At 42.6% G+C, this 60,948-nt stretch overlaps 2 protein-coding genes across 2 annotated transcripts; one reads left to right on the forward strand and one right to left on the reverse strand.

Moving 5' to 3' along the window:
• The first annotated feature begins 8,585 nt into the window (after positions 1 to 8,585).
• On the forward strand, positions 8,586 to 43,121 carry SCNN1A (sodium channel epithelial 1 subunit alpha). The gene is made up of 13 exons (XM_060762656.2): positions 8,586 to 8,711; positions 18,447 to 18,855; positions 19,948 to 20,203; positions 23,860 to 24,047; positions 30,206 to 30,306; positions 31,673 to 31,836; positions 33,488 to 33,586; positions 34,537 to 34,654; positions 35,413 to 35,491; positions 37,156 to 37,213; positions 39,648 to 39,703; positions 40,694 to 40,769; positions 42,268 to 43,121. The coding sequence occupies exons 2-13, from the start codon at positions 18,461 to 18,463 to the stop codon at positions 42,586 to 42,588; spliced, it is 1,911 nt and encodes a 636-aa protein (XP_060618639.2). The 5' UTR covers positions 8,586 to 8,711; positions 18,447 to 18,460; the 3' UTR covers positions 42,589 to 43,121.
• A 7,683-nt stretch (positions 43,122 to 50,804) lies between these two features.
• Positions 50,805 to 60,580, reverse strand: VAMP1 (vesicle associated membrane protein 1). The gene is made up of 5 exons (XM_060762654.2): positions 60,440 to 60,580; positions 54,431 to 54,554; positions 54,188 to 54,346; positions 52,426 to 52,477; positions 50,805 to 52,137 (listed from the first exon to the last, which is right to left on the reverse strand). Coding segments are annotated over exons 1-5 (354 nt in total). The 5' UTR covers positions 60,442 to 60,580; the 3' UTR covers positions 50,805 to 52,120.
• Between the last annotated feature and the right edge of the window lie 368 nt (positions 60,581 to 60,948).

A 60,948-nucleotide genomic window follows, 5' to 3' on the forward strand; every position in this document is an offset into this window, starting at 1 on the left:
ACTGATGGCCACTTGTTGGCCTGATAGGTGTATTGTATCCAAATTTGGTGTCAATTCACCCAGTGGTTTTTGAGTTATGTTAACCCCACAAATGAACATTACATTTTTATTTATATAGATGGAAAGGGATATCCTAGTGTGATGAAGTGGGCAAGTATCAAGTATGTCTCAAGCCCCTATTAGCCTTTCTTAAACCATAGGTTGCCTACTTAAAAGACGTTTCCTCCAATTTGTGTGATAAGGTCCAAAGGCTGCATATGCTGATTGATTATATGAACATAATTACGGTTTCAATACCAACACAAGGAAAGAAAACTGACTCACTGAACAGACTGCATGGCTGCCCAATCCAACTCTCAAGAGCTTGCAGTCAGATAAGCTACTTCAAGGCCCTTGCCTACTCTCACACCACATGGGTGTGGCAAATTTGACAGCTCTTCAAAGAGATGGTTCTTTGAAATGGAAGACAGCCTTTGCTCTCCTCTGTAAAAAAAGGGCACGTGGTCCCTCTGTGCCTGGTAGATGTATTGCCATAGCTAAACAGCTGTGTCCTGAGCACAGAAGGCAAGGACCATTAATCCTGCCTATTGCCTAATCCTCAACTGAAGTTTCCTTGAGAATCTGTTGCCAACTCTTGCTTGTATTCTTTCTTTCTTGTACTGCAGTTCAGATATTGTTTGCCTGTCCTCCCCCATTTCCAGGAACGCAATGTTCTTTAAGTAGTTTGCATCCAAACCCTGAAGCAGAAAGCTTAATTGCTCCTGCTCACTTCTCTCAGGTGGCTGAGAAGGGCAGGGAAATTGTAATCGCACCAAGATCAGCACAGCCAAGCAAGACATACGACAAAGTAGTCAGCAGCTATGCCTTTCACTTTTAACAAACCGCTCCGGAGAAATTAAATACCGGCAATCCCCAAGTTACAAACAAGAAAGGTTCTGTAGGTTTGTTCTTAAGTTGAATCTGTTTGTAAGTCAGCACAGGTACATTTTGTAAGTGTTGTTCCATATATATATATGGAATACACCATATATATATAGTAGCTTTGGATAGCAAAGGGGGGGATTAACATCCCTGTGGTGTTTGTTTTGCTGTCTGTGCCCCTGTTCAGAAGATTTCACCTCACTTTCTGTTCCTATGATAATTGGATTTTTTAAATTGGCTTGTTATGGAAACAAGGATTGGTGATAAAGCTTCAGTGGAGACACCTTTTTCCCATGATAACTCTTTCAGAAGTGAATTTCCCTCTCGGGTAGATTTCTCCCACTTCCCGTTGTCTCACCCTGTTCTGAACTATGAACTGTTTGTAAGTTGGATGTTTGTAACTTGGGGACTGCCTGTACATGAAGCATTCATTAGTATGGGGACAATTTAGATAGTTCAAGATGGAAGGAAGCAGCCTAGTAAAGATCTCACAAAATCTACAACACTTAAAAGCACAGAAGCACCCCTTTTCTTGGACCAGATAAATTTGCTCTGCTCTGTATGACTGCTGGGTAGAAACTAGAAAAGTTACTCTGTGGATTACAACTTCCAGGCTCCCCGATCAAGCAGAGCCACTAACCACAGTGATTGAGGATTCTAGGCATTCTAGACCAGTGGTTCTCAAGCTGTGGGTCCCCAGATATTTTGACCTTCAACTCCCAGAAATCCTAACAGCTGGTAAACTGGCTGGGATTTCTGGGAGTTGTAGGACAAAACACCTGGGGACCCACAGGTTGAGAACTACTGTTCTAAACCAAGAAAATAACTTTTCCAAGCTCTACGCTGGCTACATGGCATGATCCGACAAAGGACTTTATGATGTGTTGGGTGCCAGGGCTCTCTCACGAGACAGTAAGCTGTGATTTTCTTCTGTGGAATGTAGACCTCATCACACAGGGGTTTTTGCCCCTAACCACATTGGGACTCCTCTTCCGCTCTGGATCTGGAAGTATCCCATCAGATGACACATGCCGGGACCCTACCCCATCAGTGGGAGAAGTGGCAAGGAAGTGTTGAAAGATTTTTCCTTGCCACCATGGTGAGCTCCAATGGAGGTATGCACATTGTTTACACTTTCTCCTGTCTTATGGGGGAAATGCCAATGCACTAATACACCTTGCCCCAATTCTACCAGGCTTCCTGCATGTGATAGGGGAAGGAGGCAGGCTGTGCAGCTCACTACGAGTCGCCACATACACATTCTGTTTTGTTGGTGATTGCCGGTGCAATGGGACAGAAGAGGGAGGGGGGCTCATCAGTGTGATGAGGTCTCTAGACTTGTTGGTTACTTACAAAGAAAATGTGAAGATTTCTGACTCACAATGCTTTAAGAACAACAGCAAAATAACTCCTTCTCCATGATACTGCTAAAATTAAGAAAATTTGAGTGTTTATCACACTAGCCAGTTTTGGAGGTCACTGTGTTTCATAACCTCATCTCTGTACAGTACTTGGAAAAGCAACAGAATGGCCACGAGTTGCATTTGCACTTCAATTACATTAGGTGCTATGTTCACTTTCTCACACGTGAAATACAACAATACAATTTACACCACCCAGTTTGTTCCATCTCCTGCTCCATGATTGGTGGGGGTTTTTTTAAAAGGAAGCCGTAATTGCCTGACTATATATTATGCCACTTCAACCATTTTTTCCCAGGAGCAAACACTAGCTTGGCTCTGCGTTTGCATTTTACTCTTAAAATATTTGTATATTTACTTTTTATTTACTCATTAAATGTTTTATGAAGCCTGTGGCTGCTCTGAGCATTAATCATTAATAGGATTAAATAAGAAGTATGCCTTTCCTTTTTAGTATTTTTTAAATTAAAATATAAATAATAATCTTGCTGAAAAACAGAGAACAAGCATATAGAGGCTCTTTTGGAAACTCTTGGGATTCACAACCCAACCAATGGCAGTCAGCTCTGATTTCCTGTCTGCATAGTTGGAGGTTCAGAGGAGAAGCAGTGAAAACATTATCTCCACTAGGCTCCTAATATTGCAATGAAGCAGAATTAGTCCATTTTTAAGCATGAATTTTAAACGTGTGTCTTTTGTTTAATCTCTGTTTTGGAGCCCCCGGTGGTATAATAGGTTAAACCCTTGTGCCAGCAGGACTGAAGGCCAACAGGTTGGAGGTACGAATCCTGGGAGAGCGCAGATGAGCTCCCTCTGTCAATTCCAGCTCCCCATGTGGGGACATGAGAGAAGCCTCCCACATGGATGGTAAAACATCAAAACATCCGGGCGTCCCCAAGCAACGTCCTTGCAGACGGCCAATTCTCTCACACCAGAAACGACTTGCAGTTTGTCAAGTCGCTCCTGACATGGAAAAAAAATCTGTTTTGTGTATTTTAATATGTATTTTATAGAAATGCATTTGATATGTATCTTATATAGAAATACATTTTAATATGGGTATTTGTGGTATTTTCATAATGTTTATGTGTTTTATTTATTCTGTAACCCACTCCGAGCTATAAAGACAGGTGGGTAAGAAATAAATTATTATTAATATTATTATTATTAACATCCAATGTTATTATTACATTACAGTGAGATAGGAGCTTATTAATTGATTGTTTCAGAGGGAAAATAATCAATTTCTAAATTATCAAACCATGATGCTACATGGGGTATGGCACTGGAAGAGCTTAGACATCATACTATAAGAGCCAGGTAAAGATGGGGCTAGCACAGTGTTGTACAATCGTAGAATCATAGAGCTGGAAGAGACCAACAGGGACATCCAGTCCAACCCTGCTGCCCATGCAGGAAAACACAATCAAAGCATCCATGAGAGTTGGCCATTCAGTCTCTGCTCATGTAATATACTCATTGAATTGAGCTGTGTGGGCTGAGAAATTAGTTGAACTATAATTCAACTATTATATAATGGGAAAGACATGTTATGGATTTAAAACAAACGGCAGCTAGAGAAACAAACATTACTAGTCCTGCCTTCTTGCCCCATTATTCTAACACCAAGCTAAATTAGAGGGGCAACTGCTGTGGGCCACTTTGAGCCTAACATCTTATGAGTTGCCTAACCTAAGGCATTGCATGTCCTTCCTGAAATTAATGGACTGCAAACTTAAGCAATACATGCCAATGCCGCCAATAGTGAGTTATACTGGAAGCTCTATGTATTTCACCACTAGGATGGAGGATCACGTGATTTTCAACGCTGTCCACATGAGGAGCCAGAGATAATATCACAGCTACCCCATGAGCCTGTAAGCTTAGTATCTTGTGCAAGTGCTTCCAGGCTGAATGCAAATAAAAAAACAGTGACCTTATTAGGAAAAAGCAATGTGAAATAATGAGTTGGGGCAAATGATTCCAGTGGTGTGAATCATTTGCCCCAACTCATTATTGTAAATGTACGGTATGCAATTGCACCCCATAGGATAGCAGAAAGGAGATCACATTTATGTTTTGCTTCAGTCTGCAGAATTAATCTATTCTCTCCCTCACCAGTACCAATGCAGCTGATCTGACTAGTTGAACTAATACAATAACTGCAGGTTCTATAACTACAAAACAATGAATATATATATAGGTTTGTTCATTTTCTCAAAACTGTTAATGTTTCATTTATAGAGATTTCTGAAATCAACTTTACTAAAAATGCTTGAGTTGTCAATAGGCTCCAGAACAGAGTTGGCATCTCTCTGTTCAGCACAACTTTCCAGTAGAATCAGACCATATTTGACTATCATTCTGTTTTGTTTTTTACCTATTCTTTATGAAGAAAAGAAAGATGGAGGAAACAATGAAATGCAAAGAGATTAATTGCCCACAATGAGATTAATTTAGAGCAGGTATTGGGAATCGTGTCCACCTTGGGGACCATGTTTCCTTTGGGGAAACATTCCTCCAGCCCACATCCCAATGATGGGTGGGACCACAGTCAATGCTGACAACACCGACAACCAAACATGGGTTGGACTGGGTCCAGAGAAATAGCATTGCAGAGAAGATTAGGGTTTTGCTTCCCCGTAGAGCTTTCCCCCACTCCATGAAATTTCCTTTCAGTCCCCAACATTTCTATTATTGCAGATAGTGAGATACTTCTCACTTCAAAATCAAACTTGTTATGTTTGACCTAATGATTTTTCCTGAACAATTTCTTTGGATTAATAAACTGTGTTTCTAAAAGCTCAACTGAAATATCACTGTATATTATTTCAGTACAGCAATGTGAGGGGTGAAGGAAACTTTCTTTGAGGAAAAATTATTATGGGGGAGATAATGCCCTCTTTCCAACCCTGCTCATAACTACAGACTTCATCCTATTGAACATGTGTTTGGAAGTGTTTGGAAGAGTAGATTACCATACAGGTCAGGCATGCTCCATTTTGAAATTAAATAGATGATTTTCCTACTTCCATCACACACTAGCAACTGTCAGTTTTATTCAGGAGTTTTCAGTTGATTTGCCATCACATTGTAGAGAGTTGTTCCCACCCACTTTCCCTCCCCCCATTTTTTTGTGTGAAAAGAAACACCTCCTCTCCTGGACTATGATTTTTGTTCCTGGGTTATCAATGTCATTGGTTCGTTATAAACACGTGGGAAAACTTTACTAAGCTGCAAAAACTTTGCATTTGCAGGAGGGACATCCTGCTATAGCACATTTCGTTCTAGTTTCTCAATGATTGAATATCTTGTCGAGTCTTCACCAATTTAACATAGTTTGTGGGCACAAAAACAAAGTTTCTGGAGCATGGTAATGCCTTTCAAAGTCAGGACTACAAAATTAAACAGGAAATAACACTTACAAATTAGAAACATGTTTTCTTTGTTATTATTAAGCCACCCTGAGTTATTTTGGAGAGTTATTTGAGTTATTTTGGAGAGGGGGCGGGAAATAAATAAAGTTTATAATATTACTATTATTATTATTATTACTATTATTCAGAGACAGAATTGCCATCTATCAGGGGTGCTTTGATTGTGCTTTTGCTATACAGCAGAAAAAAGGGGTTTGGATTAGATGGCCCTTGGGATCAACCGGAGGAGGACAAGGAGGACAAGGAGGAGGAGGAGGAGGAGGAGGAGGAAAGGAGGCATCTGGGGGCTCTCTCCTTCCTGCCATTCCAGCAATCCTCTCTCTCTCTCTCCTTCCTCGTGTTGGAAGAAGGAAAAAGGAATGAAAGAAGGGGAGGAGGAGAAGATAACACATAACACATGGAAGGAAGGAAAGAAGGAAAGGAAGGAAGGAAGGAAGGAAGGAAGGAAGGAAGGAAGGAAGGAAGGAAGGAAGGAAGGAAGGAAGGAAGGAAGGAAGGACTCTAGAAAGTGCATGAGACAGAAAGGAACACAACATAATGCCAATCTTCCCTCCTCCATGAGCAAACGGTACTGGCGGAGCATTTCAGCTCCTCCCACAAATTGCCTAACTGTATCATTTTAAAGCTAAGAATGACAAATACCATCACATGATAGAACTGACCATTTTGCCCATCTCTATCCAGATAATTTGCAAAAAAAAAAAAAGTCACTTGCCAACCAGCTTAGAAAGCATCTGAAAAGATAACCCTTTGCAACACTTTTTTAATCCCCAAGATATATCTACCCTACAGTTGAGACCTACATTATGTGATGAATACAGTAGGTTGCCATTTCTTAAGTGGGTGGTTCAGTAGTGTTTAATGAATGTGATGAAATTGTACATCTATACTTTGACCAATTGCATATTGTATTAAAGGTACACATTTTTGGATTCCATAGAATAGAGCCATGGCAAGTAAAGCATTGTGAAACTGATAGAAACATGTAAAGTTGGTTCATTTTTGGTTTAGAGGGATGATGTTTAAATCAGTCCCACCCACTCCTTTCAATAGCAATTTTCCAGCTACATTAGAGGCTTGCTTATCCAACCTTTGATAATCCAACGTTCTGTATTATCCAATGCAGTCTGCCTCCCGCCCAGATCCACAGCTGTTTCAATACATTGTGCTGTTTTGATCTAAATTAGTAAATACAGTGATTACTACATAAAGCTACTGTGTATTGAACTTCTTTTTCTGTCGACTTGTTGTAAAACATTATGTTTTGGTGCTAATTTGAAAATCATAACATAATTTGACATTTAATAGGCTTTTCCTTAATCCCTCCTTATTATCCAACATTTTCGCTTATCCAATGTTCTGCCGGCCCACTTATGTTGGATAAGTGAGACTCTACTGTATATGAAATACATCCAGATACAGGGACAAAGGCTTGTTGTATTAGTGAGTTGGGTAAACATGGAGATGGAGAAAACAGTGATACAATAAAAAGACATAGAATCATAGAATCATAGAGTTGGAAGAAACCTCATGGGCCATCCAGTCCAACCCCCTACCAAGAAGCAGGAAAATTGCATTCAAAGCACCTCCAACCAGGCCTGTAGCGAGGGGAGGGGAGGGGTTCAACCCCCCTCCCCCCGAAATTATTCATATTTTTTAAAAAACCTGGTTTACTCATGAATTTTAACTGATTAATCAAATCCCCATGCTAGGTTTATGAGATGCAAAAAATTAAGAGTCCCTACAGAACTGCAAGCACTATCTCAAGCAAATATTGACAATTTATTCACACTGTCATTACTTGCAGCAATAGTCGATGTAGTGAAGCAACCAAGTTGGGTGTGTATGTGTTGAATGCTCTCATTAAGGAGGCCAGACTTGGTGGAGGTGGTTGACAGGGGCGGAGCTGCAGGCTATTGAAGGCTGCTCTGCCCCCTGCTGTGCTCTTTGCTTCAGCGTGAGCGAGGAGGCAGGTTTCAAACCCCCCCCCCCCTGAAAATTTCAACCCCTCCTGAAATGTTTTTCTGGCTACGGCCCTGCCCCCGACAGATGGCCATCCAGCCGCTCTTTAAAAGCTTCCAAAGAAGAAGCCTCTACCACACTCCGGGCCAGAGAGTTCCACTGCTGAACAGCTCTCACTGTCAGGAAGTTCTTCCTAATGTTCAGATGGAATCTCCTTTCCTGTCGTTTGAAGCCATTATTCTGCGTCCTAGTCTCCAGGGCAGCAGAAAACAAGTTCACTCCCTCCTCCCTATGACTTCGTCTCACATATTTATACATGGCTATCGTGTCTCCTCTCAGTCTTCCCTTCTGTAGGCTAAACATGCCCAGCTCTTTAAGCCGCACCTCATAGGGCTTGTTCTCCAGACTGTTCATCATTTTAGTTGCCCTCCTCTGGACACATTCCAACTTGTCAATAACTCTCTTCAATTGTGGTGCCAAGAATTGGACACAATACTCCAGGTGTGGTCTAACCAAGGTAGAATAGAGGGGTAGCATGACTTCCCTGGATCTAGACACTACATTCCTATTGATGCAAGCCAAAATTCCAGTAGCTAGTCAATCAAACTATGAAACCATTCCCTGCAACTCAACAGTGCACATGTATCTTTTTTTTTTAAATCATAATGTGTGTGGGGCATTGTTCTTTTCTTTTGTTGCCCACCTCCTCCATCTCTCTCTCTTTCTTATCCAGCCTTTTCTTCCCTCGACTGTGGTCTAGCGAACCGAGACACTGCTGTTTCTGTGGCCACCGCTGGTGCTACAACTTTCCCTTCATCCCAGCCTCTCTCACGGGGGCGGGGAGAGCAGGGAGGGCCAGAGCAAAGTAAGTTGCTAGACTGATCTGGAAAGGAACCAGTTTAATCCCAACCATCAAGAAAGGGGAATTGCCAGCAAGGCAGAGAGAGCCTTCAGAGATCAAACCCCAAAGGTAAGCAAAATAGAGATCTCTCTTCTGGATGGGATACCCCAGCTGGGGAAGCAGCCCTTTGTAGAGGAGGGGAGCAGGACTGAAGCATCTTCAAAGACAAGATGTAAGAGGTTGGCGTATAGTCCCATTTGTGATACATTTATTCGGGGACAAGCAGAGAGAGGGAGGGAGGTGGGCAGGCATTGTGCAGGTCTGGGGAAGGCAAGGATGAGCCAGTGGAGAGGCCAGGAGAGGGATGCACCTGGATACAAAGAAAGGGAGAGAAAGGTAAGGGACCACAATATTCCTCCAGGACAACAAGTGTTCCGTCACTCCAAATTTCTCAATGAACAGGGTTGCCAAGTGTTTTGATTGCTGGTACTTTACCAATGCCTTAGCAACAGCCAGGCAAGCAGGGATTCAGCCAGCAACTCATCATTTTCTCATCATCTGATCTCCACACTAGCAGCCTGTTCACTGCTGAAAGGTTGTCATGTCAGGCTGATCTTTAAAGAGATAGTAGTGCCAAGATAATAGTGGCAAGTGTACAAATAGATTCCTTGTCCTTCTAATCCAACTCACCTCTGATTCCTTGTATCCTGTTTCCACTGGGACATTGACTTTCAAACTGTCTGTAACCAACCTCTCCCCCTTCCAGGATGAAACGCATTGCTCTCTCTCTTGCATCAAGGGGAGTACTCAGCACATTTCAAGTCCTCAACATCTCTGTCTCCCTCCCCACTTCTCCCCCCTTCAGCCTTCTTGGCCACTTATGGAGGGAACAGAGCTTGTCTTGTGTTTCTTGGGATATTTTAAAGCTCTAAGTTCCTAGATTTTGATTTTGCGAGGCAGAATTGAGGCAGGTTGTTACCGTTTGGTTTTTATTTTGTTCTTAGAGCCAAGGAAAGGTTGCACTCAAAACCTATGGATTAACGCCATCATCACCACCCCCAAAACCAGTCTCTCAATAGAAAAGGTTTTATAGCAGAGAAGCTGTAAAGAAGTGGTCCTTGTTCAGTTTTCCTAGCTTTATTGCTGAAATCCTCCTCAGCCCTGACAACTTCTACTCCTCCAGGGCAGGCATGTAGCGGGGGGGGGGGGGGGGATTCAGGGGCTTCAGCCCTCCCCCCCCCCCGAAATTCTCATGGTGGTTCGCAAAAAGGCCTTACTGGTGCATTATTTAAACTGTTATGTTTATTCATATCATGATCTGATCACCATACTCACTATATCCCATATGCATGGGGGTATTGGGGTAACGATACAAAAGGTTTGCTAGGGTAGACCCTCTTTCACTCAGATTCAGCCCCCCCCCCCCCCCGAATCGAAATCCTGGCTACGGGCCTGCTCCAGGGAACTCATTTTCCTCATGCAAGGATCAAATGTGAATGTGCCATATCATTCATTATTTACATATCTTTCTTGTTAATGTCTGTGGAAATGGAGTGGATGGAACTGGATCTTCTCCCACTTACCTGTCTTCACTCTGCCACCATAGACAAGCACTTTTCTACCATTCTGTCCCGTATATGCTAAGTATACCCAGGCTGGCAGAAAAGGCATAGCATATAACCGCGTTTCTCAACCTGGGGGGGGGGGGGGGTCACAAGGAGGTGTTAGGGGGGTCGCCAAAGACCATTAGAAAACACAATATTTTCTGTTGGTCATGGGGGTTCTGTGTGGGATCTTTGGCCCAATTCCATTATTGGTGGGGTTCAGAATGCTCTTTGATTGTAGGTGAACTATAAATCCCAGCAACTACAACTCCTAAATGTCAAGGTCTATTTTCCCCAAACTCCACCAGTTTTCACATTAGGGCATATTGAGGATTCATGCCAAGTTTGGTCCAGATCCATCATTGTCTGAATCCATAGTGCTCTCTGGATATAGGTGAACCACAACTCCAAAACTCAAAGTCAATGCCCACTAAAAACCTTCCAGTATTTTCTCTTAGTCATGGGAGTTCTGTGTGCCAAGTTTGGTTCAATTTCATTGTTGGTGGAGTTCAGAATGCTCTTTGATTGTAAGTTATCTATAAATCCCAGCAACTACAACTCCCAAATGACAAAATCAATCCCCCCCAACCCCACCAGTATTCAAATTTGGGTGTATAGGGCATTTGTGCCAAATTTGGTCTAGTGAAGGAAAATACATCCTACATATCAGATATGTACATTACAATTCAGAAGAGTAGCAAAATTACAGTTATGAAGTAGCAACAAAAATAATTCTATGGTTGGGGTCATGACAACATAAGGAACTGCATTAAGGGGTCATGGCATTCGGAAAGTTGAGGACCACTGGCTTAGCGGATTGGAAGCAGGTTTGGCATTGGAGTACTTCCCTCGTACTCACCCATTGTTTTATATACACATGCTTTATGCCAAAAAATCCCTTCAGAGTATTTTCTTCGGCACTTGACAGTACATATCATCCTCCCCCTCCCACCACATGCACATATATAACAGATGCTGGGATAGTTGTAGTTAGTATCAGTCCCATTTAGGAATCACTTTTCTTTCTTCTTCTTTTGTTTTCTGTTTGTATTTCTGATTTTTTAAATTAATTCTGTAAAATTAAAGGTGATGGCCCTGTGGAAGGATAGGCTGCTGCCTTTCAAAGACAACCCTTACCTCCCGTGCACCCTGCATAATTATAGCACTTTATAATGGAGTCTTGGGATTTATAATTTACTGTGGCACCAGAAGTCTCTGATAGAGAATATTAAATATTCCACAACACTACAAATCCCAGATGTGCACAGCATTGAACTATGGCAGTTAATGTGGTGTTAAGTTGCTGTTCCAGGCATGGGCAAATACTCTTGCTTGGATCTTTTAAGTCTCTGATTCAAATTTGGGGTACAGTCCAAAACCTGCCTGTCCTATGGCCATGCTAGCTAAGGGATTCTTGAAGCTACAACATAAAAAAGTAATGTCCATGCATACATTGCATGCTAAGAAAGGGAGAACCCTTCCCACTTCGCTCATGAGCCAAGTATGGAATGACCCAATAGGCTGGCTCTTCCACGAGGTAACCACCCCATGCAACCAACTAGAAGCAACTTGCAGTTTCTCAAGTTGCTCCTGACATGAAAAAAACACCAATTATTGGAATGAATTCTTAGAACAATTCTGATCACCTGACCCTCTGTGCTGCGTATGATTTCTATAATAAGATCATACGCAGATGATCTTATTATAGAAGCTAGCATACCAACCCCAACTGGCAAAGGCCAGTTCTAGCCATCTCAACCATCACTTCTGCAGAGTCCTGAGGGATCTGTAAGCTGTGAACTGAACCTTCCAGGGCATTGCAGGTGCGTCCAAGATTCTTTGTGGAACATCTTCACCTGATGCATAACTACCTGTCGTGGAGTTTGAAAGATCAAAGGAGCCTGCCTCAGCCAAATGAATGAACAGCCCCATGAAGGAATGCAAGTACTGCACATGGGTGTAGAAAATGTGGTATGGGATGAATCTAATACCTGTGAGAAAGAGACCTTTGTAATCCAAGGGAGAGAAACAAATAAGATCAGGCGACTGGAATGTATTAGGCAAGGAGGGAGGGAAGAACAGGAGAATGTTGACACCTGAGTCTAAATCTATGAGGTAGTGTATTCCACCATAGAACAATGCTTACAATAAAAAAGTTCTTTCTGAAGTTCAGGTGGAACCTCTTTCCTTGTAACTTGAATCCATTTGTTTATGTTCTAGCCTTTGGATCAACAGAAAGCAAGCTTGCTCCTTTGGCTCCATGACGTCCCTTCAGATAGCTAGCATGTCATCTTACTTAGGCCCCATTTACACTTCCATATAATGCAGTTTCATAATGTAATTTAACTGCATTGGACTGTATTATATGGCAGTGCAGACCATATACTCATATGTTGCAGTTTGATGCAGTTAAATTGCATTCAGAAACTGCATCATATGGCAGTGGAGATGGGCCTTAGTCTTCTCTTCTTCAAGCTGAACATATACATCCCCTATAAGGCTGGTTTCCCAGATCTTTGATCATCTCTAGTTACAGTGGAACCTTCACTTAAGAGTGTCCCAGCTTAAGAGCATTTTGAGTTAAGAGCTGTTGCTCCGCCCGGGTTGTACTTTTACATAAGAGCAGCATTTTCAGTTAAGAGCTTGCACTAGCCATAGACAGAATTCTAGTGCAAGAGTACAGTGTTTTAGGGCTTCAAGGGAGCAGCCTCAGTGCCTCGTGCTCTTATCCTCTGTGGGAGATTTCTGTCTGCTTTGTTCTTGTCCATTTTGGGAAACTTTGGGTTACTTGATTTTCTGTAGTTTTTATTCCTGGTATGGTTTGCTTCATGAAGAGAGAGGGGGGAGAGAGCAAGAGGGGGGGGGAGATTGGAATGAATACAGTATCAAGAAAATGGTGCTTCTGCCTCTTCACTTTGTGCTTTGTGCTTCCTTGCCACAACTTTGTGCTTCTACAATTTTAAAGCTGATCTTTTTTTTTATTGTTCTATGTGAATGTGCATTTATACATTATTTGTTATTTATAAAGTACATTTTCTTATTTTAAAACATGTAACAAAAAAATTGGAGGGCTGATTAAAAGCATTTCAATGAGAAAATTCACTTTGAGATAAGAGTGTTTTGAGTTAAGAGCTCGGTCACAGAAAAGATTGAACTCTCAAGTTAAAGTATCACTGTTGTCAGCTTTTATTCCATTATTCTCCCATAATAAGGCATAAGACACCTTAAAAACACAGTATGCCATATTAATATTACTTTTTAAAACTCTATAACAGTTAAAGTACAATTAGACAAATTCTGATTTAAAATGCAAGTTAAAAGGACAAGCTAAACAGCATTAAAGGCTATTTAGACAATTAAAATAAAAATTATCGACACCCCCCCCCCCCCCATTAAAAAATGTGCAACGGTTTTCTGAAAGTATAAGCAAGCTTCTAAAGCACATTATAATGCAATATCAGTTGTAAAGTCTACTATCAGAAGTTTAAATGTGCTAGCATCAAGAATTATAATGAATACAGTGAAATCTATGAGAAGGGAACAAAGTGCAGAACATGTTTCCTTCTGCTCTCTCTGCTTTGTTATGTAATGAGAGGTTTTTTAGATAACCTGAAGCAGCACTCAATTTCTGATGGCACTTCAAAACAATTATCTGAGATCTGTATTTTAAAAATGTTTGAGAAATAGTTCCTGAGTCATGTACAGATATGGGAACAGGGCAGCTCAAACAGGAATATATCAGTAGGAGCTCCATTATTCACTGCTTGAACAATACACAATTATGGGTGGGTGCTGCACCTTTTCTGCCTGAGAAGTTTTAGTTCTGTTTATGTTTGGCTTTTTTTGTTTTTGTTGTTGTTAGATGCAAAGACAAAAGGTTTGAGACAAAAGTCTTGATGGAAAGGGTAGGTTTTCTGTAAGGATGCATAGCACAACTTTTGGCCCAGGTCAACTTTGCATATATTTTGCAGAATCACTTCTGCCCCATGTCTGTAGTTTGGGTGCAGGGAAGAATAAACCCATATGTTTCTATATTAATATATACTTTTGAACATGTTTATCCATGAACCATACATTTCAACATGTATCTGCTTTTAGAGTAAGCATTTGCAATTCTAAAGTAAAGGTAAAGGTTTACCCTTGACATTAAGTCTAGTCATGCCCGACTTTGGAGGTGGTGGTGCTCATCTCCATCTCTAAGCCGATGAGCCTCCTAGGTCATGTGGCCAGCATAACTGCATGGGGTGCCGTTACCTTCCTGAAGAAGCGGTACCTATTGCTGTGCTCACATTTGCATGTTTTCGAACTGCCAGGCTGGCAGGAACTTGGCCACAGTAGTCCACGCTCTGGTTACATCCCGTATAGACTACTGCAATGCACTCTAAGTGGGGTTGCCTTTGAAGACTGTCTGGACGCTTCCACTTTGTCCAATGGACGGCAGCCAGATTGCTAACAGGAGCGGCGCTCAGGGAGCACTAAACTCCTCTGCTGCACCAGCTCCGCTGGCTGCCAGTCTGCTACTGGGCACAATTCAAAGTGCTGGCTTTAGCCTATAAAGCCCTAAACAGTTCTGGCCCAGCTTACCTGTCTGAATATATCTCCCCATATGAACCATCTAGGAGTCTTAAAATCGTCTGGGGAGGCCCTGCTCTTGATCCCGCCTTCATCACAAGTACGTTTGACGGAGAAACAGGGCCTTCTCAGTGGTGGCCCCTTGGCTATGGAGCACCCTCCCTAGGGATATCAGATCGGCCCCTTCCCTTTTAACATTCTGAAAAAAAGCCAAGACTTGGCTTTTTAAGCAAGCGTTTGCAAATGCAACATAACAGACATAGGAAAAATGGAACGACTGGACAACACTATTGACAGTGCTTTTAACAAGGAGATTCTAATTGTTTTTATTGATATTGACTGTTTTAATTGGTTTTATATTTAAGCTAATTGATTTAATCGTATTTTATGTTTTTGATGCTGACTGTAAACCACCCCAAGTCGCCTGCAGGCTGAGAGAGGCGGCATATAAACATATTAAATAAATAATAAATAAAACTGGGCTAACCGCGGGAGCTCACCCAGCTCCCCAGATTTGAACCACCAACCTTTGACTGCTGTGGCATTCCTAGTTTTTCGCAACCAAAACAGAAGATACAAAGCACAAACCTAACTTGTTGGTATATGGCTTTTTTAGAGCAGTGGTTCCCAACCTTTAAGAGACTGTGGACAACTGATGCAAAAAAATTGGGTACATCATGGACCGTTGAGATCAATCAACCCATCTCCCCACCACCTGTACACAAAAAAATAAAATCGGTTTTTAAATAACTAGAATTTATTAATCATCATTCTAAATATATACATATACTTTTTATTTTGTGATATAAAGACAAAACATAATGAGATAAAGAAAAAAATAGGTGGGTTGTTGTAGGTTTTTCGGGCTATATGGCCATGTTCTAGAAGCATTCTCTCCTGATGTTTCGCCTGCATCTATGGCAAGCATCCATCCATGAGGATGCTTGCCATAGATGCCGGTGAAACATCAGGAGAGAATGCTTCTAGAACATGGCCATATAGCCTGAAAAACCTACAACAACCCAGTGATTCCAGCCATGAAAGCCTTTGACAGTACAAAAAAAAAGTGATTTTTGATCTTGCATTTCTTTACTAGGTGGGGAATCCTTGGATTGATACTGTTGCCCAATGCCTAGCACATGTCTTGGCACATAGTAAACTGGCTCTTGATAGTAGTAGACTCCTAGACTCCTGTTGGTACTCAGGCTTCAAGAGCCAATCTGGAAAAATGGGCTGAGAGTTCCTCTTCTGCTGGCCCAGCCAAAAGGAAAGAGAACCCACGTGCTTCCTTCTCTTCTCTTCTCTTCTCTTCTCTTCTCTTCTCTTCTCTTCTCTTCTCTTCTCTTCTCTTCTCCCTTTTCTCTTCTCTTCTTATGAGGAGCCAGTGATGGAGCATCCCTCAGCCCTTGCCTTCACTGAACTACAGGCTTTGACTGCCTCCTCCTCCTTGCAATCCAGCCTGCGAACAGGGCTTCCTTCCTTGCTTCAAAAGCAGGTAAGGAATGAAGGGTCCAACGTTACCGTAGCTGCTCACTCTCTTTTCCCATAGCCAGACCCTTCCTTCCTTATCTTTTATTGAGGAAGCTGTTGCCAAAGTGCCGTTTGCAATCACCTCCTTGCAACCCAGCTCCCTGCCACCTGTGACTGAACATGGAGCAATAGCAGCATCAGCCCAGGCAAGAAAGGAAGGATCCAACACTGTCATTCTTGCCCCTCCCTTTGCCCAATGTTAGAATCATAGAGTTGGAAGAGACCTCATGGGCCATCCAGTCCAAGCCCCTGCCAAGAAGCAGGAAAATTGCATTCAAAGCATCCCCGACAGATGGCCATCCAGTTTCTGTTTAAAAGCTTTCACAGAAGGAGCCTCTACCACACTTCGGAGCAGACAGTTCCACTGCTGAACAGCTCTCACAGTCAGGAAGTTCTTCCTAATGTTCAGATGGAATCTGCTTTCTTGTAGTTTGAAGCCATTGGCTCATTACGTCCTAGTCTCCAGGGTGGCAGAAAATAAGTTTGCTCCCTCCTCCCTATGACTTCCTCTCTCAAATTTATACATGACCCTCATCATGTCTCCTCTCAGCCTTCTCTTCTTCAGGCTAAACATGCCCAGCTCCTTTAAGCCGCTCCTTATAGGGCTTGTTTTCCAGACCCTTAAATCCTTCCTTCCTTCCTTCCTTCCAGGCTCAGGTGACAGGGGGCTGGTTTGCAAGGAGGAAATTGCAAATTCTGGCAGCAGCCTCCTCAAGAGCAAGGAATAAAGGATACAGCACTGGGCAAAGACAGGAGGGTCGTATCCATTCCTTACCTGCTCTTGAAGGAAGCCTTGTTTGCAGGCTGGATTGCAAGGAGGAAACGGCAGCAGAAGCCCAGAGATCAGTGAAGGTGCGGGCCAGGGATAGCTCCATCATCACTGGCTCCTTGTGAAGAAGCAGGAGAAGAGAAGGACGCACATGAACGCTCTTGTCTCTCTTTGGCTGGGACTGTGGGAAAGGAGACCTTTAAGCCCAAGTACTAACAAGAGCTAGGACTAACAAGAGCTAGGATTATGCCTGTGGAGGCCCTTCCTTAACTCAGGTTTTCTATGAAAGACCCCCATGGAGCACTTTTCTGTTTCTTGCAGACCAGTGGTTGAGAACCTCTATTTTACAGCCTCATCAGATGTGGTGATTTTTGCATCCTGAGATGCTTTCACCCCTCTTGGGAGACAGACTGACACAGGACCTCACATGACTTTATGTGACATCTGGTGTGTGAGGGTTGGTAAATGTGAATAAACAGAAGCTTTACCACAGTATTTAAATCAAGATATACCCTGCAGTATAATAAAGTGTCACTTAGACTTATGTAATAAGAAACAGTATCTTTACTTCAGTTCAAAAGTTCAAACAGGGCAACAATATATACAGTCCTTTGGAATTCACACAGAGAATATAGGAAATAAAACAGTCCTTTTAAATAGTCTTTAAAATATGCCTCATGCTTTAAAATGATCAAGCTTCAGATAGTTGGCAGCCAGCACTCTCTTTATTGTCCAAAATGAAAGTAGCAGTTAAAACCGTTGGTCTCAGCAGCAAGCTAGAGACAGCTGCCAATCAGAACTCTGGCTCCTGGCACACTCAACCAATCAGCTGCTGATACATCTTTCCAGTTAACCCATTACATCATGGCATCCCTTTTCAAATCCTCACACAGCATAGGCCATGCCCCCAATCGGGGTGAAAGCGTTGTCGGGCGTTTCCAGCCCAATATGGGAGGCTTCCCATGTTGTGCTGGCTCCAACGGAGTCCACACTGGGACTTCCCACAATAGCAAGATACTTTCCCCATGTGATGGGGAAAGCATTGCCAAGAGGAAGCTTGCACATAGGGTGACAGATTCACCCCACTTTCCTCACTAAAGCCCGGCAAAGCAGGACCCTTTGCCAGGGCTTTCTGATGAGGTTCTTAAAGACGCATAAAGCATTCCTGAATCTAACTTATAAAGAAGGAACTCAGAATTACTAAACTGGGCAATTAGTGTAACAAGAGACAGAAAGAAATGTGCTTCGGTTCCTCATCCTTGAGGAATCGTGATCCTTTTTCGCCCTAACTAACAAGATTTATGTTGCTACAATAACTACGAGCAGCAATGAAGCTTGACTGTAATATGAGACACATCAATTTTCAATCACTGTGAACACTTCTTTCAGGTTTATTTGTAACCATGAAGTCTGAAAATCAGCCAGAAGACAAGAGGATAGGAAAACTCAAACAAGAGGCAAACATGCAGAAAATGAAGGTAGCAGCTGAGGTGAAAGAAAAGAAAAAAGAAGAAAATGAGGCTCTTGTTGGGTTCTTCCATTCCTATCAGGAGCTTTTCCAGTTCTTCTGCAACAATACCACAATCCATGGGGCCATCCGGCTCGTATGCTCCAAGAAAAACAGGATGAAGACTGCTTTTTGGTCAATCCTCTTCTTCTTCACTTTTGGTCTCATGTACTGGCAGTTTGGAATTATCTATAGAGAGTACTTCAGTTTTCCTGTCAACCTCAATTTGAATCTAAACTCTGATAGATTTACCTTCCCTGCTGTCACACTGTGTACTCTGAATCCATATAGGTAAGCTTGATATTATCAACTATTGCAAAGTTGGGCTGTTGTCTAAATTACCTGGTTTACATTTTCCCCCTAGACTCCATGCTTTGTTTTGGATTCATAAATACTTAGGATCTACTAATAGTTAGGGTACAACCAATCTATGCTCTGTGGTTCTTAGTATATATATTCCTCCATTAGAAATAATACAGTTCTGTTGGATCACTTTATGGATGCAGTGCACTTCATCCAGCCTCGTTTCGTCCCACCACAAGCAAGCTATTGGTCCACTGGTGCATTATCAAATACCTTCTGTCCACTTCTGATCAAGATGTGGAAAGTCACTTTTCCAAAGTATTTTGTTCCCTTTAGTTGTTAAAGGGCCCCCTGGTGGCACTGCAGGTTTAACTGCTGAGCTGGTGAACTTGCTGACTGAAATGTTGGCAATTTGAATCTGGAGAGCAGAGTGAGCTCCTGCTGTTAGGCCCAGCTTCTGCCAATCTAGCAGTTAGAAAACATGCCAATGTGAGTAGATCAATAGGTACCACTTCTGTAGGAAGATAACAGCATTCCATGCAGTCATGCTAGCCACATGACCTTGGAGGTGTCTACGGACAACGCCAGCTCTTCGGCTTAGAAATGGAGATGAGCATCACCTCCCAGAGTCAGACACAACTAAACTTAATGTCAAGGGGAAACCTTTACCTTTACCATACTTGTTAAAATGTCAGAGAAATAATTTGTTGCCATTTCTCATTACAGTCTGTGCCACTTTCCAAATACATGTTGTTTCTTTTGGTGGTGAAAATGGTGGAAACAACGAACTTATATTTAATAAGGAAGTAACACAGAACAGGAAAGCTCCTGGCAAAATAGCCCTTAAAACAGTTAAAATGATTTGGAGAAATAATTAGAATGCTTTAATTGTTACCTTAGTTCATCCCCACTGGTTACATTCCTTTTAAAATGTAACTATGCCAGAAAGAACTCCACAAATGTAAATTTGTTCACATTACACCCTATTACTTCAAAGCTCTGTTCCTAGTGCAAGTAGTGCTACCTGGAAGTAATGGTGAAGAACCTGATCCTGAAAGCCTGTGTCCTTCCCTCTTATAGGTACAGCGCTCTTCAAAATGAGCTGGCAGAACTGGATCATATTACTCAAAAGACTCTGATGGATCTGTATAAATATGATATGTCCCAGGGACAGAGCAACTGGAAGGCGCAGTTCTCCCGGAAACGCAGCTCTCGGAGTCTGCACTATCATGTCGCTCGCCACTCATTACACAGACACAAGCGTGACAGCCAGGCCAGCATTGAGGACAACAATACTCAAGTGGACAAGAATGACTGGAAAATTGCCTTCTCAGTGGTAAAGATAGTTTCATTTCTCTCTAGCATACTTCCTACGCTGCTAGCTTCCAACCACACATCCATATCCCAGTTCTGGCATCCTTTCCTTATATGAGTCTCCCTCTATTGTTGTTTTGAACTCTAATATTTCTGCTGGGCCCCATGCTGTCGGATTTATTGCAGGATCATTTGTTTTACTCTATAGGTTACTATACAACTCAGTATCCTAAATCTAACAGTGCTAAGCATCTAAATCACACTAGTATGGGGATGAGATTACAAATCATAACTGGGTAACTGGTAGGCATGTGAGCTAAATTCGTTCCTACCGTTTCTACTATTTCTTTCAAGTCTTTGGAAGCATGAAACAGGATGCCCCCTCTCCACCCAAAAATCTGCTCAACATGAAAGCCAGCTTTCGTATGCATCCAAACTTGCCTCCTTGCCTTGGAAAGAGAGTGTGTGTGTGGCAGGTAGGCAGGCAGGTCTGGAGCTTGGCTGCAGGTGCACTCCAGGCCTGCCTGCACACCCCATCACACACACACACTCTGAGACTGTGGCAGAGCATGTGTGGTGGGGCATACAGACAGGAGTAAAAGGTGCTTGGCTGCAGGTACTGACAGGCACGCACACTTTCCGGGCCTGCCTGCACACCTTGCCACACATGCACTTGTTTTCCAAGGAAAGTGCCTACAGCCCAGCGCTTCTTACTCTAAGAGTAGAAACAGTAGGTGCCAGGTAAGGAGAATGCATGGTGGGAAGGAGAGCCAATGGGTGGGAAGCCTCCCACCAAAATTGTCCAATTTTGGGCCCCTAAACAAAATAACCAAAAACAACCCTCCCAATTTTGGGAGGCTTACCAAAAAAAACAGATGGAGCCCCCCAATGAAAGCCAGGACATGAAACGGGACAAGGTTTCCCCCGAATGCACATGACTAGTGCCCGGTGGATCCATTGCTGTTGGGATTTTGCTACCATCCCTCCTGCAGATACACCAAGATACCTGAACCAAGTTTGGCACTAGAAGAGGTCAGTTTCGGCCTACACAAGGTTCAAAAAGATATTGAAAGAGACTGTTTTTGGAACCAGGGTTTTACTTCTTAGCAACGGTGATCAGATTTCTTTAAAATGTCAATGCTGCAATTAAAATCTATGAATGCCTGTTGCAGTTATAGACTACTGCTGATGTTTAAGATGTTGTTGGATTGCAGTGTACATCTGCTGTAGCCAAACATGCTAAGGATGACCGCAGCAAGAGAATTTGGAGAACTACTTTTGAGAATGATTAAAATTGGAACATACTGTAGCTAGACATGATTGTGCCCAGAAAATACACTTGGCCTCAGAACTTTATCCCACCACTTCTCAGTCATGGACATCTCCAACACATTATTATATTTATTCTTTTTTTTAAAAAAATACCCCTCTATCAGTAGGTACAGACTCACAAAATGGCATGCTGGTTTATGCCCACCTTTGAAATGCATAACGTAATTTTGAATTTGAAATTGTGTCAGAAAATCGTCCAGTGCTTCCATAACATTATAGTAAATGTTGCAGTCATTGGCAACCAATTTTAAGTCATTTTAAGACAAGTATCATAGATGAAATTACTATAGCTTGCACTTCATTAATTTGAGACCTGTGGTTCATTATTTATCACAGTGGTTCCTAAACTGTAGGCCACAGTCCAGAAACCTAAAATAAGGTCCTCAGCTCTAGATTATTACATATTGTTTTCTGTGGGTGAGCAGATGGAGACTATAACATATGTTCTGTATCAGAAGCTAGAGCTGATGTGGTCTATCCAATGCAATTTTCTGAATTGGCACCCCAAATGACCAAACCAAATCTAAAGTTAACCAAAAATTGATTGATAACCCTTTTGGTGCTAATGCTGGAGAGTGGTCCCTGATCAAAGCAGTCCCTGTTCAAAGCGGTTTCTGGTCAAGTAGTCCCTGGTCAAATGAGACCCTGGTCAAAAAAAAAGGTTGGGAACCACTGATTTATCCCAATGTAGTCAGGTAGTCTCAATGCTTGAGCCTCTGGGATTTTAGGGCACAAAAATCCCTTGTCAACATGACCTTTGTCTTCAAACTACTAGCTGAATACCATCACTGTCTAAATGCCATGACCACAGAAATCAAGAATCCCCTTTCTGAAATACAGCCAAGAAAGCCTCTTTGGGCTTTCTTAAATTCAATTTGCACTTCTTGTTTATATCAATGTGATACTTGCATATGAATCCTGAAATCACCGAAGAATCCTAGAAATTATAATTTGAAGACATCAATTATTCTTTTTTAAACTTAGTATTTTTTTTACAGCAGTCCTTCTTCCTAAATTCATTGGGATAAAGGAAGGAAATGTTAAATCAATGCAATATAGGTATACCTCAGAAAACAAGAGCACTTTGAAGAAGTTTCAGTATAATGTTATTGCTGCTGCTGTGTGCACTTCATGTTGTTTCTGACTTCTGGCAACCCTAAGACCCGTCGCAAACTCTGTTCCTGCGGGAGCAAACCTTGCTAGCATGTCCCTGACGTCATGAGACTCCGCCTCTCGCCCCGCCCCTTTTTCCGCCTCTTTGTCCTTGCGAGAGTGGTTTTTCCTTTGCTAGGGCAGCATTGCCAGCATACTCTCTCAGTTGGCAGAATTCAACTGAGAGAAAATGCGGGCAATGCTGCCCTAGCAAAGGAAAAACCACGCTGGCAAAGAGAAAGGGGCGGGGCGAGAGGCGCAGGCTCATGACGTCAGGGACTTGCTAGCAAGGTTTTCTCCCGCAGGAACAGAGTTTGCGACGGCTCTAAGTCACAATTATCACAGGGTTTTCTTGGGAAGATTTGTTTAAAGGAGGTTGCCTTTGCCTTCATCTGAGGATGAGAGAATACGCCTTACCCAAAGTCATCCAGTGGGTATTCGAACCCGGTCCCTAGAGCCATAGTCCAATGCTCAAAGTACTATGCCACGTTGGTTCTTTTCCTACATAACTAAAAATACAGTAGAGTCTCGCTTATCCAACCTTCGCTCACCCAATATTCTGTATTATCCAATGCAGTCTGCCTCCTGCCAGATCCACAGCTGTTCCAATACATTGCGATGTTTTAGTGCTAAATTTGTAAATACAGTAATTACTACATAACATTACCGTGTATTGAACTACATTTTCTGTCGATTTGTTGTAAAAAAAATGATGTTTTGGTGCTCAATTTGTAAAATCATAACATAATTTGACGTCTAATAGGTTTTTCCAACATTTTCACATATCCAACATTCTGCCGGCCTGTTTATGTTGGATGAGCAAGACTCTACTGTATGCACAAATGAAAAGGAACAACCAGATTAGTAAGCATTACATGAGAAAACAACCCTCTTCTATAATCCTCCCAATGCTGATGCTGATAAAAAGCTAGACTGAGCACAAGAAGGGAAGAATGGTCTGAAAAGATATTACAGAAGGCCTGATTTGGGTAAGGGGCAAAGAGAAGAGGATAGCAGGAAAAGCTGATTTGACATTTCAATCGCAATATTTGCATGGCCAGAGTGGAATTTCCTCAGTTTTCATTTGAGATTTCCATCCATCCACTGTTTCTCCGGTACCCAAGGATGCTTCCCTTTCCCTCTGATTCCTTTGCTGTCCCAGGAATGGCCTAATGGGATTCATCTCCTTTGCAGTGCAATGAAAACAACACAGACTGTTTCAAGCAAATGTACTCCTCGGGTGTGGATGCCGTGCGGGAATGGTATAGTTTTCACTACATCAACATCCTGTCAAGGATCCCTAATGCCAAAAGCCTTGATGAGTCTGACTTTGCAAGCTTCATCTACGCTTGCCGTTTCAATGAGGTGACATGCGACAAAGCGTGAGTACAAAAGTAACCCCTGCTTTCTAGATTTATAGAATTTACACTTGAGTCCAGCCTGTTTTTCAATTTCCTTTTTTGACAGATACACATTTTCCATCACTGATCAAAATGATTATCAGATCAGTTGAAAATAGTTTCTAAAGCAGAGTCAGCTGGTGAATAACACATTCTTCCATCTTTTTTGTCAATGGATTTATGCAAATGAGGGGACAGAATTGTACCTGGTTTATTTAATTTATTTATCATGTCAGAAGCAAATGGAGAATACAGTTACAATGTGTAGAAAAACCACAAACAAAGTTAAAAACTTGGCATTATACTAAATTTTCTTTGACCAGAAGCTGACCACTTTGAGTGCTTCTGGTATCACTGTAAGAAGGTCTTTCATTATGCATGTGGCAGGGCTCAGACCGCACTGCAGTTCGATCTTCTCTGCACTCGCATGTCATGGGCTCCACTTTGAGGCCCATTTCTTGAGGTTAGCTCTGCATCTTGTGGTACCAGAGCGCAGTCTGTTCAGTGCCTTCCAGGTCGCCCAGTCTTCTGTATGCACAGGGGGCAGTTTCTCATCTGGTATCAGTCACTGATTGAGGTTCTGGGTTTTAACCTGCCACTTTTGAACTTTCGCTTGCTGAGGTGTTCCTGCAAGTATCTCTGTAGATCTTAGGAAGCTCTTTCTTGATTTAAAGCATTGGTTTGCTGGCTGATATCCGAACAGAGGATAGGCCAGAGATGTCAATGCCTTGGCCCTTTCATTACAGGCTGCTACTTCCCGACAGATGTCAGGTGGTGTAATACCATCTAAACAGTATAATTTCTCCAGTGGTGTGAGGCGCAGACATCCTGTGATAATGTGGCATATCTCCTTAAGAGACACATCTACTATTTTAGTATTGTGAGATGTATTCCACACTGGGCATGTGTTTTCAGCAACAGAGCAGCAAAGCGAAAGGGCAGATGTCTTCACTGTGTCTGGTTGTGATCTCCAGGTTGTGCCAGTCAGCTTTTGTATGATATTATTTCTAGAACCCATATTTTGCTTGATATTCAAGCAGTGCTTCTTATAAATTAGAGCATGGTCCAGAGTAACTCCCGGGTATTTGGATGTGCTGCAATTCTCCAGTGGGATTCCTTCCCAGGTAATCCTCAGAGCTCGAGGTGCTTGTCTGTTCTTAAGATGAAAAGCACACGTCTAGATTTCAGATGGATTAGGAATCAGATGGTTTTCCCTGTAATAGGCAGTAAGAGCACCTAAAGTTTAGGAGAGCTTCTGTTCAACCATTTCAAAACTCCCTGCATGAGCAGTGATGGCACAATTGTCAGCATAGATGTAACTCTCTGTCCCTTCTGGCAGTGGCTGGTCATTTGTGTAAATGTTAAACATTGATGGAACAAGCACGCTCCCCTGAGGCAGACTGTGCTTCTTTTTCGCTATCTTCTTCTCTGGCCCTGGAACTCAACACAAAAGCTCCTGTTTTGTAGCAGATTTCCTATGAAGTGGGTGAAGTGGTAATCCTTTGCATTATTATACTTTTTTTTTCCAGGAGGAGGCAATGATTTACAATATCATAAGCTACTAACTGGTCTATGAAAGCAGCTCCTGTAATCTTTCAAAAACCATCTTCTTTGTGCTGAGTCCTGTTCAGCACTTGTGGTGTGCAGCTTTTCCCTTTCCTGAAACCAGCTGCTGTGGGATCATAAATGGGTCGATTTTTTCCATAATTCTGTGCAGGATAAGTCTCCAGAGATTTATAAAGATGGTACAACAAGGAAATTGGTCTATAGCTTTTTGAATCATTATGGTCTTCGCCTGGTTTCAAAATGGCTATGACTCTTGCTTTCCTCCAGATTTTAGGGATCTGACAGGATGCAATGCAGTTGTTCATCAGCTTCAGCATCCAACACCTTGCTTTTGGGCCAAAGTTTAGCATTTGTTCCATCCTTAGATCTTCGGATCTACGGATGGAACCCTGTTTGGTGAAAAAACATTATTTTCTGAAGAGGTTAATTTGTTTCAGTTCCATCAAGGTGTGTCCTTGGAACATGATACTTTTTCTATATGTGTATATGTCTTGTGGTTTAAAAGCCTACAAAAACTCTACTGTGTCTGATGTGTACTCTGTGGGTGGGTTTTAACAGGTCTTGTATTACATTTTTACTCATTAACCCTCTGAAGGCAAAAAAAAAAGCAATGTGAGTGTATGTCCCCTCTCACACGCACATATATAGTACATATGCTATGGTCAGATACCTATTGATAGTCCCAGCTAGAATAAACTCATCAGATCAATTGTTGAATTGTGAGCCCATGCTTTTCTAAATCAAACCAGGCAGTGAAATCAAGAAGTTTCCAGAGCATAAGTTAACTGGTGGCATCCTATTAGTGACCTACTATGGCACCAGTCCAATTTATGTCATTGTGGATATTAAAGTTCTGCTTCAACAGCATAACAAGTTTTTCCTCAAATCCTGGCATTTCCATGTCAATGTTGAATGGGTAGATCAGCAGATATAACTATTTTCTTTAGCTGGACACATAACAATAATGCCATCTTCATAGATCTCACATAGACCCCCAGGAGGTACCTGAGGATGCCTGTTATGGTTCAAAGGGAAATAGCTGGATGCACTTTTGCTGCTTTTTCTGTTCTCCATTGACAAGGAATCGGATGAGAGGGAACAGCTGCCATATCAAAAAGCTGGCTTTGCCAGGGCTGCACATAGAGAGACATCAAACCTATAGACTGGAGATCCATAAGCTCAAGCAGGATCTCAGCCATAGGTATAGATCAGAGCTGAGTTTGCTAAGACAGCAGTGTGTCCATGGGCCAGTTCTGGATGAAGCTTCTTTTGTAGCTTCCTGTGAGCCATTGCCAAATCTGAGTAGGGATGGAAAAAGGTTTTTTATTGAGAGATGGCAATTTTCCAAACTATTCCCCCATTCCACTGTAAATTTGTGGGGGATTTAATTCTTAGAATACAGACAATAGCATTGATAGGAGTCCTTACGACTATTTTCTTCTTGGCCTTTTTCCCATCAATTTCCTCAGGGTTCTTTATCAAAATTCTCATTAGGCACACATTCTTGGTGGTTTTTAAAAATGAGCTAGCTCCTCTGTCTTGAATGGTTGTATAGAAGGAGGCATTTTAATAGGTGTGGATCATTGCCTGGTTGAGTGGCATGCAACATCGGCAGAAAGGCCCTCTTCTACACAACTGTTCAATACACAGGAGCCATAAAATTTTCACAGCCCTCCCTGTGACCCACAACCGATTGCCCGATGCTCAGGCCTGTTGCCAGGAGCTTGGCAACCAGTTTCTTCTTTCCTGCATTGACTGAATCAGGCAAGCAGCACAAACAAGGAAGTTTCTCAAGTCCCTTGTGGGGTACCTTTGCCTTGATGATAAGAATTCACATGACCTAAGCCTCTCTGACCACAGTTAAACAGCAGTTTGTTACGCTGGCTGAAGCCCTTGTCTAGTGTGGAAATACAACACCACACCACACATACAAACACTGATATATCTGAACCTTGACTGTTGTGGTCAGATAGTATCTAGACATGGCATAGCTGTTCCCTGAACTTGCTGGCAATTAATCTTCCATTGCCCTTTCTTTCACAATGTGTGCAAATCCTTTTCTCCCAAGCCCACCTGCTGCTGATACTGAACTTCTCCATAAGCGTTTTGAATCCATGTTGAATGCCACGTGTTCCTGTTTAAATTTGCATTGCGCTTAAGCCATTGTGATCTGCACCATTGTGTCTTGGACTCATTATTTATAGTGTAGACACAGCTTGTGGAAGGTCACCTCTACTTCCTTCCTCATCAACACCTTTTTGTTTGTTTGTTTTGTTCTTACAGCCTCTACATATTCATGCTTCTCCTTAGTAAACTGTTCTGTGACAAGCAGTCTTCCTAATCACGGTCCCTTCAGCAATGCTGGACTACAGTTCCCATAATCCCCAGCCAGTCATGACCACACTAGGGACCCTGGTGTGCAGTGGAAGCCTGTATTACAGGTCAACACAGTTTATTGTGTTGTCTCACACTTTTCCTCTGGTGGAATGTGTGGCGGAATGACAATCATGCGTAGTGCATGAAACCACACACTGTCTTGCTAGAGAAAAGATATGCCACAAGGGTGATCACTAAAGAATAAGGTGTTTACTCTTTGTTATGTAGAGCAACATATACAGGGTTAGTCAAAATGCATAGGCCAAACATACATACAATTGTATGTATGTTTGGCCTATGCATTTTGACTAACCCTGTATATGCAGTCATATGAACAGTTGCATTGACTCACACAATGTTCTTTGAGAGAGATCCAAATGGTCCTTAGTTGTCCACATGAAAAGTCTTCTTCCAGCAGCCCAGAAACAGAAAATGCAAACTGTTTTGGTAAGCTCCCTGCACAGAAAACCCTAAACATGTCACTGTTGCCAAAACTCCCAGTCTCAGCTAGCTTCTCAGGCGTATCCCAACCAATCAGCTTTGTGCGTTGCATTTTTCAGTTAACACACTCACCAATTGATTTTTACATGCTCCAACAGAATGTAGACACAGCAAAATGTCAGAGCAGCTGGGGGAAGAGGAAAAATGCTTTTGCTGAAATGGTAAAAAGCACAAGGCGACACTTCGTAATTGCCTTTAGACAGAATGGAGGTGCTACATACTATCAGGGTGTACTGGTGCAAAACATTTCTATTGTAGTAAGGAAAAGGCCACACCTGCTTTAAACCACATTGGACAATGCCTCTTTGGTTCCATCTTAAGATGTTTACAAGATATGGACCTGGGCTTTCATCCACAGGCAGTATATTACTTTCAAGCTCATGTTACAGGGCTTAATAGCCAACACAGAAAACAGTTCTGCCACTGAAAACCTTTCTCACCACTGGATAGTTTATTGTCGCTTCCAATAAAGCTAGGGATGGGACAACCTCCAAGATTGGGGAACTGCATTGTCTCCCACAAGTGAGTTGATGAGCCCCTTTCTCCACAGCCAGCATTCAAGCCCTCCCAGGGTCCTGCCCCCTCTCCCCTAGAGGAAAAAGCAACAAGAAAATGTTGCTTACTTCTAAGGGATTTCTCTCAGTGTATATACCCCTCCCTTTCCATATAGGATCTGTGCAACTACTGTTGGAAATAGCAACTTTCTTCAAGCCTCCACTAGTAATTTGTTATGTATATAATTCAGATTGCTTGCTGTATTGTATATGTGTGTATTGGTATGCAGTTTTCCTTAACACTATGTTGTGGGAGAAGCTGCAGACCATGTGATCAGATCTGGGATTGTTCAGGACTCAGACTCCATTTTAAAAAGGCAGAAACCATTAGACTTTCAATGTAGAAACAGTACAGTTTAGAAGTAAGTAGAAACAAAAACTCCATTAGACCTTCAGACCAGAGAGATGCTTTGGACGTTGGACTGCTGATTATAAGAAAGATGCAGTGTTATCTGCACAGAGAAACAACTTCAAATCTATTTGTAACTGGATTGATATACAAAGTACCTATATGTTGAATACATGAAGTTTGTGAGTAAACCAACTATGTTCCTTTTAAAGAAGTCTACTTATTTTGTCTATTGAGAACATGATTTAAACAAATGTTTTAAGAGAGAGAAGATTTTTTTGAGCAACTGAACAGAACACTTCTGAAACTCTGCTACATGTGTATGGGTGTGTATGTGTGTGTTTTTGTACATTGGCATATCTTTGTCCCTAACTGCTCAAAGAGATATCTAGGTATATCAGTTTAACCTGTGGGTCCCCAGATATTTTGGCCTTCATCTCTCCTAACAGCTGGTAAACTGGCTGGGATTTCTGGGCCAAAACACCTGGGGAACCAATGGATTAAGAACCACTGGTTTAGAAGCTGAGAAACCTAGTTGCCTTGCATGAATACTAGTGGATATTTACCACTGAGGAGAAGGTTGACTCAAGCAAGTTTTTAGCTCTCCTGATTTTTTTAAAATAGTGGTGAATGCCATTTCCCAAAAGGTTATGGCAATTTCCATTTCCCAAAAGGCTATGGCATCATTTTTCCAAAAACTACTAGTACTGCAATTGTTCTTCCAGTACGCCAACACAGCTGCCTATTTTTCTGATCACTGAGTTAACCTGATTCTTTTGTGCCTCTTCTTTCAGGAACTACACGCATTTCCATCACCCCATTTATGGGAACTGCTATACATTCAATGCTAACAGTAGTAACCTTTGGATGTCCTCCCTACCTGGTATCAATAATGGTGAGTGTGCGAATGGGTGCAGATGGTATAGATCAATGGTTCTCAACCTGTGGGTCCCCAGATGTTTTGGCCTTCAACTCCCAGAAATCTTAACAGCTGGTAAACTGGCTGGGATTTCTGGGAGTTGTAGGCCAAAACACCTGGGGACCCACAGGTTGAGAACCACTGGTATAGATGGATGGATGGTACCAGGGGCTGCTTGACCTTCCTATTTTCAAATGTAAGAATGCTAACAATGAACATGTGCAAAAGGGTGGGTCTCAGAAAGAAGACACTGTGTCTGTTCCTTGTTGGATTGAATGAAATGTTCCAGTTTAGAAAGCTGGAACATTTCATCCAATCAAACAAGGACTTCTTGTTGCTTAAACATCCAATCAGAAAGCCCATGGGGAAAAATCCCTGCATATGGACAACTGAGCTTGCAAAAAAAAAAAAAAGCTATGCTACAACATTTCTGTTGGATATTTAGGGTGCTTCCAGAATAGGCTTTTATTGTGTAGTGTGCTTGCTTTGTTTTATAGGATATTAAAGTGGGTCCAGATATTGTCACTCTTCCATCAAATATTTTCTTCCATATTTGAGGGAGAGAAGGAATAGGGACTTTTGACTGGAGTTACTAAAAGGAGTTCACAGTTTGGAAGCAGACTTTTTTCTATCTATAGGCATCTTATTACCCACCTTATAGTCTAAGTTTCTCAGCCTTGAATTCTGAGAGAGGGTGGTCTATGAATAAAGTAGTAGTTGTTGTTGCTGCTGTTGTTGTTATTGTTATTATTATTATTATCTGAACTGTATAGTCCCACAGGTTTTGCTTCCAAACTATAGCTGGATACATGGGTTTCCGAAAAGTTCATCATGGTCTAACACAGTGATTCTCAACCTGGGGTCCCCAGATGTTTTTGGCCTTCAACTTCCAGAAATCCTAACAGCTGGTAAACTGGCTGGGATTTCTGGGAGTTGTAGGCCAAAACACCTGGGGACCCACAGGTTGAGAACCACTGGTCTAACATCTGAGACTATCCTGGGCAGTAGATAGTCCCCAACCTAGACTGGATCTAGACTGTCCTATATCTGATTTGAACTGAATTATATGACTCTCCACGGCCATATAATCTGGTATAAACAGATAATCCAGAATCAGATCCTGGGATATAGAGCCGTGTAGGAGGACCCCTAATCTTAAATTTCCTAGCCTACCTCATTCCTACAGCCATCGTCCCACAGGGGTACTTTGAGCTTTTCCTGCATGAAAGGAGGTTGGACTGGCCCATATGGTCTCTTCCAACTCTGTGATGCTATGATCTCCTGCCCTGTTTTGTCTCTAGTTTAGCCTGGCCTTGATCCTCCTTGCTCTTTCTCTCCACAGGCCTTTCTCTTGTTGTTCGCACAGAGCAAAATGACTTTATCCCACTGCTTTCCACTGTGACAGGGGCCCGAGTGATGGTCCACAATCAGAATGAACCGGCTTTCATGGACGAGGGAGGCTTTAATGTGCGCCCTGGTATAGAAACATCCATCAGTATGAGAAAGGTGAGAGGGAAAAGCAGATGAGATTCAGCTAAGACAAAGCAGATAACAGCACATGGATGTAATAAAACCACTTGTATCATCACATTCAGCCTAAAGTTTAATATCTGAATCCATACAACACTGAAAATAAGAAATAACTGGCTATTTTAAAAGTTTCATAAGAATATATGAAAAAGAGCAAACTTCCTGATCATTACTATGATTAATCTACTATTACCTGTCTAGATTTATTCATGTAGAGCCATTGTCTATCCCAGGCATGAGCAAACTTTGGCCCTCCAGGTGTTTTGGACTTCAACTGCCACAATTCCTAACAGCCAAAGGCCAAAGTTTGCCCATGCCAGGTTTATCCCAAAGTGAAAGATTATTTTTACAGTACCTGAGCTGACTGTCCATTACTACATGCATACCTCTAGTCCATAATGTGTGAACCAAGTATGTATGTTCTCCCCAATGTATAAACGATGCATACATGCCTTAGGGAGCTGAAATTTATCTCAACTCTCTCATGGGCATTCCTTCTCAACATGACATATTTCACTGAGTTATTAAGGTAAAAGCTTTCCCTTGACATTAGGTCTGACTCTGGGGTTTGGTGCTCATTTCCATTTCTAAGCCGAAGAGCCAGTGTTGTCCATAGACACTTCCAAGGTCATGTGGCCGGCATGACTGCATGGTGTGCCGTTACCTTCCTGACAGAGCAGTACCTATTGATCTACTCACATTTGCATGTTTTCGAACTGCTAGATTGGTAGAAGCTGGAGCTAATAGCGGGAGCTCACGCCTCTCCCCGAATTCAAACCTGTGATCTTTCAATCAGCAAGTTCAGCAGCTCAGCGGTTTAACCCACTGCACCACAGGGGGCTCCACTGGGTTATTACCTTGGAAGAAAAAAGAAAACAACACGCCCATCTCATACGTTATATCACCAGACTGAGCAGACACGAAAATGATAACTCTCCATGCCAACTATGCAGAGAGGCATTTCTCAAAGCACTAGTTTAACTCCCCCAGCCACGTATTTCTGCATCCAGTGTGCCACTGCTGTACATAGCACATGGCAAGCTATTTACTAAATGCCACCCCCTCCATCTTCACTTTCCAATAGTCTATTTCTCTGACACATGAACAGATAGCTGAAACCAGGACTGAACCCATATTGGAGATAGACAAGCACCCACTGAAGCCAGATCTTATAAAGTAGACCTGCACAACCTGTGGCCTTCTTGGTGTTTTGGACTTCAGTTCCCAGAATTCATGACCATTGGACAAGCTGGCAAGGGCTTTCTGGAGTTGGGAGTCTCAAACACCTGGAGGGCCACTGGTTGTGTAGGTCTGTTGTAAAACCGTGAACCACAGAAAAGCTTTAAGGCTTATTCCGAATATCCAGTCTAAGCAATCCAAAGGCATTGTGCCAACCATCAATGCCAATGTTTCTTACTGTGTCCAACAAAGGTTAAGCATATCTCGTGGCATATCCTGTTCCTTGGTGTAGAGCCCCAAGATCAACAAAGTTTCCACTTCAAGTTCATTACTCAAATGGTACATTTAGCATAAGAGGAAGAAAAATGAAGAGAACTTGACACTAGGGGCAGATTGAAACAAAGGAAGGAAAACATATTGATTCAGCATATTACAATTTGACCAACAGGAAACAACAAATCGCCTTGGAGGCACTTACAGTGACTGCACAGAAGATGGGAGTGATGTGCCAGTGAAGAATCTCTACACATCCCGTTATACTGAGCAGGTATATTCACGAACCTTATCCATAATCTTAAACTTGTCCCAAGTATGGCTTATTATGACTGCAGATCTATCAAGATCAGTTTGCCAGGGGATTGTCAATATTGGTTGGCAACCAACATGTGTTGGAGCTCAGCCTGTGATTGTGTTTCAGGATCAGGGTGCTTTGGATGTGGGGAGTGATGTCAGTGAGTTTCAGGGCAATAGTTTGGTCAATGATATTGATGCAGAGAATGAACAGGAGATCTCTGTTCAAAGTGTAATTTCCCATGAAAATGTCCCTGAAGGGTGTGGGGATGATGGTGTATTCCCCGAATTGCTACCAGAGAGTTCCCAGGATTTGGGGCTTGAAAACAACTCAGCACCTGGAGAAGTAATGAGCAAATAGATAGCCAGCAGGAAATTAGTCAAAACAGACAATTCAAACAGTGGCTTCGGCGTTCTGCCTGGCTCCGACAGAAAAATATAAGGGAATCTCAATTAAAGCGAAACCAATTTCTGAGTGCTTGGGATAGCTTAATGAGGTGATAAAAGTCCCAAGTATGGGAAATGTAGCCAGATGAAGCATCGTTTGGAATCAAGTTAAGTTTTCGTCCTTGTTTTATGGAAGCCTAGCCTGGAAGATTCATGCTTAAGTATGGCTTTGATTCTTGGATTTTATGACTACATACTCATGCCTTGGATTAATGTTTCCTGGTTTTCTGGATTATATTAGAGAAGTGTGGACTTTGTTTTCATGGACTTTGCTGAACTTTACCCTGAACTATTTTGTTGCTGCCTATCTTCTTACCTAACTGGATTTACCAATTTCTTTAAAGTGCTTTTTATTTTGGTACTTTGTAATTATCTCCAATAAAAGGATTGTTTTCCTATCCAACATGTGGTATTTAAAGTCAGAGGGCTTTTCCTGACCTAGAGTGCAACAACATGTTCTTTTCCCCACCCCATTCCTAGGTCTGCATTCGTTCCTGTTTTCAGATTAGCATAGTGGAACGGTGCGGCTGTGGCCACTTTTTCTACCCTTTGCCTCCTGGAGCAGTTTATTGTGACTATGCTAAACACAAAGCTTGGGGTAAGTACAAACCAAAGACCACAAGCCCATTTCATCCTGTTGGAAATAGCAACCTTCTACAAGCCTCCTATACTAGTTATTTGTTATGTATATAATACAGATTGCTTCCTATATTGTATGTATATTTTGATATGCAGTTTTCCCTTAACTCTATGTTGTTTGAGATTGTGGGAGGGACGACAGACCATGTGACTAGATCTGGGACTAGTCAGACTGAGACTCCATTTTAGAAGTCAGAGTTTGCATCAGAAGCAGTACAATTTAGAAGTCAGTAATGTCAGTATGCCCCAACGAGTATTTAACTCTTCTCAAGAAGATCATACTTTACAAAAGGGTTATGATTATTCCAAATAGTGTGAATGCCAATTAATCTCCAAAATGGTCATGCTTTCAAAAGGCTATGGTTTTCCAAAAGGTTATGATCTCTAAAAGGTCATACCTTTCCAAAACATACTTCAACATACCCTGTTCCCTAGATCAGGGGAGGAAATGATACATGAATCCAGATGTAGCCAAATTGAGACCTATGGCTCTCTGCACTAGTATAAACTGTCTAGAGCAGTGTTGCTCAAACAGTGCTCCTCCAGGAGTTTTGGACTTCCGCTCTCAGAAATCCCAGCCAGCTTACCAACTGTTAGGAATTGTGGGAGCTGAAGTTCAAAATATCTGGAGCATAGTTTGAGAAATTCTGGTTTACAGCATAATCCCATGCATGCATTTTGATAGCAATCATTAATATAAATTTGTTTCCTACTTAGGTTACTGTTATTACAAACTCCTGGCTGAATTTAAGGCAGACTTACTGGGCTGTTTCACAAAATGTCGGAAACCTTGCAAGTAAGTTGGCTTCAAAACTTGCAGAGTTGCATTCCTAGACCTGGTCAAATTCCAGAGAGCTTGCTTGGTCTTCCGTGAAATGAAGAAAAACAGGATTTGTACCCAACACATCATTCTGTGCTAGCCTCCCAAATTTCATTGCAATAGTGAGTTCTTAAGCCAAAGGTTTTACTACAATTCCTGTAATGTAAAAGGGAGAGGAACCCTTCTGCAACTTCTGGTGAGGTTCTAGTAAGCGATTTCCTCATTTCATGATTTTAGTCATAATGTAACAACCATATATTGTAAACTGCAGCATTAATGCACTGTATTAGAAAATGATAGTGCCACAGTTGTCCTGGATTTTTGTTTTGACATCTGGAACAGTAGTGTAGTGTAGTGGCTTGAGTGATGGGCGAAGGCTCTGGGAGAACAGGGCTCGCATCCCCACTGAGCTACAGAAAACCACTCGGTGACTTTGGACAAATCACACACTCACACTTGAAGAGGGCAAAAATTGCAAACCTCTTCTGAATCAATCTTGCCAAAAAAACCCTAGGAGAAGGTTGCTATAGTACATTCAACTTGAAGGCACATAACAAAAAATCATACAGCCTGGGGTCATTTTAGTTCAGGTTTAAACAATTGGAAATAGCAACCTTCTACAAGTCTCCTCTACTAGTTATTTGTTATGTATATAATTGTGATTGCTTATTATATTGTACTAGCTGTATCCGCCATGCGTTGCTGTGACCAATCTTCCCTACCTCTTTCTCTCCTTCTTTCCCTCCTTCCTTTGCTCACTCTTTCCTTCCTTCCCTTTTTTCTTTCCTTCTCTCCATCCTTCCTTCCTTCTCTACTTCTTTCTTTCCCTCCCTTTCTCTTCTTTCTTCCTTCTCTACCTCTTTCTTTCCTTTCTTCTCACTTTCCTTCTTTCTTTCCCTCCCTCTTTCTCTCCTTCTTTCCCTCCTTCCTTTGCTCCCTCTTTCCTTCCTTCCTTCCTTCCTTCCTTCCTTACTTACTTACCTTTTTTCTTTCCTTCTCTCCTTCCTTCCTTCCTTCACTACTTCTTTCTTTCCCTCCCTTTCTCTTCTTTCTTCCTTCTCTACCTCTTTCTTTCCTTTCTTCTCACTTTCCTTCTTTCTTTCTCTCCTTCTTTCCCTCCTTCCTTTGCTCCCTCTTTCCTTCCTTCCTTCCTTCCTTCCTTCCTTCCTTCCTTCCCTTTTTTCTTTCCTTCTCTCCTTCCTTCCTTCCTTCCTTCCTTCCTTCTCTACTTCTTTCTTTCCCTCCCTTTCTCTTCTTTCTTCCTTCTCTACCTCTTTCTTTCCTTTCTTCTCACTTTCCTTCTTTCTTTCCCTCCCTCTTTCTCTCCTTCTTTCCCTCCTTCCTTTGCTCCCTCTTTCCTTCCTTCCTTCCTTCCTTACCTTTTTTCTTTCCTTCTCTCCTTCCTTCCTTCCTTCCTTCCTTCCTTCCTTCACTACTTCTTTCTTTCCCTCCCTTTCTCTTCTTTCTTCCTTCTCTACCTCTTTCCTTCCTTCCTTCTCTCTTTCCTTCTTTCTTTCTTTCTTGCTCTCCTTCCTTCCCTCCATCTTTACTTCCTGCCCTTTTTTCTGTATTATCATTTAGCTTTTCGTCATTTAGCTTTTGGGGGGTTTTAAGTCCTTTCTGCTTGTGTTGTTCTTCAGGGTGACGGAGTACGAGCTCTCAGCTGGCTATTCACGCTGGCCTTCTACTGCATCTGAGGTAAGGCACTGGTTTTCTGACTGTATGCACTTTTACCTGGGACCCACTGTTTCACACAAATTCAATAGAATCGCAGTGCTAGTTCTTAAAACAAATATCCCCTGGGGAGAAGGATGCCACGAAGAACAGGAATGTAACACACTTCTTAAATGCACTGGGAGAAAAAGCCATTTGAGGCTAGCAATTTGGAGCACAGAAATGGGAAGCCCTTCATCTCCCATATCTTCACTCATACGCTCTTATTTTCCATTTTAAGAAGATGGGCTTTGGAACTTCACTGGCTGCCAAGCCCAATTCAAAGTGCTGGCTTTAGCTTATAAAGCCCTAAACGGTTCCAGCCCAGCTTACCTGTCCAAACGTATCTCTCTTTACGAACTATCCAGGAATGGAAGATAATCTGGGGAGGCCCTGCTCTCAATCCCGCCTTCATCGCAGGCGTACTTGGTGGGGATGAAAGACAGGGCCTTCTCAGTGGTGGCCCCTCGGCTGTGGAACTCCCTTCAGAGTGATATTAGATTAGGCCCCTCCCTCTTGACCTCTCAGAAAAGAGTAAAAACCTGGCTCTTCGAGCAAGCTTTTGGTAACACAGTGTAATTGGATAAATACAGTATGATGAAATAACAAACACAGAACGGCTCAGACGATGCAAATGGATAAGGAGTTGAACTGATAGACCTTAATTATTATAATTTTAATTAGTAGGCTTGTTTGATCCCAAAAAATGGTTCAAAACTTGTTTCGGATGTAGGGGGCGCTGGTGGTTCAATTCTAAAGTCAATTCCGATTTTCACAGAAAAAAAAATCAAAACTTTTTGAAACTTCTGGGACTTCCAAATCCTTTTGTTAATGGTTTGAAAGTGTTATTTCCTGTTTCATTGGGTGATCTTTACTTTGAAAGTAGCTATGTTACTCCAGGAGTGGGGGAAAGCAAGCAGAGGAAATTTCTTCTTTCTCCGGTTTAAAACTGGCTTCTCTGGCTTGAGGCAGAAACAGGGAAAGCAAAGGGATGAAATTCAGCCTTCTCCGGTTTAAAACTGGCTTCTCTGGCTTGAGGCAGAAGCAGAGAAAGCAAAGGGATGAAATTCAGCCTTCTCCAGTTTAAAACTGGCTTCTCTGGCTTGAGGCAGAAGCAGAGAAAGCAAAGGGATGAAATTCAGCCTTCTCCGGTTTAAAACTGGCTTCTCTGGCTTGAGGCAGAAGCAGAGAAAGCAAAGGGATGAAATTCAGCCTTCTCCAGTTTAAAATTGGCTTCTCTGGCTTGAGGCAGAAGCAGAGAAAGCAAAGGGATGAAATTCAGCCTTCTCCAGTTTAAAATTGGCTTCTCTGGCTTGAGGCAGAAGCAGAGAAAGCAAAGGGATGAAATTCAGCCTTCTCCAGTTTAAAACTGGCTTCTCTGGCTTGAGGCAGAAACAGGGAAAGCAAAGGGATGAAATTCAGCCTTCTCCGGTTTAAAACTGGCTTCTCTGGCTTGAGGCAGAAGCAGAGAAAGCAAAGGGATGAAATTCAGCCTTCTCCAGTTTAAAACTGGCTTCTCTGGCTTGAGGCAGAAGCAGAGAAAGCAAAGGGATGAAATTCAGCCTTCTCCGGTTTAAAACTGGCTTCTCTGGCTTGAGGCAGAAGCAGAGAAAGCAAAGGGATGAAATTCAGCCTTCTCCAGTTTAAAACTGGCTTCTCTGGCTTGAGGCAGAAGCAGAGAAAGCAAAGGGATGAAATTCAGCCTTCTCCGGTTTAAAACTGGCTTCTCTGGCTTGAGGCAGAAGCAGAGAAAGCAAAGGGATGAAATTCAGCCTTCTCCAGTTTAAAATTGGCTTCTCTGGCTTGAGGCAGAAGCAGAGAAAGCAAAGGGATGAAATTCAGCCTTCTCCGGTTTAAAACTGGCTTCTCTGGCTTGAGGCAGAAACAGGGAAAGCAAAGGGAGAAAATTCGGCCTAAAAACTGGTTTAAAACTGGCTTCTCTAGCTTGAGCCGAAGCCAGGGACCAGAATAATTTCCAACTCACTTCTCGAGTTAGAAGAAAAATGGCGAGACTAGCTTCAGAAGGGCAAAGGGACTTCCAGTTTCCTAAAAAAGTTCAAAATTGCTTCAAAAAGGTAATTATTTCAAATTTATTCCAAATTATGATTTCGACTGGACCTAACCATGCCTCTTAATTAGTTTTATATAGATTTTTATTATGTGATATTAAATGTTTTTAATTGATATGTATGTATGTATGTATGTATGTATGTATGTATGTTTATGGCATCTAATTGTTGTCAATCTGTACATTACCCTCAGTCGGCTTCAGGCTGAAAAGAGTGGGATAAAACTGCTGTAAATAAAATAAATAAAATAAACAGTAACACGCAATTCTGTATACCAAGTATTTATTTCCTGAAGTGCTCCTGCTGCCCTCTATCTATACCACTTTAAAACTGCGTTCTGTCAATTCCAGGCCTGGGTGTTCCACATTCTCTCTCGGCAGAATCAGTACAACATCACATCCAAAAGGTAAGGGCGCCACCTGCTGTCCAAAATAAGCATTGCGTACTCAAGATTAAACTCACCCATAGGGATAAAGGCACGTAGATGTCAAGACTGGATAGGTTCAGCATGGAAGACATAATTTAGCATCTGCTCTTGAAATAGGTTGAATATGCCAGAGGGGGGATGTAAGTACATTACAGGAAATGCTTGGGGAAAAGCTTAAGTTTTGTCTTTTAAACAGAGGCTGGATAGCCTTCTGTCGGGGGTGCTTTGATTGTGCTTTTCCTGCATGGCAGGAGGTCAGACTAGATACGGTCTCTTCCAACTATATTATTCTAAGTTCAATTGTTTGAATTAGATGTGTCATTTATGGAGGTGTGAAGGAAATATCTGGTGCAAAAAGCAATACAACAATCTATTTGCCGCAGAATTTTACAAATTGCTTTGATCAGTAATGAGACATTGTTGCTCATTATAGTACTTTGCAAGCCCAATATGAAATCTGAATTGACAGTCAAATCACTTTTAAATGTTGTAAATGTAAAGGTTTCCTATTAATATTAAGTCTAGTCGTGTCTGACTCTGGGGTTGGTGCTCATCTCCATTTCTAAGCTGAAGAGCCGGCGTTGTCTATAGACGCCTCCAAGGTCATGTGGCCATCAAGACTGCATGGAGTGCCATTACCTTCCCGTAGAAGCAGTTCCTATTGATCTACTCATATTTGCATGTATTCAAACTACTAGTTTGGCAGAAGCTAGGGCTAACAGCAGGGGCTCACCCCACTCCCCAGATTCGAACCACCAACCTTTCAGCCAGGAAGTTCAGCAGCTCTGCAGTTTAACCCGCTGCACCACCAGGAGCTCTATATGTTTACTGTATGACAATGCATTATGACAGAGTGATTTAAGATAAAATTGGAATGCTAGTACTGTATATCAGAGTCAAATAATAGCTAGTAATATTTTGGAAAGCTATTGTAGACTGAAATTTACTCAATCCCTCTTTGATTGCCAGAAACGGAGTTGCCAAGGTGAATATCTTTTTTGAGCAGTGGAATCATAAAAGCAACGGGGAGTCTCCCGCTTTTACAGTAAGTATTCCTTTCACATTATCACCAATTGCTAAACTCAACTAGTCACTTCTTTCCAGGATGAAGAGCAACAGTTGGTTAACACCCTTGGAGTTCAAAGTAGGGCTCCACAAAGCATACTGAGAGGCTACACTGTTCCCTCCTCCTCTTCCCTGCTCCCAGCTTTCCTTCCTCTTTCCTGCTCCGCAACCCCCATGCCTCACTTGCCACCAAAAGCCTTCTTTTCTCACTTCCCACACCCTCAAAAGCCTTTTTCCCTCAGCTCCCTCACACCCAAAGCCTTTTTTTTCTCACTTCTCCTGCCCGTAGAAGCCTTTTTCCTTGCCTCCTTCACCCCCAAAAGTCAATTTTCATTGCTATCCTCACCCCCAAAAGCCATTTTTTCCTCACTTCCCTCAACCCCAAAGCCTTTTTTCCTCATCTTCCTTGGTACTCAGATTCTTTCCCCCCTGCCTTCCCTTCTTCCAGAACCTTATTTCCCTCCCATTGCTCAGAGGTGGTTTCATTCTGCTATTGCTACATAGCAGGAGGAGGTTGGATTGTGTGGCTCCTGGGATATTCCACTGAAATACTGTTAAGTTTATGTTGGTCAAAAAGTTTGCCCGTGCTGGATATATATGCATTACATATAATATATAATATATAAACATTTATTGGGGCTCCACAAGAAACTTTTGCTCCATAAAAGGGCTCTGTGGCTGAAAAGGTTTGAGAACCCCTAGCTTAACCAATTACAAATCCACCTTGCAGTTGTATTGTCTAGCCCACATTTTATCAATTTGTTTGCAAGATCAAGGAGGACCTTGTCAAAGACCTTATTGAAATCAAAATATGCTACATCCACAGCATTCCCTACATCTACCTAGCTTGAAACTTGGTTCATAAATCCTTAACAAATTTGGACAATCAATGCTAACATTTTGCATGCAAAGATATTGCACACTCATACAATTTGTCATATGCAATAGCCAGTGTTCAGAAACAGTCAAATTATCCCACCAACTTGTCCTGAATTATTATATACTAATGTTGTCATTCAATAAATCAAGGCATATGATAAAGAGCAATTTGGTTTTTGAAACACAAGTGTTTAACTTGCCATCAAATCTAAACTCAAAGTTTCAAGATGTTACTTTGATTACAACTGCTGTATATATGCAGCTTTCAAATGGAAAGTTATGTCCCGTTTTTTGAAACACAAGTGTTTAGCTTGCCATCAAATCTGAACATAAACTAGGAGTTTCAGGATGTTTCTTTGATTACTGCTGTATATATGCAGCCTTCAAATGGAAAGTTACATCCTGTTACAGGTAGGCTGGATGTTGTGTTGCTCCTTCATAGAACAGACACTAAAAGTCTAGTGGACACACAAATGACAAGCTTGGCACATCCCAAAGGAAGGAAGCATCACTATTCCTTTCAATAGCTCATCTACTGAAAAAGAGGTTTTGTGAACTTCTTACCAACAAATCTTTATCTTTTGCTCTTTATTGTGTAGGTGGTCACACTGCTTTCACAGCTGGGGAGTCAATGGAGTCTTTGGTTTGGTTCATCCGTCCTCTCAGTTGTAGAGCTCGCAGAACTGATTTTGGATTTTACTGCCATCACCTGCATTCTGGCATTCCACTGGCTGAAAATGAATCGATCACCTGACCTTCCTATTCCCACCAGCAACACCACTGATACGTTTCATGAGCAGTTGCCTCCTCTTGACACTCCACCACAAGCCTCTGTGGATGCTGATATTATTACACTGCCATCCTACAAGAGCTTGGAGTCACTAGACCTGCACAGAGTTTCCTCCCAGCAGACCGAGTGAGTTCTGGACCAACATGGCTTGCAGCTCCATTGAAGTACATTAAAGCTGGAAGATTTTGTGGCCATGGACTCAATTGGCCAGCTGTATGTGCTGACCCCCAGTGAACAAAGATGGTTCAAGATCTTTTGTAAAGGTTGCAGTGTGGCATTATAGCACAGACCACACTCCGTGGATTGGAATCTCTATTCTTCACCTGTGTTGTATGCAATCTGCTGTAGGAAACACCAGCACCACACTGAAGGAGAAAGCAAGGACACCCCAGGGTGTCCTCGTGCTTAGCACATCCAAGCCACAAGCCCAGGTGAATCCCAAAAGTATCATCTTACATTTGGAACCAAACCACCGTCTCTCTGCTACTTGCAGGTGCACCAGGGAGCTTGTGGAAACAGGAAGGTAGTATTAAAAGAGCTACAATAGCAAGAATACTTAACCATGTATTATGGAGCTTATGAAAAAAATTATATTAAATATTTTAGTCTTTACAGTGAAGTGAAACTCTCAAGGGGAGAGGAGATACCATATCTGAGCCAAAAGTTTAGAGGACTCTTTTGTTCAACACAACTTTATGGGAATTTGTTGTTTATATCCCTACTTTCCTCTAAGGCAGCGTTTTTCAACCTGGGGAGGGTCACATGGGGGTTTTAGAGGGGTCGCCAAAGACCATCAGAAAACATATATTTCTGATGGTCTTAGGACACCTTTGGCAGAAAAGGCTGAAGATCTCTCCACCTCTCCTTCTCTTCCTTTTTGAAAACAGACAGGGAATCCTTCCCACCAAAAGCTCTCCTTCACTGTGATTGGCTAGCCTCTCAACCAAGGGAAGGGCTGTTTCTGAGACTCTTAAGCAGGGAGGGGAGAGCAGGCAGGTGTGATTGGCGCATAGCAGTGTGCACAGGTGAGGGAGAGTGTATGGGGATCGAGAGAGGCTCACATCAGTGAGTCCCTTAAAGGTATGGGGCTTACACTTCTGGCCCAATTCTACCTTTGGTAGGGTTCAGAAGGCTCTTTGATTGTAGGTGAACTATAAGTCCCAGCAATTACATCTCCTAAATGTCAAGGTCTATTTCCCCCCCCCCCCCCCCCGAAGTATTCCTGCCAAGTTTGGTCCAGATCCATCATTGTTTGAGTCCACAGTGCCCTCTGGATGTGGGTGAACTGAACTACAACTCCAAAACTCAAGGTCAATGCCCACCATACCAGTATTTTCAGTATTTTCTGTTGGCCATGGGAGTTCTGTGTGCCAAGTTTGGTTCAATTCCATCACTGGTGGAGTTCAGAATGCTCTTTGATTGTAGATTAACTATAAATTCCAGCAACTACAACTCCTAAATAGGAAAATCAATCCCCCACCCCAGCCCCACCAGTATTCAAATTTGGGCGTATCGGGTATTGTGCCTAATTTGGTCCAATGAATGAAAATACATCCTGCATATCAGGTATGTACATTATGATTCATAACAGTAGCAAAATTACAGTTATGAAGTAGCAACAAAAATAATGTTGTGGTTGGGGGTCACAACATGAGGAACTGTATTAAGGAGTAGCAGCATTAGGAAGGTTGAGAAACACTGCTGTAAGGAAAGCTGGCTTACAAATTTCTCTTTCCTGATTCAATCCCCATAAGTTCAGATTCAGCAGGGAGACAGTGGCTAATTCAAGGTCCCTACATGGCTGAGGGGGGTGCGTCAATCCTTCTGACGTTATTCAAATTCATGTTGACAACACTATCTTCTATAAAGCTAAAACCCTTAAGAATACACTTACCTAAGTTTGATCCAAACCATTCCCCAAAACCAAGCTGTCACGATATTTTCACTGGTCCGACTCAATTTCTTTCAAATCATACAAGATACACTCCATACGGTCTTCTACACAGTGTCATATCCAGGAAACTCTCAAAGGAAACGAACTCTGTGGTGCTGTTTTCCTAGAATTCATTATTTTCATTTACTGATGAACAGAGGAAAGTCCTCAAGTTTTGTTTTGCTTGTTTGTTATTAAACTATGATGTCTCTAAAGGGCACTTAAGTAGGTTTCAGATCATTTTCCCTTTTCTAATGATTAAATGAGAACATTAAAAAGGTAGAAAGAGGTAACAGGAGTGTAAGCCATTTGCATTTCAAATGTTACTGCAAGAACCACTTACCTGTGCAAGACAGTCAGAATCCAGTAAACAGCAGTGTTCCACCAAGCTACATCAAGTCTTCTGTATTTAACTTTCAAAACTAGCATCAAAAGTCTTCTGTGCACACCCCTTTAATTTCCAAAGTATATTCGTCTCATTTAACTGACCTTTGCTTATCCAACACTCTGCCTTATCCGATGGAAGGATATGGAAGGCCTTCTTTGAAAAAGTCAAATTTTAATTGTTCAAAATGCATAAAGTTATGGGTGAACTACAATTCACACCATGCCATATTAACCCCTTGAAACTCCATCAATATGTATTTAAAGGCCTCTCCTGTCCTCTTTGCTTTGCACCAGCCGGGGCGCACAGCCTTTAGTCATGACCACCAGGACGAAAACGTGGCACAGGGAAAAGGGAATGAAGCAGGTGCTCCTGGGAGGGAGGGCCCTCCTTTTCTTCTCGCCCCCCTTCCCAATTGTTAACCCCCTCCAAAAAGCTTGCAAACTCTACCCAAAGAGAGAGAGCCACACACACTTTTCCTTGGTGCACATTCAGTAAAAGGATGGCGCATGCCTCCCAGATGGAAGAAAGAAGCAGAAGGGATCCAGAAGGAGATCAGGTAGCCAAGATCTTGGCTTTGGAATTTCCCAAGAATCCAAGAAACCTTTTTAAAAGCCCCTTTAAAAAAGAGGCGCACGTGTTGACTATCCCTCCGTATTATCCGACATTTTTGTTTATCTGACGTTTTGCTGGCCCATTTACGTTGGATAAACAAGACTCTACTGTTTTTTTCAGCACCCCCTTCCCCATATATATATATATATAGAGAGAGAGAGAGAGAGAGAGTAATGCAGGCACTGGTAGAGTTCCACATAGCATGTTTATGCTGGCAAAGAACAAGACCTCATCCAATTTCAAGACTTTTGTCTTGGGATTGGGCTTGCCTACAGCCCCAAATCTGTTGTAGTGCTGACACAGTATCATATATGCATACATGCACACACACTAGAAACATGGTGACTCCTTGGGTGGACTTTCCACCTTCTATTCATCATTAACTGTTTTTGAGATCATTCAGTAATATTCGCAACTTGCCACCGTAAGACATTAGTAGTTGTTTAGCATGCCGAAATGGCTGAAGTCAACATATTACCAGGATCCCTTTCTCTTTTTGCCAGGCACTTCCTATACTAAGTCCACCATGAAACCTGAGTATCAGTCGCTTTTTTAAGGTTTAGTTATTCTTGTGATAACAATGCAGCTATGATGACAGAACATATATACAGTGTTCCCTCGCTACTTCGCGGTTTGTTTTTAGCAGACTTACTGTTTTGCGGGTTTTTGAAAATATTAATAAAAAATAAAAAATATTAAATATTTATGTCCTGTGGAGGCCAGGGACCCCGGAAGTGCGGAGGCCTGAGGCACAGCAGGGAAGGCTTGCCTCCCTGGCCTCCACAGACCCCAGAAGTGTGGTGGCCTGAGACGTGGCAGGGAAGGCCTGCCACTGCCTGCGTGGCTCCAGAGGGTCTGCAGAGGCCAGGGAGGCACCCTTGCAATGGGCCAGGAGGTGGGTAAAGAAGCACAGATAAGAAAATATATAAAACATATAAAATAATGTATAAATATTAAAATATGGCATCCCTACTTCGCAGATTTTCACTTATCATGGGTGGTCCTGGAACAGAACCTCCACAATAAGTGAGGGAACACTGTACACTTTAATGGCTTCGTCTGACAATTTAGATATACAAGTAGTAGCAGATCACTATATTCTATGTGGTCTTCTGGAGGTGCTTTTATTAGAAGGCTATTATTTTTTAGGCACTTTTCCAAGTTGCTACGTTTTCCTGCTCTAGCAATTCAAGACTTGCATAAGGAGAGGTTGTCTTCTTCTATGTAAGAGTGGACACACACGTGTATGGATATGTAACACACACAATCAATCACCTAATATACCTCACAACCTGAGGATGCCTGCCATAGATGTGGGCAAAATGTCAGGAGAGAATGTTTCTGAAACATGGCCATACCACCCAGAAAACTCACAACAACCCAATCAAGTAATAGCCCGCTATATCATACACTACAGCTGGGGTGATTATATTGAATGGTTTAATGTATTATATGACAGTTATGATTCCAGTGTATTTGTAGCAAAACACTTGCCATTTTAAATCAGTGCAGGACAGATAGTAGAGAAAGTACATACATTGTATGGAAGAGAAATAAAGAAGACATCCTTCTGCCATGTAATGATGAGTCGACAAGGGCAGCTTCAGGCAGCAACGTTTCGGTGAGGACATGGGTATCAGACACAGACACAATGGTCCTGCTTTAATTGGTCCTGTCATCTCTGTGAGCCAGACAACAGTTTTGCTCTGACTTTGGTACTCACCAATGTATACAGGAGCTACAGAAGACTTTCAGTGCCATTCCCACACTGACAGGTAACAAGGACAGCAGTGAGACAAGGAATTGCGACGTACACAAAGCATAGCAGACCCAAACAGCTTTTCTCTCCCTTTTTTTGTAAAATGCCTGCTTGCATTTTTTATTATTAAAACAGAAATGGTTCAAAGTAGGTTAGATGGGCGGAGGGGAAATTGTGGCCCTCCAGCTGCTATCAGCTTCTACCTTCCATCATACCTATCAGTAGAGACAATGAGGAAAGGTGATGGGAGTTGCAACCCAAAAACATTTCAGGGGACACAACCTTCCCCCAGAGTCAGATTTTAAGTAAGTGGATGCATAAATATTCTCCTCCCATTCCTTCCAGTTATGCTTCAGCTCCTGAACTGGAGGACAAAAGGTAACAGAACACACAAGAGCTGGCCTCAGAAATGTCATATTTCTACTTAGACCTGCTTGCTTTTCATGGAAGGGGAAGTAGTTCGGTCGGGTTCAGATCGAATAAAAACAGACGTTTCCCTCTCAAGGGAAAGGCCTTCAGCATTCACTTGAGTAGTGATAGAGAAACAAGACACTTGGACCCTCTTGACTGCAGCTTCTCAGATACTAGTGTCAAATATTTCCACCTCTCTGAAGGAAAACCAAATTAGGAAAACTACAATGCCAAGGATTTGCTTATCTAAATGCCATTTATTCTAGCTATAAGGACGGTTTTATGGAAGTTAGTTGCTTGTGTGAAGGAAATAGGATGTGCATGATGCCAGTAAGGTAAGAGCAAAGTGGAGACGTAGATGTGCTAATCAGGGCTTGCGCTACCTGGGGCATTATCACAGCTTCTATAGCTGTTAATCATATCCGGCTCTTAAGTTTTCCAAGGCCAGCCTTTGGGCATGTGCACATGTAAGACGGAATGCAGCTCAGTACTAAAGGAACTCCTTCCACCAAGGAGCAGGGATATCTACAACCTTTTAAGGAGGAAGGCAGAAATGGCACAACAATGCCAATGCAGCAAGGAACACTGGCATAGCTGCACCATGCTTGTAGGCTCTTCTAAGCCCCTCATGGTGTCACACTATGTATCTGAGAGCTACCAAAACATAGCTTTCAGGTGGTATCACAGAGCCCCCAGTGGTGCATTGGGTTAAACCCTTGTGCCGGAAGGACTGCTGGCCAAAAGGTCAGCGGTTCAAATTCAGGGAGTGGAGAGAGCTCCCATTTGTCAGCTCTAGCTTCCCATGCAGGGACATGAGAGAAGCCTCCCACAGGATAGTAAACATCCAGGCGTCCCCTGGGGAACATCCATGCTGATAACCAATTCTCTCACACCAGAAGCGACTTGCAGTTTCTCAAGTCACTTGCAGGCTCTTCTAAACCCCTCATGGTGTCACATTATGTACCTGAAAGTTACTAAATCATACCTTTCAGGTGGTATCACGGAGCCTCCAGTGGCACAATGGGTTAAACCCTTGTGCCGGCAGGACTGCTGATTAAAGGTTGGTGGTTTGAATTCAGGAAGTGGGGAGAGCTCCCATCTGTCAGCTCTACCTTCCCATGCAGGGACATGAGAGAAGCCTCCCACAGGATGGTAAACATCCAGGTGTCCCCTGGGCAACATCCTTGCTGACGACCAATTCTCTCACACCAGAAGTGACTTGAAGTTTCTCAAGTTGCTCCTGGCACGGAAAAAAAAGTGGTATCATGTGCTATGTTTCATGCCCAATTATTTTAGCCTAGCTGCTTCTGCATTACTGTAAACTGCAAGCAGGGCCTTACTTTCCCTCCAATATCCAGAGAGACAAACCGGATTCATTTAGGTGGTAAAGAAGTGCATGTTAGCCAAAGTTGTTTAAGAGTACATGAGCTGGTAGATAGATACACATGCTAAGAGGAAAGGTTACAGCTGCGTTCCTCACAAGGGGAGACCACACGCGCGTGAGAAAGCGGCTGAAGTCCTGTGCATAGAGAAAGTAGTCCCTTGCTGTAGGCACAGAGGGCAGGGTGGGTGGGGGGAGCTTTTGCCCATGCATAAAGAGATGGAGCAGTGGAGTGGGAGAAGGAGGAAGAGGTGCAACATACAACGTTCATGAGAACAGATACACACACACAAAAAGCAGCCAGGAGAACGTCTCTCAATAAAGATGCCAGGAGATCAAACCAAGATCTTGTCCAGAAGAGATCAAGAGAGGCCTCAATATCTTACTGTGGTTCCTTCTCCCACTGACTGTAGTGGCACTGCCGTCAACCGGACCCTGGCTCCTCTTCAGGTGTTGAACTCAGACTGCTCAATTCCACTGAGATGGGAGAGGCTTGTCCAGAGAAGATCCAAGCTCTGTTCCTGTTTTCCTTCATCATCCTCCACAGGGGAGAAAGATGGGCGATCGCAAGGAGATGAACTCTGCAAATGAAATGCTGGTGCACGGCAGTGAACATGCAAAAAGGTCAGCATTTTTGCCACATGCTGTGGGGACAGTCAAGGTGCTTCCTACCACATCTAGGGTAGAATTTTAGGACAAAGTAAATCACTTTCCAATTCACATTCAGGAGCAGGGGTTGACCACCCCAACCCTACAGCACCATAGCATCTATCCCACTTCCAACTGCATTGTATCTGGCTGTAGCAAGGAAGGCATTTGTGCATCCAAATATGGCCTCTCTTGGGCCATGCTGCATAAACACATCACCTCCTGTCTCCTGATCGGCAAACACAGCAGTACTCACTCTTGGACACATTCTTCCTCACAACCATTTCTCTACATTTTTCAGTCAGGATTATATAAACTTCAGCAGATTATTGGATTGTTGTGAGTTTTCCAGGCTGCATGGCCATATTCCAGAAGCATTCTCTCCTGATGTTTCACCTGCATCTATGGCAGGCATCCTCAGAGGTTGCGAAGTCTGTTGGAAACAAGGCAAGTGGGGTTTATATATCAGTGGAATGTCCAGGGTGGGAGAAAGAACTCTTGGCTGCTAGAGGCAAGTGTGAATGCTGCAAATGGCCACCTTGATTAGCAAAGAATGGCCTTGCAGCTTCAAAGCCTAGCTGCTTCCTGCCTGGGGGATCCTTTGTTGGGAGGCACTAGCTGGCCCTGATTGATTCCTATCTGAAATTACCCTGTTTTTTGAGTGTTGCTCTTCATTTACTGTCCTGATTTTAGATTTTTTTAAAAATACTGGTAGCCAGATTTTGTTCATTTTTATGGTTTCCTCCTTTCTGTTTAAATTGTCCACGTGCTTGTGAATTTCAATGGCTTCTCTGTGTAGTCTGACATGGTGGTTGCTAGAGTGGTGCAGCATTTCTGTGTTCTCAAATAGTATTGAATAGCCTGGCATTTTCAAGGTCTGGCTTCTTACTGCCTGGGGGAATCCTTTGTTGGGAGGTGATTAGCTGGCCCTGATTGTTTCTTGTCTGGAAACAACACACAAAAGCAGGGGAATTCCAGACAAGAATCAATCAGAGCCGGCTAATCACCTCCCAAACAAAGGATTCCGCTGGGCAGTAAGAAGCCAGACCTTGAAACTGCTGGGCCACTGAATGCTAATCAAGGTGGCCAATTGCAACATTCACACCTGCCACAAACAGACAAGAGTTCTTTCTCCCACCCTGGACATTCCACAGATATATAAACCCCACTTGCCTTGTTTTCAACAGACTTCACAACCTCTGAAGATGCCTGCCATAGATGTGGGTGAAACGTCAGGAGGGAATGCTTCTGGAATATGGCCATACAGCCCAGAAAACTCACAACAACCCCGTGATTCCGGCCATGAAAGCCTTCGACGATACATTAAGCAGATCATGTTAGCTGGCCACTGGGCACGAGCTCAAACATGCATGTTCACCAATATTATCAAGTGGTGACCCAAAAGAACATGAAAAGTTGAACTTAGTCAGTTTCCCCATATACTGCATTGCTGCCTCCATCCCAAGAAACTGCTTCAATTTTAGACCTGTCCTTTTGCAGCACAACTGCCTTGAAAGATGTCCTCCTACAACAGCATGTGCAGAGTAACAAATCCTGGACACACTGCTACTTTTAAGTGGTTGCATTTCCTATTCAGCCAAAAAGCAAGCAGCACGGGACTTGCTAACTGAGTGGTGGACTCTGAATAAGCTACCTGAGTAATTAAGCAAGCCACACAGCTATAGAAGAGCAAAGATGTGCGCAGTTTTGAGATCACTACTGATTTAGACTATGACAATACTATGAATGTCGGTAACAATCTAACTGCTTTGGAGCCAAGGGAAACGAATCAACCAGTATCATTACACTGCGTTGGTGAGGCCAGGATGTACCTCGGAAATAGTACAGGAAAAATGATGGTCTTCGTAAGACGAAAACGTCTGCAATCAGAGAATCTAGTACAATGGTTTCAGTCTGTGGGTCCTCAAATGGTTTTGGTCTACAACTCCCAGAAATCAGTTTACCAGCTGTTAGGATTTCTGGGAGTTGAAGGCCAAAACCCACAAGTTGAGAACCACTGATCTAGCATGAACTTATATTGGAAACGAAGAGAACACTAGACTAATTATGGTATCACATATTTGAATCGTCTCCTCTCCTACCACCTAATTCTGTGGACATTTCATGAAGACTGCTCATAGCCCAAGAGGATGCTTTGAAATAGAATCATAAGGGGAAAAGACACCTGCAATATACCACAAACAACAAGCGAAACCTGAATGTATCACCAAACACAACACCCCGGCCCATGCCCCCCACTTTCCCATATACCCCTCCCTTTATATATATATCCCTTTCCTTCACTAGGCCCAATGCCACCCTTCAAAAGGCCTGCTCAAAGGCTGCACCATTTGTGAAGGGGTTCAACTCAAAGCTGCAAACAGTGCATTGAACCGTAACTTAAGGAAACAGATGTCAAAGCCAGAATGACAAGAAAAACAAAAGAGAAGATGAAATCAGGACAGGAAAGGGCTATAGGGGAAAGGAGGCTGCAGACTGGAGAAGGGGAAAGGGGAAGGGAAGCACATTCTCAGGTAAAAAAGTAGACTGGGAGTGGAAGCAACAGAAGGAAGAGAAAGGAGACAACAAGAGGGCATGTTACACTGGGCATCCCACATAGAACACAAGCAGCTGAACATCCAGGAAGAGGAAGGTCCTCCCATATTGCCATACCAGTCCCACACCCAGGGAAGGAAGCACCCATCACCCCAAAGGTCTTTTACGTCAAAAACAAGGGTAGCAAGAAAAAATTCCCCACAGGGAGGACATTGTGCCTCTTGATCCAGTGCTCGTGACTCATAAACCCCGTTACCTTGAGTTCCTCCTGGTACTTACGGGCAATTGCAATCACCACAATGGCACAGATCACTCCCAGCATGATCATCATCTAGAGAGAAGGATGAAGTAATACCCAGTTACTCTACAAAGCCATGCCCAGAAAAAGACAACAAGGCCCTCCCACCAAAATAGGCAATCATACCTTCATTTCAAACTGCTTCAAGACTTGTGAGACCACTGGCTCATCTAATCCAGTGATTCCCCCCCCCCCCCCCCACACACACACACACTAAGAATAGTAGGCCGTCAGCTTTAATTTTCACAATATTTTTCATGCTCAAGTGCATGCCATCCCAATTTTGCATGAAAAATCATCATACACATTTTTTCATGTACGTTATTGTAGGAACAAGAATTTGTCAGTATTTTGTCCTAATATTATACTTACCGTATATACTCAAGTATAAGCTGAGTTTTTCAGCCCTTTTTTTATGCTGAAACACACACACACACCCGCCCCCCCTCCTCGGCTTATACTCAAGTCAAGGTTATTTATTATCTTACTCTGTTATTTTTATTACATTTATTATTTTACTCTATTTATTATTGTTATTATTATAATTATTATTTTACTCTATTTTTATTATTACATTTATTATTTTTCGTTTATTATTACTTTGTTATTTTACTCTATTTACTGTTATTACATTTATTATTTTACATTTATTATTATTTTTAAATTTATTATTTTAGTATATTTATTGTTATTGCATTTATTATTTTGCTTTATTATTGATGTTATTACATTTATTTTACTTTATAATTGTTATTATTACATTTATTATTTTACTCTATTATTACTGTTATTAATTTCCAATATTTTACTCTATTATTATTTTTATTACATTTATTATTTTACTCTCTATTATTATTGGAAGGATACATAAGCACATTTACACTGAAGAAGGTGAGAAATGGTTTAATCAGAGTTGGATAGTCTTATCTTAAACTACAGTTTTATTTAAATATTCAAAAACATTTAACCTACTGATGCCTCAATTAATGTAATTTTATTGGTATCTATTTTTATTTTGAAATTTACAAGTAGCTGCTGCATTTCCCACCCTCGGCTTATACTTGAGTCAATACATTTTCCCAGTTTTTTTGTGGTAAAATTGGATGCCTCAGCTTAATAATAATAAACTTTATTTGTACTCCACCACCATCTCCCCAAAGGGGATTCAGGGTGGCTAACATGAGGCCAAGCCCAAAATTACAGTACAGCAAAATAAAATACAAAGAAGCAGAAAATAACATCAAAATAAATACATGAAATAACAAAATAAAATAAACAATTACAAAATAACATGATAGAGAAATAGAACATAGTGGGTGGACCAAATGCACTAGGATAAAATTGATAAAACCCTGGATGAGATAAGTAATGGTAGAATGTGTTTCTGAGGGACACATTAGCTTCCGCTTACACTTGAATATATATGGTAATCCTTTATTATTTCACCAATTTTTCAAAAATGGAAAATTTGTCACACAATTCAGAAGAGTGAGAAAACCAGAATATATCTGCATTCCTCTTTGCCTGTCAGTTTGAAAACTGATTTGTTTCATACAGCTCAAGCAAATTTCTCCTTCATCTGTATGTACAGTCCTGTCACCCAAAATACATTTCACATGTAAATCCCAGGAACTGAAGCTTTGTCTGTGGAAAGCATTCACTCTCCTCTACTCCCATTCAGAAATCAAGCCGTGAACCCATAGTCTCAGGACTTGTTGTCTCAACTATCCACTAGGGGCTTACCTTGCAGTTCTTCCACCAATACTTCCTCTTGAGTGCCGCTGCACTGCTTTCAAATACTTGGGCACCGGCTTGGAGGGCATCTGCTCGTTCATCTAGTTCCGACAGCTTCTGATCTCTCTCCAAGACTTTGTCCACATTCACACGCATAATATCTACCACCTAAATGGGGGCGGGAAACAATTAATTTACAAATGGGAGAAAGCACAAAACCATAAATGGCGATCCAGTAAGTCAGCCACTTACTTCTTCCACCTGTGCTTGAGTCTGCTGCAGGCGACGATTACTGGTCAAATTTGGAGGTTGTCCTGGGGCTCCCCCAGCATTTTCTCCTTCTGCCCCTGGGGCACCTGGCTGCGCTGGATCAGTCCTGGGGAGGCACACCAAGCAAGAAAGGGCGTAGGTAGTACATATCTAAGACTAATACCCATGCACCATTCAAACCAAAGGAAGTAGGTTACATGATAATCAGAAGGACCAGCCCAAGATGTTACATACATGAAGGCCAAACAGTGTGTGACACTGGAAAGCATACAGGAAAAAGATAAGAGGGTTGGAAATTTTCCCTGCAAGGAAAAGCTACAAGTAAATAAAATAAAATCACAATGAGAAGCACAAGAGCTAGAGTGAATTATGCATGACACCGCATATCTCCTTTGTCAATAGAATTCAGGATCCCAATAGCGACATTGTTTAGCAAGACATTCAGAATTCTAGATCCAGGGAAATCATGCTACCCCTCTATTCTGCCTTGGTTAGACCACACCTGGAAAATTGTGTCCAATTCTAGACACCATAATTGAAGAGAGATATTGACAAGCTGGAATGTGTCCAGAGGAGGGCAACTAAAATGATCAAGGGTCTGGAGAACAAGCCCTATGAGGAGCAGCTTAAAGAGCTGGGCATGTTTAGCCTGAAGAAGAAAAGGCTGAGAGGAGACATGATAGTCATGTATAAATATGTGAGAGGAAGTCATAGGGAGGAGGGAGCTACTCAATACTGGATAGTACAAGGAGAGAGCACTGGCAATGCTGAAGAGGACAAGTTTCAGCATCTATTAACCAATGTAAAGCTAAAAAGAGACTTCCGTGTTCAGGAGCAATGTTTTATCTGGGTTGCTGTGAGTTTTCCAGGCTGTATGGCCATGTTCCAGAAGCATTCTCTCCTGACGTTTCACTGACCTCTAAATGATGTGAGCAAAAAATCAGGAGAGAATGCTTCAAGAACATGGCCATACAGACTGGAAAACTCACAGCAACCCAGTGATTCCAGCCATGAAAGCCTTAGACAATATGATGTTTTATCTACCTTGATACAATTTGATGGAGCACAGTCATGGATGGATACTGTGGCTTCCATGCCCTGGTATTGCTTCCCACAGCTTAATGCCTAGACAATGCTTTTTAGATATTAAACTTAGATCTAGCACAATAGGGTTCCGCTTATCATCTTCAGCACATGACGAATACTGTGGAGACTGCAATACTGAGGCATCCAGAAGAAAGCAACTGACAGGTAAGTAGCATGGCAACATTTTATTCATCCAAGATATTTCTTTCTTTCATAGTAATCCCAATGATGATCCAGGAAGCCACACAAATCTTGCCTTGCCTAAGTCACAATGGCTCTAGGCAGTTGTAATGGGTAAGCAGCTCCTTTAGACTTCATGCCCACCTTCCTCAAGCACAAGCAGGGCTTATTGGGGTTTTTTTTAAAACAATATTGTCATGAGGTTTGCAAAGGTGTGCACATGTCAATGCATGAAAAGCACAATGTGATTACCACTGAGGCTACAGTTACACCGTGAGAGCAAATACTGCAGCAAACAAGGTCAGGAGACTTCTCTTATCAATGGAAAGGGGTCTCAGGACATCAAACAGAGCAGGAAAAGAGAGTCCACCTAAACATTAGGAAGAACTTCACAACCATGTCGAAAAGATATCTCATTGGGGGGGCTATATTGTTTTCTGCTGCGTTGGGGCTAGGACACAATGCAGACATGGATTTCAGCTGCAGGAAAAAAGATTCCACCGAAACATTAGGAGGAACTTCCTGATCGCGAGAGCTATTCAGTGCTGGACGGCACTGCCTCCAAACGTGATGGAGGACCCTTCCACATTGCCCTTTTTGTATCCCAGGATCTGGTCCCATATAATCTGCTTTAAACTGGAATATTGGAGTCCCCACTTCCAGATAACCTGGGATAAACAGATAATCTGGGATCAGATCCTGGGATTTAGGGGCAGTGTGGAAGGGCTTGGAGTTTCCTCCTCTGAAGGCATTTAAGCAGAGACTAGATCGGGCTTGGGCAAACTTTGGCCCTCCAGGTGTTTTGGACTACAACTCCCACAATTCCTAGCAGCCAGTAAGCTGCTAGGAATTGTGGGAGTTGTAGCCCAAAACCGCTGGAGGGCCAAAGTTTGCCCATGCCTGGATTGGATGGCCATATTTGGGAGTGCTTTGATTGCACAACGTAACACAATTTTTGTTACTGCGTTATAAATGTCATTTCCTAATTGGCTCCATCAGAAAAACATGACAAAAGTTTATTAAACTGCAAAAACTGTCTTTGCACAGGGGACATCATGTTATAGCACATTTTCCTATTGAGTCCACCAATTTAACATCGTCATCCACCCATTTAACACAGTTTTCAGCGCAAAAACAAAAGTTCCCGGTGTACAATCACTCCTTTCAATGTAAGAACTGCACAATTAAACAGTAAATAATACTTTCAAACTGGAAACATATTTCCTTTTTGTGGGACATCCTGAAGCACATTTGGCTATAGTTTTTCAATGACTATCTCCTCAAGTCTTAATTAATTCAATATAGTCTATGGGAGACACAAAAACAAAGTTTCTGGAGTATACCAACTACTTTCAAAGCAAGTACCACACAATTAAACAGGAGATAACACTTTCAAAATGTGTTACATAGTGTTGCATTTTCCTGCATGGCAGAGGGTGGACTGGATGGCCTTTGGGGTCTCTTCCAACTCTATGGAATTCTAAGGCAGGCCTGCATAAGCTGCAGCTCTCCAGATGTTTTGGACTTCAGTGTGTGAAGTCTCCTTTTTGGAGGTTTCCAAGCAGAGGCTGGATGGTCATCCACCAAACTCCAAGGCAGCACCTTCCACTGCCAGGCTGCTCTCACCATCAGGAAGATTTTCATGATGTTTAGCAAATATTTAGCACTGCAGCACACCCAGATACCTGGGAGTTACTCTGGACCATGCTCTAATTTATAAGAAAAACTGCTTGAATATCAAGCAAAAAGTGAGTGCCAGAAATGATATCATATGAAAGCTAACTGGCACAACCTGGGGATCATAACCAGACCCAGCGATGACATCTGCCCATGTACTTTGCTACTCTGCTGCTGAGTACACATGTCCAGCGTGGAATACATCTCGCCACATCAAAACAGTGAATGTGGTTCTTAATGAGACATGCTGGATTATCACAGGATGTCTAAGCCCTACACCACTGGAGAAATTATACTGTTTCACTGGTATAACACCACCTGACATCTGTCAGGAAGTATCAGCCTGTAATGAAAGGACCAAGGCAGTGACATCTCTGGCCCATTCTCTGTTCAGGTATCAGCCAACAACTGAAATCAAGAAATAACTTCCTAAGATATACAGGCATGCTCACAGGAACACTGCAGCAAGCAAGAGTCCAAAAGTGGCAGGCAAAAACCCAGAACCTCAATCAGTGGCTGAGACTGGATGAGGGAATCCCTCCTGGGCATATAGAAGACTGGGTGACTTGGAAGACATTGAACAGACTGTGCTCTGGCACCACAAAATGCAGAGCCAATCTTCAGAAATGGGACTACAATGTGGCATCCACAACATGTGAGTGTGGAGAAGACCAAACCACAGACTACCTACTACAACGCGGCCTGAGCCCTGCCACATGCACAATGGAGCGACACCAGAGGCACTCCAAGTGGCAAGCTTCTGGTCAAAGGACATTTAACATAATGCCAAGTTTTTAGCTTTGTTTGTGTTTTTAAACACATTATAACTGTACCCTCAATTTGCTTCTGACACAATAAGTAAAAAGGTAACAGTCATCTGTTGGGAGAGCATTGACTGGGTGTTCCTGCATGGCAGAAGGGGGCTGGACTAGATGGCATGTTGGGGTCTCTTCCAACTCTAGGAGTCTATGAAAGATTTGCTGTGTCACAAGGCAAGATGCCAGGCTCACGGGGGAAATTCGCGACTGAGCCCTTGCTTTCACCATCTGGTCCCTGCATGCTCCTCCTTCAGGCAGTTAGTGGGATCAGGGAGCCAGGTTGGGTCTGTCAATTCACAACGGAGCGCAATCCGACCCAATGGCTAGGCTAGTATCACCTGTCAAAAGCTGCAGTGTCAGAGATCAAGGTCGTCTCACAGCTTGTCCAATGCAAAAAAGTGGGGAGAGAAGCTGAATCTACACTGCCATATAATCCAGATTAATTGAACTGGATTATATGAGTCTACACTGCCATAGAATCCCATTCAATGCAGATATTATTATTATTATTATTATTATTAATAATAATAATAATAATAACTGACACAATACAAGGATTTAAAAATCAAACTGCAAAGACTCTGGCACAAGCCAATCAAGGTGGTCCCAGTGGTGATTGGCACACTGGGTGCAGTGCCTAAAGACCTTGGCCTGCACTTAAACACAATCAGCACTGACAAAATTACCAGCTGCCAGCTGCAAAAGGCCACCTTACTAGGATTTGTACGCATTATTTGCTTATACATCACACAATCCTAGACTCTTGAGAAGTGTTGGACATGTGATCCAATATAACAACCAGCATAGTTATCTTGTTTCCTGTGTACTAAGCTTGTTGTGCTTCAAATAATAATAATAAAGCATTTTGATTTTTATATTCCACCATCTCCCTGAAGGGATTCCCCTGAAGGTGTCTTACATTGGGACCAAGCCCAACATAAACAAAGATTACAAGCTTAAACACAATTAAACACGTAATAACACAATTAAATGTATTGTGGAAGGCTTTCATGGTTGGAACCACTGGGTTGCTGTGAATTTTTTGGGCTGCATAGCCATGTTTGAGAAGCATTCTCTCCTGATGTTTTGCCTGTAGTTTTGGCAAGCATCCTCAAAGTTTGAGAGGTCTGTTGGAACTAGGAAAATGGGGTTTACATATCTGTGGAATAATGTCCAGGGTGGGAGAAAGGGTTGTTGTGAGTTTTCCAAGCTGTATGGCCATGTTCCAGAAGCATTCTCTCCTGACATTTCACCTGCATCTATGGTGGTCATCCTCAGAGGTTGTGAGGTCTGCTGGAAACTAGGGAAATTGGGTTTATATATCTGTGGAATAATGTCCAGGGTGGGAGAAACAACTCTTGTTTGGGTTGTTGTGAGTTTTTTGAGCTGTATGGCCATGTTCCAGAAGCATTCTCTCCTGATGTTTCACCTGCATCTCTGGCAGGCATCCTCAGAGGTTGTGAGGTCTGTTGGAAACTAGAAAAATTGGGTTTATATATCTGTGGAAAGTCCAGGGTGGGAGAAGGAATTCTTGTCTGTTGGAGGCAAGTGTGAATGTTTCAGCCTAATTAGCAATTAATTAAAAACATAAGATATAACTGCATTCAGAAACTAGATTATAGCTGTGGCAGAGACTGCAGAGTCCAACCCTATATAGGAAGCCTTTTAAACTATGGGTCCCTTTAAGAGAAAATGAGGGTCCTGCAAAAACCTGGCCGCAGTGGCTGTTTGGGACACGACTGGGTTGTGCAGTGTTTACAGTGGACTCTGCAGAAGATGCTCCACCAAAAGGGAAAATCAGCCTTGCAAAAAGCTGGTTAGTGATCAATCAATGTGGATTGTTCTCTGCCTGTTTTACATCCGCGTGGTCAGGTCAAAATGTCCTGGGTCGCGAGTGGGGAAAGTTTAAGCAGCCCTGGACTGGAGGCAAAGGGGGATTCCCTTCCTCGAGGAGGCGGCAAAGCCTTGCCTGCCTCCCCACTGGGGCCGGGCCTTATACCGGGACGATCCCGGGAGCTGAGCCACACTAAGACACCCCACTCCGGCTCCGGACGGCAGAGAGAGGGCGCGAGGGGGCGGCGGTGCTGCTGCTGCTGCTGCAATGCGCCACTCGGCAGGTGCCGCATCCGCGCAAAGGAGGAAGAAGAAGAGGAGGAAGGGGCAGCGCGGAGCCCGAAGCCGAGGGGATCCCTCCCTTCTGCCTGCTTGCCCTCCCTGCCTCGGTACTCACATCGCCGGCCTCGGCTCGAGGAGTCCCCTCGCCTTTTCTTCGGGAAAGCAGCCCAGGTGAAGAAGCCACCGCAGGAGAGACCACTTTCCTCCGCTGGAAGAACCGAGGCGCTCTGCAGCAAGAAGCCGCACGCGCCACCCCCTCGCCTTTTAAAGGGCACGCGAGACGGGCGGTCCCTTTGGCCCCGCCCCGTCACCGTGAGAACCAATGAGAAGCACGCTGTCATCTCACCCCCGCCCACTTTCTCCCGCAAAGTCCGACTCGCGTCCCAGAAACAGAAGCCTCTCCCTCCAATGACCAATCGATGCCCGGGCTTATCTGCATATCTCCTCCCCTCTCTGTCTATTAAGCAATCGATGCCCGGGCTTATCTGCATATCTCCTCCCCTCTCCGTCCATTAACCAATCGATGCCGGGGCTCATCTGCATAGCTCCGCCCTCTGCCGCCTCCCCCCCCCCCCAGCTGAATGGTCCTAGGCTTGGCAGGCATGGGCATGGGCAAACTTTGGC

The sequence above is a fragment of the Anolis sagrei genome, chromosome 2 (genome assembly GCF_037176765.1).
Source record: "Anolis sagrei isolate rAnoSag1 chromosome 2, rAnoSag1.mat, whole genome shotgun sequence".
NCBI classification, from domain to species: Eukaryota; Metazoa; Chordata; class Lepidosauria; order Squamata; family Dactyloidae; genus Anolis; species Anolis sagrei.

Excerpts from the sequence above, each read along its gene's own strand:
- SCNN1A (XM_060762656.2), top strand. The coding sequence starts at position 18,461 with ATGAAGTCTGAAAATCAGCCAGAAGACAAGAGGATAGGAAAACTCAAA. Across the intron at positions 24,048-30,205 it reads GAGGTGACATGCGACAAAGC|GAACTACACGCATTTCCATC; the intron begins GTGAGTACAAAA and ends CTCTTCTTTCAG. Across the intron at positions 30,307-31,672 it reads CCTACCTGGTATCAATAATG|GCCTTTCTCTTGTTGTTCGC; the intron begins GTGAGTGTGCGA and ends TTCTCTCCACAG.
- VAMP1 (XM_060762654.2), bottom strand. Across the intron at positions 54,347-54,430 it reads CTCAAGCACAGGTGGAAGAA|GTGGTAGATATTATGCGTGT; the intron begins GTAAGTGGCTGA and ends GCCCCCATTTAG. Across the intron at positions 52,478-54,187 it reads ATTGGTGGAAGAACTGCAAG|ATGATGATCATGCTGGGAGT; the intron begins GTAAGCCCCTAG and ends CCTTCTCTCTAG.